Genomic DNA, 60948 nt, shown 5'->3' with positions numbered 1-60948 from the left:
CGAGCTGTAGGCGCCTTAAACTTGAAGCTTGTGTCAACCATCTTGAACTTTGTGAGAACAGCAGCCGCGGATTCGTATGTAGCGTCGATAGATAACACACTTTCAACTGTGGCAAGGCTTAAATTTGCCGCGTAAAGTTCCGAGTCTTCTTTCGCCATATCAACAGCTTTTTTGCGGGCTGCTTTCTTGGCTTTGGGGGTTAGCTTTGGCCTTCCTCGTGACCTCGGAGGACTTGCGATTTCAAACGGCGTGTCCTCTGCAGCTGCCTCTAGGGGCGCGTTTAATGGAATTTCATCGTTAATTAGTAAAGCTCCACAATCTCCACGTGAACTCTCATTGCCTATACCGCTCGATTCAATCGTTTGTGAAGACTCTCCAAGCTCTCCACAATGGCCCGACCGGCCCGACTGACCCGACTCATCCGACTGCCCCGACTGACCAGACCGCTCTTACAAGTTTGCTATGTGATTATCCTCCTCTCTTGCCGTTGCGAAAGCTGTGACTTCTTCGTCTGGCTCGGAAACGCATGTAGCTGGTACAGATGTGTCTGGTAAAAGCTCCTCCGGATCGGGCTCGCCCACGGCTCGGGTAGGATCTTCGAACTCACCTCTCTTGAAACGACCTGCCACTTCTTGAAGGTACTGCATGGCATCTTGATACTGTGCCATACCCAGTCCAGCCATAGTGTCGCAAATTTCGGATGCACTAGGTAAGGCTTCTCTATACTTGCGATTTGAATCCCAAGGTCGATTTCGAGCAGGCAGAACATTCTTCACTTCGAACGGCTTCGGTGTAGAGACGTGATTACTGGTACCGTTGTTTTCAATTGCCGACCGCACGGTAGATATCAGCCATCTCTTGTTTAGCGTGAGGGTCGGAATAACAGTTTCTTGGCCCAAGGCTTTGCGGAGGTAAAATACGTGGCGGCATGGCAGCAATCGCGTGCACATGAACAGGCAAGAGCACGTCCAGTCGCACTTTGTAACGGAGTATTCTGTGTCGACCTCATCCAGTGCATCGATATCCTTGCACGTACTCTTTATCAAGTACACACCGGGCAGCCGCTCAGAGAAGGTATACGCCGCTCGTCCGAGAGCAAAAGAATACTGCCCGTAAATAAGATCACAGGCGTGTTCGCTCACAATATTTGCCAGCCAGGTCATTTCGCCATCGTAATTTGGGTGCTGTACGTTCACGTTCTTCGTCACTTCGCCGATGATCAACTTTTCTTGTAGTGTTTGATAGTACATCATAGACGCAATACACTCATCGACAGACATGAAAGAATCCACCCACGCTTTTAATTGCTTCCATGAGGCTTCCAGCCTGTTGTTTGTGTTATTTCCGAGTGTAATCGTATTTTGGCGCTTGTACGCACACCACATCTCACGGCAGTTGTCCCAATTCCGGCGGAAATACGCCACAAATGGATGTTCTTCGTCGCATCGAACGGGTTCTCTCGTTGGCGTTTGGTCTGTACTCGATTTCGCATGCCCGACTGCACCAGACTCACCCCCGACTGCACCAGACTCACCCCCGACTGCACCAGACTCACCCCCGACTGACCCTGATTGACGGCCGTCTAAGTTCGGCTCACTCCCAGTTGGCTCCGGCACATTAGACGCTGGGACGTAATAGCCAATTGACGCGAGGTGGACCATGTACCGCAAATGCTTCTCGTATTCTGCTTCAGTCTTTGCGTACACCAGTAAACTCATCGCACCTCCAAGTTTCTCCTTCTGGGTCTTCGAAAATCCATAGTCAGCCGAGGCAATTTCTTCACGTAGGTATTTCAGTACGTGAAATTGGCAGAGCAAAATAGTCACTCCAGAAAAAGCTTCTTTCAATACTGAGATCTCCGTGAAATCCTTATCCACAAGAACACACTGCAGCCTTTTCCACGCTGGATTATTAACTTTGAATTCCTCCAGCGCCGTCAGTAATGTAGTGTACCGCTCGTTTTGAAGCAAAGCGTGCTGGACGAACTGCCCCTTACCAAACGTGTCATGAGCCATAAACGAAAAGACCTTGTACTTAGACCGATTCGTTCCGTGGGTGGCGTCAATCAAAAGAACTTCAGGAAACTGCTCGAACAGAGTCCTCATATGATTCGTCTGCAGGGTGATGCAAGTCGCCACTTTCTGTATGTTCAAAACACGATAAACATAGAGTTAAGTTTTCATCTTTTCAATTCAACCCAAATTATTCACACCAGTTACCTTCTGATTTATATCGTCGAGGAAAATCCGACCAACATTACCAGGGCGGTCACCAAATTGCTTCATCCACTTCTTCAACCGCTTTTCACTAGTGCTCGGGCCATCTCGCAATTCCCGAGCCTTCAACTTACGAATAAGATTGTGGACATCCTGCGAAGTCGGGTTGCTGTCCGAGTTTTCCGTAATGTACTTCATGATACTCGACTTCTTAGCACCAGCCTGTCGAAGTACATCCACTGCCTGTAAAGCATCCTCATTCAGTACAAGACGATTTGTTGGATGTGCTCTAAACGAATGGTTCGAAAGCCGATGATTGTGTTCCAGTCGGCATCTCGTTATCCTCACAGCGAAGATCATCTTCTCAGAATCCACCACCTGAACACAGGCATTTATCTACACATAATCAATCACATAGAGAGTGGTAAGACCTTATTTGGATTTCCATCACGACCAGACAAGTCTCAATCCCGATCGAACGAACCCGACCAAGCCCGACCAAGCCCGACCGAGCCCGACCGAGCCCGATCATTCACTTTACCTGGGCATTGCATCCTTTCATCCTAGACTCCTGCCGGGGTCTCTTGCTCGTGGCCTGGGAGTTAAATTTCCCGGAATAGGTGCAAACAAAGGTCTTTGCGTATTGCACCCACTCGTCAGGAAGTTTTTCCGCCTTTGACTTTGTGCGGTCGATCCGTGCGTTGCGCTCTGCCCCAGTCGTATTTGTCCTCACCCTTAAAATCTACAGATAAATTCATAGTGCATGTCAGCCAAAACGTATATACACAGCTATAGAAAACACGTGCCTGGAACGTCTGTGCTTGGTATACGGCCAGATAATCTTCAAACACCTCCCAGGAGGGAAACTCAACCTTCTTAGGCGCCAAGGCGAGTACGCGGACGGAGCTACCACCTTCGCTTGTGCTGCTGGTGGATTCCGGCGGATCGGAGCAGCTCACTGGCTCCAACGGAATATGTGTCGTATTAAGCTCACTCACGACGGGGGAAGGCGCCCAGACGTCAGCAGGAGGCGCATCCGAACTATTACCCTCGCTCTCATCGGACTACCACTCAGCTGAATGAGTAAGAGGGCGCTTTTGCGCTGCGCGCGTGCGGAGATCCATGCTTATCGCTCACGCTCTCCCCGTTAACGAATTGTGTGGCTCACGGTGGTATACGATGTATACTGTTGTACGGATGAACCAGCTCGGTAAGAGAAAGGGATGCGTAGGGGAAGGGCAATCCCAGTCGGGCAAGATACCCACTCTCTTCTTAATTTATATCTGGCGTTCCTTATTCAGGCGACTGGAGATCCGCGATTCACTTTATGTCACTATTGTGGGGTGCTTTGCGCTGCCACTTTCAAGATCATGTCGGACGGTGACGTTGTGGACGGTGTGTGTGTGCGCTACGCGTGCAAGTGCGGTCACCTGGCGCCCGTGAGCTCGCTTTTCTTCAGCGAAACGTGTGAGAAACTGGTCTGCCGCTTGCCTCGATGCAGCGTGGAGGAGTTCGAGTCGTATTACTGCGGGAACCTGTTGGTAAATCTGCCGTCGAAAGAGGCGTCCATGTATCAGAACCGCTCGAGCCGCTGCTTCAGCTGCCCAACGTGCGAGACAGCGCTCTCCACTGCTATTCACGAGCAGCGCTACTTTTTCCTATGTGGGCACTGTCGTTGGGACTCGCTAGAGCTGGGACTGGTCGATGACGACCCGGACGCGCTGATCATGACTGCAATTACACGCGAGCGTCAAGCTGCCCACGAGGACGTCTTCCAGACATTGCACTCACACTACGCGACGCTGTCGAGCTCTTCGACCAATGGGGGCGCTGCTACTGCGCTGTCGTCGAGTTCTGGGGTATCTTTTGGACGCAGCAGCTCGCTGCAACTGCTGGCAGACTCGATGAAGGAGCTGCAGCGTGAGCACCAGATGAAGAAATTCAGACTGCAAAGGATGTCGGAGATGGGAGGCTGGAAATACGACCAGGCACTGGCTAAGGTGCAGGAGAAGGAGCAATGGCTGCTACAACAGAGACGTGAGCATCAATGGCCGGAACTGACGAAGCAGCTTGCGGCTTTGCAGATCCAAGGGACATCATGGGGTCAGGACACGCCTGAGAAGACTCGCGAAATGCTAGAAAACCTGTCGCAGAAACGTGAAATGGGGGAGGTGTCGACACTGCACCAACGACTGCTGAATCCTTTGGATCAGTCACGGGACGCTGACAAGCTCTTCCCGTCTCGGCCACTGCTGCGTGTAAAGCGCACATGGCGGTGTGTAGAGTCGATTAAGCGAGGTACAGCTGGTATCCTCGTCAAGCCACAGATCAGTCCTATGAGTGGAGATAGCTCGTTGCCCGTGTCGGCGTCTTGGTTCAAGAAGGCCAACTTGGCCGCGCACTACGTGCCTGTCATTACGTTCCAGCGACTGCCCTACCGTGTTGATGGCACTGATTGTGTAGAATGCGTTCTTCTCGTGGAGAACCCACTGGACGATGCCATTCGCATTACTTTTCGATCTGTCCTTGAGACCTCTGAAGCCGAAGAAGGGGACACTCTCGAGAACGGACAGGTATGTTGAACATGTAAGGCGTCTCTATTGGGCTGTAGCAATTAACCTTGGTGTTGATACAGATCGTACTGCAGGATTTGACTCCGATCATCGTTGGGCCGTATGAAGACCCGAATCTTGCAGATGCGTTCATCGACGATGAACCGCTTTTCGGCGCTAACGGTGACGAACACAACTCGATGCTAATTCAAGCTACTCGAAATCTAATCAAGATAAAGCTTCCGGTAAGTCAGCACTATTGGAGGCATGTCGTCATCAGCTGAAATGTTGATTATCCTGACGTGGATTTTTGCTACTTGCAGCTCGTCGTTAATCCTGGTACTTCGATGTCGACGATTTCAGCACGATTCATCATGGACACGGAGAGATTTGATGAAGACGCGAATGAAGTTATCGAGAATTCACTGCTAAGTATTCCAGTTGTGATCACAGCTCCGATCCCGTAATAATTCAATCGTTAAGAAATCGAATTTTATAGTGGAACAAGCGCACTAGCACAGTAATACCAAGTGCAGTCAGCACTTATGGTGGCGGGGTTAGGGTCGCTAATTTTGACAGTTGACGCCTTTTCATCTTAAAGAATGGAGCTACCTGGTGATTTGGACGGATTTCATGCGGTACTGAAGCGCCGAATCCGTAACCAAAGCGACATCGAAAGCTGTCGCCAAGACTTCTCTGCCGGTAATAAGGTGGCAGCTCAGCGAGCAATAGCAGCACGCGTAAGGAAATGTCTACACTTCCGGATCAATATCCCTGCTCAAGCTTTTATTAGTTTGAGGATATCTTCTAAGCCAATTGTCTTGTTATGGTGAGTAGGAGATCCGCCACATTGTCGGGCAGTCAGGTTGCTTTTGCAATGATTGCTTACTTCAACGGAAGCAAGAGTGGCGGATCGGAGATGTCAATACTGCAATTGTGGGGCCTAGAGACCAGTGGATGCAATACACTTGGGGAAATGCAGAACGCCAGTGTCTGTACTCAGAGGGTTCGGCGACCATAACCAAACCGACACTAACGCCATCCATTCAAGAGATGATTCGTGTCCACGATTCCAAGAAACGGGTTTTGACGATCAAACGTGATGCCAAGTTCGTCGCTGTGGGTTCGCCATACTAATTGTTAACGCTGCTGCTTCATAGTAACTTTTGTGTGATTTTCTTCTTCCTCTCTAGGTTGCATCAGGGAAATACCACACTCTTATGCTGGGCGGTAGGGACTGAACATGCTATAAGCAGCCAAATATCCACGTTTGCTGACATTTCAGCTATGCTATTAGAGTCCGCTGCCGTATTTTCAAGTGGCGACAATACATACGGGGCCCTCGGGGTATCTAATCTGGTCAACAAAAGCATATCTGCGCCAGCCAAAGTGGAAATTGGATTAACCGGTGGAGGAATCGTGAAGATTATTGCTGCAAGTGGGTTTGCTTCGTTTGCCCTTGTTGGTGCGTCTTTATAATACTTACCATATTTGAGCAGTTAGCGTTTTTTAACTTGCTCTGTTTCAGTGCTTCCCAATTCTGAATCTCAAGAGCGACCAACCTCAAAGGATGGACGGCAGAACCTAGGGCGACTCGGGTCGATCGAGAGAATGGCCCGAGATCGAGTGCCCGCCCATGCACAAATGGACTATGCTACGAAGGCTGCAGCTGTGAACAATCGTACGTGTAGATGCACTACGTACTGTCTCGAAACCTCGATTTATTGTTGTTTCGTGTTGTCATGTTAGTTTTTTCATGGGGTCGAGGTGATTACGGAGTGTTAGGTCATGGTGACGATGAGTCGTCCTCCGTTCCTCGTGTTTTAAAGATTTTCAATTCACAGCGAGTGACCGGCGTGAGTGCTGGCTTACACCACGTCCTGGTCCTTACAGAAATGGACGGTGTCTATGCCTTTGGCGACGGCAGCAGCGGAAAGCTTGGCTTGGGTATGAATACTGTTGCTTTGCTTGCGAATTTGTACTGCAACTGACTCCACTTTAGGAGACACATTTCCTCGTTTATCTCCAACTAGAATTACGAGCCTCGATGGCTTTAACGTTGTTCACGTTTCAGCTGGTGATGAGCATTCAATTGTCACGACTGGCGAATCCTTCTTTAATCGGCAGGTTTACTCTTGGGGACTTGGGAAACATGCGCTTTTGACTGCAAAGCTCGCCTGTAAGCTTCCTAGAAATTATTTTTCAACTTACGTTTTTTTTCTCTCGAAGTCGGTTAGGCCACAACGACGAACTTACTCGGTTAAATCCAACACGTGTTAACTTTTTCCGTGGACGCGTGAGTAAAATGCTACTCCATGTATCAACTTTTGAAAACTTACATCTTGAATTGTAGAAAGTCATTAATGTTGTAGCTGGAGGAGCCCACAACCTAGCAACGTCAGGTATGCACTACAACGTAGAAAAAAAATGCTTAACGGTACGTGCCTGACACCCAACACTTTGAGATAGAAATGCCTCAAGGTGTCTGCGTTTGGTCATGGGGATGCGGTAGCTACGGACAGCTAGGTATGGTGCTTGAAAATGCTGCCGATTCCTCTACTGTAGATCTGAAGTCAATACTGGTTTTTAGGCCACCGTGACACTTGGGACGCTCTAATTCCTAGATCAGTCGACGAAATTCGACGCGAAAATATTCGCTTTATCGATGCAGGACAACGTCACTCGTTAGCACTTTCTGAAGCACGACAGCTTTGGCTGTGGGGGCAAGGCATTCACGGTGATTATGAGATCCCCGACCCAGACGCGTCCACCACCTCCATTTTATTTCCCACCCAGGTACGTTCATCAGTGATCGATATAGGCCAATATTCTTTTTAGCGGACCATGTTGCTGCAGATTGATTTTCCAGGTCTATCGTTGATCAGTGCCCGCGCGGGAAGAGGACGAACATTTGTTTGGGGAGACCGAGGTAAGTACTCCATAGTTCAGTGTCATCCAGTCCGTCGAATTAACTATCATTTGGCGCACAGCAATTGAACGAGAAAAATCTCGCCCGCTTGGAGGAAGCGCAGGTGAGTTAAGCAGCCATCACAATCGACAAATGCAAGCTAATACGGTACCTTTACTGTCATTCGTGATTTGATCTAGCTGAAAGTACCTGCCGTTCGTTGCCGGAGTATGAATGTCTAACATCTGACAGTTTTCGCATCGTATATCAATGTGGACCATGCCAACTCGACACCGTGTGTGTTGGATGCGCTCACAACTGCCACATTCAGCACTACTTAAAGCTGAGATACACCATGGAAGATACTTTAAGCCGACATTGTGACTGCCTCGCTAGTTCCAAGAAATGTGTATTTGCTGACGAGGAGCAATGAAGTAAAACCTTCGAGAGAGAAACGAGTTGTTTTACTCGTTTTCTGTTGCTGGGACTAGAAATCGGTTGCGAAGATACTGGAGTTGGCGTCGAAGCCCTTGGCAACATAGCAATTAGTTAATATCATGACAAGTAGGCTTGTATCCGAATTCACAATACCAGCATTGTCCAGGTCAGCGTATCGAAGCGCGTACAAATGGTGCAACAGATTTCTGTTGATCTTGCTGGTATCATTGGTTGCGGAGTCTTGGTTGGTTGCGGTTTCTGCAGCCTCACGGTCGCTTCGCAACTTCTCATAGGTGCGTTCTGCTTCACGAATCAACTCTGCCGGCAATCCACATAGTGCTGCGGTTTTGATGCCATACATGCCGGTCGATGGGAATGGACCATCTTTTAAGATGTAACGAAAGCTCACAGAGCTCTGGTACAAGAGGTAATATTAGTAAGCATGTACCTTCAGACCACATTTGGAATTTCGACGCACCGTGTTTGATTCAGTCCCCATGTGATAGCACCGGCAGCGAGGATACATCTGAGCAAGGCGATTGAGTTGGTGATAATGAGTCGCGAAGCACGTGTATGACCCTCGGTCGATAATTTCCTCGGCGATACTCCATGCGATCGCGGCACCTTCGTCGTTGGATGTCCCTCGACCCAGTTCATCGATCAGTATCAGCGATTTCGGCGTGCTTGCTTCCAAGATGAAAGCCGTCTCGGTCATCTCGACAGCAAAAGTGCTGGCATTCTCTTCCATGTCATCCGATGTCCCGAATCTAGTACAAATTCGATCCCGAATCGGAATGATAGCTTTCGAAGCAGGAACGTAGCACCCCATTTGGGCCATAATTGTTATCAATGCTGTTGCCCTTAGGTATGTCGACTTTCCTGCGCAGTTCGGGCCAGTAACAACTATCACAGAAAAACGTTAGCTTAAAAGACGGTGAGGTTTTGCTTCTCGTATAGGAATCGCTTACTGTGGAAGGTGCTCACGGGATCGAAAAACTTACACACAAAAAAAAGCACCAGTTAGTTTAACGGGATAGTGTAAGCAGAGAGCCGAGTGCTTACGGAGTTGCTTGGGATGTACGCTTGGTCTTTCAGAACACGCTCAACGAGCGGATGTCGACCCTTCTTTATGATCATGTTGCCATGCTCGGTGACAGTCGGCCGCGTGTCTAAAGAACCACACGCAGAGCTGTAAAATACGTGTACACATAGTGCTACATTCCGCAGTGAAAGACCCACATGGCTGATCTGGTGGCGAGAGGGCTACGACGTTCACAAAGCTGGAGGCATAGGTTAACAGCGTATCCAATTTACTAGAAAAAAAAATTCGGCGAGCTGTACCTGAGCAGCATATCCAGCAGTGCAATGCTTTCGACCATCGCGTGCATGGTTGAGGCTCGAGGGCGGATTTTGTCGAGTAGCTGCTGGATTACATCATTCGATAGCTTGTAGACGGCAGTAAGTGCTTCGTTGAGCCTCACGTTCAGCGAAACAAGTGCTCTAGTGGAGCAGCAGATCACTATGTAAAGCATTACACAAGTCAAAAGCAACATGCCAACTTTCCAAAACAAAAGTGTTCGATTACCTGTTTTAGCCGCCACCCTCTCGATGAAGCTCGCAGGTAAATCTTTCACATTGACGGGGATGGCCAAATGATACCCCCTTCTCGCTCTGATGGCAACTAAGAAGATCAGTACCGCATATCAGTTTCACGATTCCTGGTTGAACGCAGCAGCCTACGTATAGTTGAGCCGCATGGGGATTCCAAGGTTTTCCTTGTACACGTGTACAATTTCGTGGATCTTTTCAATTGTGTCTAGGTAGGTTCGTCGTGCAACGTCAAGCATTCCATCGACTCCTGCTCGGACAGCGAAGCATTCTTGTATGCGTTTCTGCGCAGCCGGTTGACAAATTTTCACCCTATCGACAGATTCGTGAGTTAGGGAGCGATAACTCGTGGCCATAAAAATATAGAACATGCCTGTCGTTTACAACACGCTCAATGTCTTTCTTGATCCCTGCAAATCGCTCGTCGCGCAGACTTTGCATTCACCTCACTATTAGCATTAATATTTCACATCGAGCATGTCATGAGTTAAAGGTACCTCTGAATTACCGAGTTGAGCAGTGGACAGGGTCGATCCAGCTTTATCGAGGTTGTCTCCAAGGATGTGACCAATCTCGGCAAGCAATCTAGAGTGTGCTTCAGCGCAATCACACTGCCGATGGCGATTCTTGAAACGCGAGGAGTGATGACTTTCGGAACGAACACAAGTTGACTCTATGACCAGGAAAGCGATCAAAACTCGTGACTTTATACGCTGATTTCTGAAATAAACCTAGAAACTCACCAGTAGCCGATCCAAGTCAACGAAACCACGCAGCTCCTCCTGCACATCGAAAAACCAGGCAGGGTTATCGAGGAAAATCCCGATAACTTCTTGGCGTGCCTGACTGACTCATATAAAAATGTGAGAGTTAGGCAGCATCATGTAAGACCTATAGACAGGGTCATACATTGTTTTCAGGTGACGTGTTGGTTGCAGAATCTACAGTCCGAAATGATTAGTAAGGTAGATTGGAGAGTTTTGGGTTGGGCTATTACCGTTGACCGTAAAAGTCGATTTCCAGCCGAGGTTTGTGCGTTGTTGAGCATCTTGTACACGGACTATCACGAATATGTAAGTACCCTGGCTGCAACGAGACAACCTTGGGTTTCTTATACGTACCAGATTATCTTTTCTTCCGCGCGTGCCTTGAACCAACTCAAGAGAGGAAATCGTAGCTTGGTCCATAAGTAGCTTGCGTGTCGATGGACTAAGCACCACCTGCCAGTTTCGATGAAGAAAAGTTCAGTTGTATTGTTAACTGCCTTCATTAAACATGAATGGTGAAAGTACCTTCATGCTGCTCTCAGCGATGTAGACACCCTGAATATACTCGATGTATTTCATTATACACGCCACTGAGGCCATGGCGACGTAGTTCTGTCATCGTAAACTCAATATTAGTACAAAAAGCTGTAGATGCCTAAACGGTCGACAAAACTTACTCGTCCAATATTGATGTCAACGTTGTTTGCCATCACACGTTTGATATCTTCCGCTCCTTTGGTCTGACTGTTTGTCATACGCATATCGTTTGTAATCACCATCCTGTAAAGCTGCCGACCTCCTTCCACTCACTCAAAGTACTTCCGTGCAACCGGAACAATTCGGCAATCGGAACCGGTGAAGCGCTTGGAGATCTCTTCGTTGATTTTGTGAGGTTTGAACGTTTCCACCACGAGAATTTCCACAGGCTAGAAGCAAAAAGAAATCATCGCCTTATTCTCCCAACCATCTCAGTGTAAATACTTAGTTTCACCTGATAAGCCTTCAGTAGTGCAATTGTGTCCACATAAGAGTGCGAGTCGATAATCGTCCACAGTAGTAGCTCGTGTGGCGACACCAAGTCGATGGCACAGATCCCTGAGAATGGCATAAGCAACTTGATTTTCGTATTTTTCCTTGCCCATGGTCACCAAGTGTACTCACCTATTTCACGGGCACGATTCTCTGCCACCGCCGCAATGAGAAACGAAGCTCGAGTATTGATCTCAGTCGATGTGGAGCCTCGCGATCCCCCACGACTCGACAAAAAACTAGTGGGACGCGCAGCTGTGGCAAAGGCCACAGCTCCATCAGGAGGCGGGACAGTGAACCGCGGACGTTTGACCGTGCGCTCATTAAGCTCAACACGAGGAGGGGCTGCATCTTCCATTGTGCACTTGATGGCTAGCCGGCAACTTGGAGAATGAAGCGCCTGAAGGAGTGCGGAATAGGAGTGATGGTCACTTCAATCAAGTGCAACTTCAACTCGGCAATGAAAGGTATTTATTAGCGAGAAATGGCTTGAATTGACTTTCCTATAGCTCTACGCCGACGGGAATGGCTTCGTCTTGTTCCTCCAGTCTGTGCCCACCTCCGTCCACAAGCAGACTGTAGGACGGGAAACTGCATATGTCGTCGGATTCACGTCCCAACGAACGATCAGCACGTTGAAAGTCCTCAAGATGAAGTTTGGTGCGAATCGTGTGAAGAGAAGCAGAATGATATCGTCTGCGCGGTATAGATACTTGCCACGGTACACAAAGCCGGACAGCAGCACAGCCTCTGCTGTCGGGACTCGAAGGTTGTTCTTCTTCACATGGGAAATATCCTCGCAGTCGTTGAACATGAACCGGAAATGCTCGCCAATGCAGTAGCACTCGAACGACGTCGCATCGGTTAGATTTACAATTGAAGCTCCATGGGAGAGCGCCTTTGGCTTAGTTTTGGGTGGGGGTCGAAGAGTGAGTTGAAAAGCAACCTTCCATGAGACGAGCCATGACACGAGATCTTTGATTGGGTGGGGGTTGTGGCGCGTTCTCAAGACATAAGCTACTGAAGCTGTGGCACCCCACACTCGTTGATGTGTGGAATGGGCTGGAACATGAAAGTCTTAAGTCGAGCTTCAATCGTCCAGCGCGAGTTGCACGAGCTCGTAACAGCAGCAGTAACTTCTGCAATCATATCATTGGAAACCGGAAGTTTGAGAGCGTCCACGGCTTTCACAATTAGCTTTGGTTCAGCCGATATGAACGTGAGCGAGTCGTCCACACTGCGTTAGCGCTCTCCAGCTCGTCAATCAACGCTAGAGCAGCAGCACTTAATGTTTCATTGTAGTCTTCAAACGTGTTAGTACGCAAGCTGCCATAAGCCGGCTTCCCCATCATGGGGTCTTGTTTGAATTGCGCTAGCTGTAGCACCGATTGCTTGCACGTGACACCACAATCAGGACAATCGTAGGTGACATCGGGGTTCAGCTTTTCGTAGCCTAAAAAACTTTCACTAGCTGCGCGGAAGACGTACGGCGACTGCAGGTACGGCGAGTTCACACAGATTGCTACTAGAATGATCGGTGCTACAAGCACCTTGAAGGACATGACGACCAACACAGCGATAGCATCGAAGCGAGGTCCCGTCTTAGCGTTTGTTCGGGGTGACACAAAGTCGAACTCCTTGTTATCTTGAGGCTTGGTATTGTTCTCTTCCTCTTGGTTGTGCTGGATTAACGACCGGCGGTGGACTTTATCGGTGCCACCATCAGCATTTCTACCGAACGAGTGCTGTTCACCGGCATAGGCTGAAGGCTCTCCATTCGGGGTGTTGACAGCTGCAACAGTGGCGGAGGATTGTTTCTTGTGCTTCTTTTTGGCCGTCCGAGGACTCTTGGGCTCGACTCGGACATGATGGTTTTCGCTTCCCCACCCTCTGCGCAAGCAATTTACGAGTCGCAAAAACGTCCGATTTACCAACCGACTGATAGCGTGTGAGGACACCGAAGATACAAGACTTCAATGCAAGGGGGGCAGTTGGCTCGAATGAATGGTATGTGTAAAATTAGCGCATGGACGCAGTGCTTCCCAGAGGTCACAAGCGTAATTTGCTTTTACAAAAAACGGACGGGTACGGTAAGATACCCGGTTGGTTATGGCTGGCCAAGTTCACCAGAGGATGAGAGTTTGAATATTTTTATTGTTGCTTGTCTTCTTTTATCAATCGCTTTGGCTACGTCTCGGGCCCCTCGCACCTTTTAACAATAGAGGTTGCTTGCCAGCAGAAATATTAAACAAGAAAACGATTGTTTGCCCGGTACAGCGAAATTTAGTTTTGGGCTAGCTGATCGCTATTTTTGATTGGCCCAAACTTGACCATTCAAAACTCTAAGTTATTAAGAGCGGGCCGTGGTTTTGAACTATTTGCGACCTTTGAACGGGTAGTGCTCCTGGAGCACTACCGGTTCAAGCAATTCTGGCGTCGTAAACGCTATATAAAGGTTGATCAATAAGCGCCTTCCGCTGTGGGCCACTGCGAATATTCCGTTAAATAAAATGTGAAATTGTTTGCTGCGTCCATTTACATTTTCGGAGCGACAACATGTACAAAGTCGTATTAATAGAAACAAATATAAAAATGAGCAACTTGTTTGCTTTTAACAGGTTTGTGATGGTTCGACGGGCACTCGCTGCTTTATAACTACCCGAGTGGGGCAACTTAGTGAATTTTCTCCTGGAGCACCCCCTAACGGTTTGCCAATCATGCTCACCATGCCTGTGCACGGTCTCACCTCGCAACGCTTCACACTATTCCCATGAATCTCCCCGATCACCATCAAGTCGCCGTGAGGAATCGCTAGCCAATACAGTCTGTGAAGCACTATAAAATGTGTATTGTCCTCCTCCACCATCTTCATTATCCCAAAAGACTTGAGCGTTTCAGCCTTGTAGCAAAGCCTATCGTCCTCCCATACATATCCACTCAGCAAAATCATCTTGCACCGTTGTCCTATAGCAGTATCGACACAACAGGGCGTCCACAGCAGAGAGAAAGACCCAAATGTCCATCGCACAGTGATGATCGCTCCGATTGACCGAATTGAGGTTATCACGAACACGATTCCAAGCACGATAATGCCGTGTCCAACGAGACTCCACACGTAGTATGACACGGCATCGGCAACCGGCTTGGATTCTTGAAGGCTAGACTTATTGAGTCCGGTGAGATAGAACTGCATCGCAGCCGAGCATACCAGCTCACCGAGCAATGCTGTCTCATAGTTAAACAGCAAGCGCTTAATCAGACAACGCACAGTTTCTCGCATCCAGTTCATCGTCTCCACCATTTCAAACAGCATTGACAGGACTCCTGACAAGTTGTATCCGAGGGAGATATATTGCACCTTGGCAAGAAGTCCGTCTTGTGCGATCAGCATGAACAAGTCGCTCATCAAACCTTCCACTAGTAGATAAACCAGTATAGTTCGGTGAACGTTCCTTGCCCCGTGTGCTGACAGCCGCATGCTCTCTTGAACAAACACGACACAATCTTTGAACAGCATCGGTTCTTGTAAGCGATCGCATCGTCGCCCGTAGCGTTTGCATGATTTATAGCTCCTACGAAGCAAGATGGAGCGATACATGATCCAAAGAGGGCCGAACAACCCATACCAATACGACAATCGGTACGTCGAATCGCCAGAATCATGAGCCAAATGCGCACCGTTGCTGTCGAAGGTACCAAGGCCGCGGACTAGCACGTAACCAATGTTATCGTCGGCACAAAATGTACCTACGGCTTCCTCGTAGAAAGCATAATAGCCGATGCTTCCGTGGTAGAAGTAATATTCCAGATAGTAGCAGTTTCCCGAGCAACTAGCAGGACTTGTTGCCGAGGGTGCAACTAGCGTGGTTCCCAGAACATAATTGCCGTGGATATTGTACTGGGGCACCACGAAATGGCACACTCTGTCGTCTTCCAGCTCGTAATAGTGCGTGGCTAGAACATTCCACCACGCACCAGCAATCACGAGCCCTTCCAAAGGACAAAGTGTCGCCATGTCATCGGTGCGCTTCGTAGCGGTTGTCGGCACGATCAGGCTTTGTGAAATCTTGTGCGGCGTCACGAACTTCAGGTAACTTCTCGTTTGCAGGAGCAATGGCATCAGTCCAACGCACATCCAGACCGCGATCAGCATCCTCTTGGCGTTGAAAAGTTTGGCATCGCTCTCCTCGTCCAATGTTTGCTGAGGAATTATTTTGGAAGGACCCCTCTCTTCGTCCACGCAGTACACCGCCGACTTTTTCTTGTTGGAGGGTGAGACGGGTAATTGGCTGCCGCTGGATGCCGCTACGAAAGACCTCGCCTTGGACGGGAGGGCGGTCGGCCCGCTTTGAGCCATTTTCTCTGTTCGCACTTGTCTGTTAAACAGTCTCGAACTGCACTTGACTTGACTTTGTGGAAGCGACGCAAATGCTACTTGACCTCTTGTCGTTGTCGGATAGCAGACGTCACTGTTATTAATAATGGTTTTCAGCTGAAAATCCGATGTACGTTGCAGACTGTTGATGCCAATTCGACCCCAGACGAGGTTCAACGCATATCGACACTCGACTTAGGTATTTTTGCGGGTAGGAATCATACAGAATGAAGCACTGGTAATACCAGTGGTATTAATAAGATTCACCACGAGCGGTTGAAAGCCTTTCAACACTTATAGTCAAAGGTCGCAGACCGGAAGGCGACACATTTCGTTGACAATCTCCTTAGATAGTGGGTCTGCGTCGTTCAATGCCGTTGCTAGACTCAGCCTAACTCGCAACGTCAAGATACTTTTACCACTCGGATGTTTTTTTTGCACCGTTACAGCAGCTGAGCAGAAATACTTGAGCGGCCACGTCACTTGACTGCAACCAGTTGGCACAGTCCTCACCATTTCCGCCGCAGCTGAGCCCGTTGTCCAAAATAACCCGCGACACACAAACCACGAGGGAAACCGCTCGCGAAGTTTCTTGGCCTCCACGACTGGCCGCGGCGCGTTCTGGTCGGGCTCGCGCCGGCAACGCACGCTAATATAAATCAGCGGACTTGTCGAGAGACACCGCCAGCGCCGCCGTTTGGCGCGCGCCAATCCGCGAGGAACTCGCCGTGATTTGGATGAGGAGTGCAAGCTGCAGCTTTTGGTGCTGCTAGCGCGGCTGCTGCTGCCAATGGGTGGCGGTGGCCTCCGGTGACCGCTCGACAGACGCTCGAAGAGAGCGGCGTGATGCAGGGATGATCGCGGTGGCTTTGAAGTTGACCTTACCGAGCTGTCCAATATGTATCTTAGAAAAAAGAATTTTCCCAGCGCATTCTAGTGATCTTTATGACTAATTCGTTGAAGAGAACCCTTAAAAACGTTCTTTCTTGGGCAACCAGATCAGATAGGTTTCCACGCGTTTTTGAAGAGCCTGAACTCAAACCAACAGGATCGAGGCTCACGCCGAGGATTCCCGGGTGATGTGGAATACCGGACTAACGGTAGTATTTACAGACACATTTAAAATGCAGAAAATAGCAGTGTAGGAAATGAATTTGCTAATTTCTCTTTTAAAAAAGTTAAAAATAAAACTTGCACAAGTTAGCAAATGCATTTCCTTTTTATTTTAGGAGGTTGAGATGCAGAAGTGAAAAATTGTTGTCGGTCTTACGTACCCAATATGCAATGTGTTTGAATTTGTTAGACAGACCAACGTGACCAGCACTTGACTTAGTTTTCGTGTTTAAGCAGATCTGTACATAAATAACAAATTAAAAGTTAATCAAAAGCAGCTTAAATAGTAATGCGTAGAATATGGCACAAATAGATGAGTGCTCTAAGGTTTCTTCTAGTAAGAATACCTTTGGTTGGACTGTGTTTGTATTAATATTAATAGTATGGAGCTGCTCACAAAAACTCTAGCCTCAAATTAAAGCGCTGCTAAATATAGAATATTTTCTAATACATATTGTGCTGATCTCGGAAAGCAATGCTTCCGGCGAGCATGAACGAGGAGGCCGCAGGATTAGATCGAGCTCAGAGTGCGTAACTATCATAGGAGCGCAGGCACGTTCAATACGCTGGCCTCAATACCAGTATATATGCTAGCAAAATAGGAGTTATTAGCTCAAACACAGTAGTTCACGCCATGCTTGCTTTTAGCAGACCTTTTTTAAAAAAAAAAGTCATGAATAACAGCTTAGATATTTTAAGTTTAAGCAGACATTAAAGCACCTCGAAAAAACGGTTTTGCGAGAAGAATTACATGCATTGCACTCACATGCAAGCCACGTTCTTACCGGAAATTGGTGGTGCCCCAGAAGCCACAAATGTGCACGACAAGAGGCATGCAAAAATCGAGTCAGTTGGCAGCTCCGAAACCGCGCCAAAACCGGACGCGGCCCGCGTTGCTTACAAACGGTCAGTGTCGACTGCTTTCTCGCAAGCCGACAAACCGGCTGTCAGGTTGCGCGAAGCTACGGCCATCAACGTTGCTATTAATACATGTACCTTATGCACGTCGCCAAAACCCTATCGCGTGACTCCGTGACAGAGTATGCGTCTACGTGGCCATAGGAAGAGAAGCAGCAAGTGTATTTGGAGCGAGCCTCGACGAAGAGGCCCCCGTTTTACACTGCGATTTATAAAATCCAGCGAGGTTAGGCCATCGGAACATTCTTTGTTGAAGCTTAGAGAAAGTTCTTTTGCCCCGTCTGGAGCCCATAGCCGGGGAGAACAACCTCCATAATACAGAAATAAATTAATGTAAAGAGGTTTATAAGCAACTTAGCGCTGCAAAAGCGCCACTCCTCGTGCTCATTCGCAGATATCTCTCCCAGGCCGCAAGAAGCATGAGTAGCCCTCGCCAAGACAAGGACGACCAGAAGCAGGAGGAGAAGCCGGTGTTCCGCACGCTAACGCCCAATGACCAGCCGGACCAGCTGCAGTTCCGCTCCATGGCCGTGGCGTCCGCGCCGCCGGCCTTCAGTACGATGGGTGCGCGCTCCCCTCTCGAACAGCTAGGCGCCGCCTTCCCTGGACCCATGTCGCTCAATATGGCCTCGAAGAAGCCCATGTCCAAGAAGTCTGAGAGCGCATCCACCTCGTCGTCGTTCGGCATGCGCGTGGACCGCACTAAGTACGTGAACGTTACACCCTGCGACCTGCCGCCGGCGCCGTTTCGCCTCGAGATGCACACGCATTTCCATGTGAAGCTTGAGTCCACGCAGCGTGTGTGTGGCGTCGTGGGAATCAAGCTCTGCGAGCTGGACACGGACTTCGAGTTCAAGGCTGACAAGTGTAAGTGGAAGGTCGAGTACCGTCGTAACACGCAGCGCGTCAGCCTCAACATTGTCATCTTCAAGACCACGAAGGAGGAGTACGTCGTCGAAGTGCAGCGTCGCGAAGGCGACATCACAGCCCTTATGCACCTCTACCATGAGCTTAAGAGCTTCTTCCGTCGCAGCCAGCTGCTCAGCGAAAAGACTCCTACCAGCAACGGTGTCAAGCGTGCCGCCCCCAAGCCGCTCCCCAAGCTGCCGCTCTCGCCCGAGAGCATTCAGGACGGCGTCTCGGCGCTCAAGGGTCTACTTGAGAGCAAGTACGCTGACGCACAGATGCAAGGAGTGCTTGGTGCCATCTCCATGTCTACCGTCGAGGAGACCCGCTCCGGAATGGCCGGCCTCGTGCCGCAGCTCGTAACGCTCGGTCAGTCCAAGAATGACAACGTTTCCCGGTTAGTGAGCGCCGCGCTCGCACGGCTTTGTGATCACCCTCAATGCCGCCAAATATTTGTGCAATCTGATGGCTGGCAGTTTATCGTCGACCTTGCTGCCGGCGGTGCCGACGTCAAGCCAGAGGTGCAGCGAGAGAGTCTCCACGTGGTAGAGACCCTTTGTCCGCTGTACCACGATGAGCTTGCCAAGTCCGAGAACGCTGGACGGGTTTTGGCACTGGTACAAGAGTGGCAGAAGATTGAGGACCCGCGCCTCAAGAAGCACGCGTGCAACGCTCACCGTGCGCTAAAGGAGGCTGGAGTCCTCGCCTAAGTAATTTCAAGGGAGAAAAGGAGGGTCGTGCTGAGCGGCCGTATCTTGCTTGTAAGACAAACCCACCTTTCTTGAAGGTCCTCTTTTTATCTTAGCTGTTGGGTGTACCTGTGTGTTATGATCGATGAAACATGAAGAGCTTTCTATCATCCATTACTTTTCTGTTTCCGGTTCCTGCTCAGCCGCTGAGCAGGAACCGGAAACAGAAAAGTGGCGCGCTGAGTCAGCGCGCCACTCGAGGGAGCCGTTGCTCAATCGTCGAGACACATTTCCTGACGACCTCAATCTTGAGATTGGGTCGCGAGCTGTACAGCAAAGACGATTTGGTGTCCGAACAATATAATATCCAAGCGATGCCATTCCCAGCGCCGGAACCTTCCTGTAACTCGAACAAATAACCCCACCTACCTACCGATCGAAGAACGTGCCTGTTTTGGCTTACAGATTACGCGAAGAGCGAAGTGAATGCATTGAGGAAGCTTGCTGTTGGTGAAGACAGCTTCCAGTATGAATGCTACGCATTGGTTGCTCCGTACTGCTCTGCCCAGGCTTATTACTATACGATTCGGTGCTTTCCGCCTACCGTTACTACACGACGTCAGCTGCTTCACTGGCTGGCACTCGTTTCTCCACGGACCAGCCGCCCTCCAAAGTTTCCGTTGTCATCGTGATGGCAGTATCGGACACGCTGTCGTCGTCAAGGAAAGTATCCATCTCCGAGGTTTCGTCCTCGGAGAATATTAGCTCGTGTTCAAGCACGTAGCCCAGTACTTGGTTCTTTACCGACCTGAGCACCAGAAACGAATGGAAAGCTACGGTGAGTATGTGCAATTAGCGAGGAGCCTGACGATCCAGCCCTACGTTGGGAACCAAATGTTCACTGGGAGGAGCCAATGTAAAGAGAATTTGCAGTCTGCGCCGCCGAAAACTTCTCGTAGACCAAGGTTATCTGCACTTTCGCCCTTGAGACGGTCAATCTGTGTAGTTCCTGTGGTGATGACGCTGTACTGGTCGCACATCATGCACATGGTGAAGAGACCAAAGAGCACGGCCTCAAGAATCAAGCAGACAACCCGAATAGCTCCGTACGTTGGGCAGCTAGAGTCACAACAATAATAAGTTAGTCCAGTTTTTCATTAGAAGCATCTGCAGTTCCACGTACGACTCATTGATGCACTTAGCGTAGCGGAAGAACACCAGCGTCAATGCATAGGCCGATAGCATGAACACGTAGAAGATGAAGAGGAGGAAGAACTTGTGGTTGCCCAGTCCCACGCAGTTGTTCACCCAGGGGCAATGGTGGTCCATCTTGATGACGCAGCGATCGCAGATCGAGCAATGATGCGCTCTCCCCGGCTTAAACTGGCGGCACCGACGGCACGTCCGGTATTTCTGCTCCTCCAGTCTGCAGCAGCAATAAGCAGTCAGCAGCAGTCTTTACGCCGTATTGCCAGGTCTCCCCTACCTGGAAATTTCGTCCTTAGACGCGTTTGCTAATGCCAGCGGTAGTGCCGACTCGGGAACAGATCCAGGGTCCGTCAGCATGGCTAAATCACATGAAAGCACCAACATAATCAGATTTTCACCCATTTTTCCAGTTTTAAGCGCTATCTGCGACCTTTTCCGTGCGATACTAGCGCCAGGAAGCAAAGCCCTGTGAAGATAGCGATATGAAGCAGACCCAAAGGCGACAGACCCATCCACGGGTACACCACCACGCCCTATAGCGAGCACAACAGCAGCGTTAATGGATGAGCTGCACATGCTGCGAGGGTCGGCGACCTACCACGACGGTGAATTCGGCGTAAAGCACCAAGAACCACGAGATGACGGCGCATACAATCCCGCATGGGTCAGTGTTGCACCACAGACGAACGTTGAATCCTGTACCGCACGCCGTCGGCCGCTTCCGCTGTTCGAGGGACGGCATCCTCGCTGCTTTTTGTCCTCTTCTTCACTTTAGAGCAGTTATCTTCCACCTGTCGTAATTCATATACTTGCGTTTCTGTAGGTATAGTCGAAAGACCACCACTCACCTTTCTACTTTAGAATATTCAGTCATTCCTTGTGGAAGGTTTCATTTCATTATCCGCACCCGAGTCATTCCTGCAAATTCGCCCTTGCGATGACGTCTAAAAAGCCTGCGCAGACTTACGGGCGCATTGCGCTGAGCGACCTGACTCCCTCTCAAACGTCTCACTGGACTGTTCGAGCTGTGGCCGGAAGCTCACGGCAGTTTGAACGTCCAGGAGCCCAAAGCGATGTACTAAGCACCACATCGGACATGTCATTGCGTCTTCAGACGGCAGCGCTGGATGAACGCATGAATGTTGGTCTTCGCTGCGGCGCATGCGACGTGGCCTCCTTCGCCTCGTTGGACGAGCAGCACGTGCACTTTAAGTCGGGAACGCACTGCGTGAACCTTAAAAGGAGAGCAAAGGGCCTGTCGAGCCTGCCGGAACAGGAAGCGCTGCAGTATCTAGAGACCCAAAGCCAGGAGAAGGAGAAAGATGGTGGCTACTTGTCGTCCTCGTCTTCTTCGTCGCTGTCGGAGGAAGAGGAGGAAAAGGTTGCTACAACTTCGGAGCCTGTGGTTGAATTTTCAGATGGCACGAGTGTCTTCAAGGTGTTCAAAAACATTCTTCCTGACGTGGACGAGGAGACATTCAACCCATACACTGCACTGGACAAGATCTGTGCATCAAAGTTCAGGTGGGCAGTCTTCCTGCTGCGTAGTGGACGCTTTGCTGGAGCTGTGTTTGACAAGGACAAGGCTCTGTGTCATAAGACGTTCCAGAGGTACACGACGAGAAGGAAACAGGGTGGCGCACAGTCAGCCAGCGACGCTAGTGGCAAGGCTAAGTCAGCAGGTGCTACACTGCGACGGTATAATGAAGCAGCGTTGAAGCAGGACGTAGCAGCGTTGCTACTGGAGTGGAAGGACGTGCTGAAGGATGTGGAGCTCATTTTCATATCAAGTGGGAAGACAGAGCGCGCCACATTCTTTCCGGAGAAGAACGCGGTGCTGCAGTCAGATGATAAGCGCTTGAAGCGAATTCCGTTCGCTACGTTTCGACCGACGTTCGAGGAGGTCTGTCGAGTGCGTTCTGACCTCAGTACCGTGCGATTCTCGCCGCTGGAAGCTGATACTGCGTCTCCTACCGACAGTATCAAGAAAGCGAAGAAGAAAAAGAAGAAGCAGACCTGTGATCCTGTACCTGAGGCTGAAGTTAAGGCGGAGACTTCAGAGGAGGAAGAGAATGTGCCTCAGATTATTCTGCTGGTGAATGATGGTGACCTCAAGGGAGCCCAGCAGCTGCTGTCCAATGCGGAAGACAAGAGCTCTGTTGTAAACGAGGTGGACGTCAAGTTCATGACTGCTCTTCATCACGCAGCTGCGAAGAACGCAGTATCAATGGTGGAGTATCTATTAGAGCAAGGAGCCAACCCAGCGCTCTTGGACCTTCACAACCGACCGCCATATTTCTTGTGCAACTCGAAGGAGACTCGAAACGCATTCCGAAGGTTCATGGGCGAACACCCGGACGCGTGGGATTACGCAACGGCGCAGATCCCCGAGGGCCTCACTAGTGAAATGGAGCAGCGCAAGAAAGAAAAGGAAGCTGAAAAGCGCAAGCGCGCTCGAGAACGCAAGAAACAGCAGAAGAAGAAGCGACTGAGCAGAAGCGGATCGAAGCTGAACGTCAGGAAGAAATGGAGCGGAAGATCGCTGCAGGCTTGGCTTGTGACTTCTGTGGCAAGTATGCTGGCAAGTCTCCGTTCACTCGTTTAGAGTTCAAATACTGCTCCACGGACTGTGTCAATGCACACAAACGCAAACTAATGAGTGAAGCAGCTCTACGTCGACTTGGGGGCTGAACATTAATGTGGGATGAGGAGATTTTAAGGCCGACGTGCAATAGAGGTTTTGAGAATGACTAACGGTTAGCGTCTCTTCGGATTGGTGGGGGGAGGTTATTTTGTGCGTTAATTTGATAGCAGTGCATGCGCTCTGGGTGAAAAGAAACGAGAGCATGATGGATCTACCGCTTGATGACGAGACGCTGCAGCGTGTGTACGCCTGGATCGACGAGATCCCGCTTTCCCGGCCCAAGAAGAGCATTGCTCGCGACTTTAGCGATGGGATACTAGCAGCAGAAGTAGTGGCCTTTTACTTCCCGAAGCTCGTGCAGATGCACAACTACAGCGCAGCCAATTCCATCAAGCAGAAGCAATACAACTGGAACACACTCAATCGTGAGGAAGCTTCTTGCATTCAGTAGCAGAATTGCTGGTTTGACACTGTGCATGTGTCGTATGCAGGGAAAGTGTTCAGGAAGCTTCATATTTCTCTTTCGAAAGAGGATGTCGATGACCTGGTGCAGTGTCAATCAGGCGCAATAGAGCATCTACTGGTGAAACTTCAAATTAAGGTATGCGAACGTCTGGATCTAGTGCTTCTAATCCCTCTTTCTAAGCTCCCCAACTGTGCTCGGATAGATTGCCAATTACCGTGAGAAGCGTCCGTCATATTCTTTAGTGCCTCAAGCGGTGAATGATAATGTAGATGATACAAGCAGCGCTATCTCCGGAAACACAGCAGTAGCTGGCACGGTGGCTAACGGAAGCCCTTTTGCTGGTAGCAACCGTGCGATGCAACCTTCAGTTGACAAATTCAGTGACTCGCGTGAGCTGTTGACACCAATGCAAGATTTATCCATGCAGGACGGCGGCGACATGAGTAGATACATGGAAGCGCCAGTAGCACCGGTGCATCCCATGGATTCAATTGGGAAATCATACACATCAAGCAGCGAGAGCTCAAAGAGCGAACACGCACGTCAAGAGCTGGCGGAGAAGGACAACGTCATTGCAGAGCTTCGTGAGACCGTCCAAATCCTGGAAATGAAAGTGCAGAAACTCGAGCAACTTGTGCGACTCAAAGACGGAAAAGTTCAAACGCTTGTGGCCAAACTGCGCTCTCAAAAACCACAAATATGAATCTGGGTTTGAGCAAAGAGATTTTCACTTGCTGTATCTATCAATTTCTAATGTCTATAGAGCAATAGCCTTAAGTTTTTATCCCCAGAAACTCATTACCTGCTCTGGCGTTTCAGCTGCCTTGAGTAGCTGCAAAGAAACTTCGTCCTCACTTGCGCGGTAGCCGAAGACAGCAGGTGCAGGACGACTGCAGTGGCGACTGAACATCGACATTGTGTTGGCTCCCGTATCATGAACCACGACAAAGTCACCTTGCGAAATGGTAGGCAACTCGACACGTCGACCCACCATATCGCCGCCAAAGCAAAGTGGCCCTGCCACGTTCTGTACTGACACCGGGGCCATCGACACTAAACCAGCAGGACTGTTACGCACAGAAAATCAAGATAAACGTTAGAATGCAGCCTATCCAGCAGCACTTTTAGCAAGTTAGTTGACGATACGTACTTGTAGACGGACATTCGACGAGCAAAGAGTTCAGGACGGTAGCAAGCGCGCAAAAAGAGGTCGGATCCAGCGTGGATTATGGCGGTCTGAGTGAGGTCGTCGCCATCCACTTGCGGATGAGCCTTGACGTACTCCACTTCACTAACGACCCAGCCAGTCTTCGAGCTGACGCTGCTTCCAAACTCCGTTAAAATGGTACGACCCGTACGCTTGAACAATTGTGGAGCTTCACGACGAAGAACCTCCACGTACTCGGCGAAAGTCGGAGACACTTCCTCGTCGTCAAAATTGGTCGACAGGCCTCCACCGATGTTAAGCACTTTGATTCGACTGGTGCCTGCCGCAGCGTCGATCTCGTTCGCCAATTCGCTCAATACGACAGCACCCTGTGACAGCATCTCAAGCGAACACCCTTGAGAGCCAACGTGAGCGTGCAAGCCTGTCATGTACGGGTTCGCACAGAAGAAGGCGATTATTCTTGCGCGGTTCTCAGCAGTGAGTGGCACACCGAACTTGGACTGCACCGTGGAGACACTGAGGCACGAGTTGGCGCCTGCTCCGAGTAGCGGGTTGATACGCAGTCCGATCCGAGGCAAATTACCAGCATAACGAGGAGTGCATTCCGGAAAACTGGACTGGAAAATGGCCTCAGCATGTTCTCGAATGATGTCAAGCTCGTCGAAGTTGTCAGCGTTCACTTCCACTCCAGCGATGATGGCGAACTGGAGATCACGTCGAGTCTTGCACGGACTGTCGAAAACAATACGGTGAGGTGGACAGCCCAGTCGCAAGGCGTGCTTTACTTCTACAATCGACGCACACTCGAGCCCGACATCGTTTTCAATCGCTCGCTTGATGAAGAACGACAATGGGCACGACTTCATCGCAAAGCGGTGCTCAAAGTGCACAGGAAAAGAGGTCAAGAGTGCCTGGAATGCCATATCGATGGCGTCCAGATCATACACGACAGCTAGCTTGGTCTCGTCCTCGGGTTGGTCTTCATTCGCCAGCACACGCTCCTCAATCATGTGCTGTACCACACGTGCAACTTGGGCATCCTTAACGCTAAAGTCCCAGTCACTAAGCGGTTTGAGAGGCTCCAGTGGAGTCGACTCAACGCATTCTTCGATGTACTTGTGGTGGAGCAGTTTCCAGTGATGCAGAATCAACGCGATCTTGTTTAAAACAGCGTCGTCGTCCTGGGACAGAGGCTCGATGGCAGCCGCGAAGTCGCTTTCGCCTTTACCTCGGACATACACGTCGTTCACCATGTCTGCGCCCACAGCAATACGAATCACAGCTCCACTTTTACCGAGCGATACAGGTTGTCCCAATAGACAACGCTTCTTGGCCAAGGCGTCATCTGGTAATGCACCCGCCAAGTCCTTGGATAGCAGAGTGTGTAGAGCCTTGAGAGCTGCCATATCGAGAAACCCGCCATTCTCATGACGTACTTTGAACGATACAATAGTGTCCATAGGCGTCACTGTGCTTGTACCGTCATTCTCGGTTGGCTCTGGTGGAGTCAGTAACTCGACCATGTGCCCCCACATGGACTGCATCTTCGTTCTACACGTGTTCATGTACAGCTTACAGATAGCTGCGATGTCTTTCGGAGGGATACAGCAGTATGGTTCCATGTTGACGAGTGCAGTCTCCCAGCGTAGCAACAGTCCAGCATTCATGTTGGTCCCTAGTCTCGCACGAATGTTGCGCATACTCTCGGGCATATCGTATCTGGAGAAGTAATCTTCTAGACCAAGAGGAACTGCCACTTCCGAGTGACGTTCGACCGCTGCGGCTTCCATCTCATACACACAACGCATAGGCATCAACACAGCACCGCAGAATGGAGAACCCCCAAAGAACTTGGAGCCTGTAGTCAGCACCACATAACCCTTCGTAGCCCATTCCCGGTACAATGATCTATCAATGCGCATCTGACAAGCATCCACGACCACCAGCAGTCGATACGGATATTCCACAGCTAAAGCGTCCACCATGGGCATCGAGGGACAGGCATAACCCGTTTTGGCTCCGACCACAACGTGTAATAAGACCACACCTCCACCGCGATCCAGTCGCTCTTGTACCAGTTCTCGAACGTCATCGTCGATACGGTTGATATCGCCGTTATCGTCTCTAGCTGGCATCGTCACCACATCGACGAGGTCGATTGGGAACTTTCGTAGTGGCTGTCCAGCTGTGCCAGCCTCTCCGCTAGGCGTCAAATTGCTAAAGTGTTTGCCACCAGAAGCACTATTCGAGCCCCGACCGATCTCGCCTCCAGCTGTGATGATGCTAGTCACTTTGCAATGCTCCGGTCCGACACCACCAGGCAAATTTTCCTCCTCACCCAATCCCGAGTAAAGTCTCGCAAGTCCTGCGACTGTAGCCAACAGCTCTGCATCTGTTCCGGAAGGTGACAACAGAATTCTCAGTTGGTTGTCAGCAACCAGGTCGGATACGTCGAGACAGGAGGCTATCCGTGCTCGAACTGCACGCATTTTAGTGTTAAATAGTGCACTGGAGCTCTTGGCGTTGGGGTTGATAGACAAGGAATTCAGTAGCAACTCCTGACGCAGTTTTTCACACCGTTCGAAGGCTTGCAGTGTGATACTGGAGCACGTGCAGCTCCCACGAGCCACATCTGTGGCCAATGGGATCGTGGACGCGTTGTAATTGTTGGTTTTAGTGAGCGGACAAAGCGCAGATCTGTCGTCCGAGCCGCGCACCAATAGCGACTCAGTCTGCTCTGCGAAGGGCAGAGCGTTGGCTGCGAACTTGACGATCTCATTCCACGCATCACCGTGGCACGGGATGTGCAGTAGTGTGGCAAGTCGTGAGAACAACTCGGTGGTGTTCCCCACAGTGGCCAACTGCCGTACAACGCGCACTTCTTCCTGTCGGATTCGCACTACAGCTGCGGCTTCGAGAGGCGACGCTGAGGAGGCCACGGTATTGGCGTATTCGGCCAGCTCGGATTGAGAGAAGGTCTCAAGGTATTTGAGCTTCGTGTACAGCAACACCAGGTCGCGTGCGCTGTAGCACGGCGAGTTGCGGTTGAGCTCGGGCAGACACAACAGTCGGTCTTGTAGCAGCGCACTCAGTGCTACGGCGTCGGAAGGTTTTTGAAGGTTCCATGACCGAGTTACTGTCGGTAAGGACTTTAAAAGGGGCAGCAGCTCTGGGCGCGTATCAGCCACCTGGTCGCGTAGCTCTGTGGCCAGTTGCTCGAGCTCCTCGGGACGCTGACGGAGCTGCGGATCTGTAGACGAATAGGTGGGCGATCGTTTGCTGTCGGACGGAGGCGACGCCACGCGTGGAGAATTCACCTTGGCCACTTGCGTCGCTAAGGTCGAGAGCTTCTTCTGGTTCAGCATTGCGGAGTACAGTACTTTTGATGCGGTCGTTGGGCCTGGGACGCAAGTGGAGAAATGACTGACTGGCTGCCTGACCGGATCGCGGGCGTCGCTTCACTTTTATGTGATACGGTGGCTTGTCTTCAAGTTTGTGAGGGGTGGATGTCCAAACTGCCACCGTGCAGTCACCGTGACGTTTCTTGGTGAAACGAATAGAGGAGAAGGGTGAGCAAACGGACAAGGCGGAGTCTTTTCATTTTGTCCTCTACTGTAGTGATGAACATTAAAGTCCTCTTTGCATCTTGTAATTTCCTTGCACAGTGGATACAGTGCGCGTCGTAATTATAGCCGCACCTGAAAAATAGAGCTCTTGCGCCAGAAACTGAGAGCTGCCTGCAATCGAAGGGCTCGGAGGCCGTCTAGAAGGGATAGAAGACTTGTGCAGCAAGCGAGGTTGAAAACGACTAAGTCGGCTTGGAGCCAGGAGGCAAAATCTGGTTTGAGGTCGGGTCAGATTTATAGCCGCACTTGGTAATTTAAAATTCAGTAAAGTAATAAACAAAAATGATTGACTTTCAAATGTAATAAATGAGACCTGTGGACAGCCGTGTGAAAGACCTTTTAGAACCTATTCTTAGATTCGCAGGGAAGCCAGAAACGATGCCACGAGGCAAGCAGCTAACCGAGGAGGAGTGCATGATAATAAACGAGCACTACAGAGGCGGAAAAAGCAACCGAGAGATCGGCAGGCTCTTAGGACGCGACGAGAAGGCAATAAGGAACTACTTGAAGCGCGGGAAGGCGTCCTCGCTGACGAAGAGGACAGGAAGAAAGCCGAAAATAGTTGGCCGGGAGGCCAGGCGCGTCGTTCGACTGGCAATAGTTCGAAACCTGTCCGCCCAAGAGATCGCAGGACTGCTCCCATCGACACCAAGCAAGTCTACGGTACTCCGCGTACTACGTAGCAACCGCTACGTCACGTACGCGAAGAGAAGACTTACCCCTGCCATCAAGCCGCATCATAAGAAGGCTAGGGTGGCATTTGCGGAGCGTTACGCCGGTAAAAGGGTCTTTTGGAGACGCGTGCTGTTCACGGATGAGAAGAAGTTCAACCTAGATGGCCCTGATGGGTTTAGATTCTACTGGCACGACTTGCGAGCAGCACCCAAACTCATGTCGAAGCGGGTCAATGGTGGAGGAAGCGTCATGATCTGGGCGGGGGTGAGCTGGCATGGCAACACCGAGCTGGTCTTCCTCAAGGGGAAGCAGAACTCTGTCAAGTACACCGAGACGCTGACCTCCGGCATGCTTCCATGCCTAAGAGAACTGGGGTCAAAGTTGGGCAATTTGACCCCCATTTTCCAACATGATAACGCGTCCATACATGCCTCGAGGTTCACCAAGGACTTCCTAGCCACCCATAACATCGAACCAATGGCGTGGCCTGCCAAAAGCCCCGATCTGAACATCATAGAGAACGTGTGGGGGCTTCTAGCTCGCCGGGTGTACGCCAACGGACGCCAATTTGACAAGCCTGCCGACTTGATCAGACAGATCAAGTTAGAGTGGTCTCGCATTGATCCTGAGTATGTTAAGAAGCTAGTGCGAAGCGTCCCAAAGCGGCTGGAAGCGACGCGGCTATTAAAAGGAGCTAAGACGGGTTACTAGAGCCGTTTGCATGTAGAGCCTGCAAGTGCGGCTATAATTCTGACCCGACCTCAAACCAGATTTTGCCTCCTGGCTCCAAGCCGACTTAGTCGTTTTCAACCTCGCTTGCTGCACAAGTCTTCTATCCCTTTAAGACGGCCTCCGAGCCCTTCGATTGCAGGCAGCTCTCAGTTTCTGGCGCAAGAGCTCTATTTTTCAGGTGCGGCTATAATTACGACGCGCACTGTACCGCCGTTGTACCCTACATCACCGGAAGGTATTTTAGACAGAAACAGTGCGGACTTCGAAAAATGATTGGCAGTGCTGGCTCCGATGATGGCACACAGGGTAGGCTACGGCAAACAACGCTGTTGTCAGCACAGCGTCATTGCTAAAGGTGAGGTTGGCACACCCTGGCTACTGGCCAATGGCTACATGTAGTACTTCGACGAAGATTGCATTTCACCGGCTCGCTTGAGAACACTTAGAGCATCTCCAGCGGCAAGTCTTATCCTAAGGCTTAACGGCGACGCTTCGGGATCCTGAGTTTTAAAATAAGACCCACGAGTCTCTCCGTTTTGCCAGCAGGAAGTCTTAATCAGCAGTCGTAATTACCCCCTGAATCTTCTTCCAGGTCGATGTCGCTCCCACCGTGGATGTTGGGGGCTATGGAGAACGCAGACGACTCGGATGACGAGTACTTTCGGTTGTTTATCCTGCCAGAGGCGCAAACAAAGACCAAGCGCAAGCACGGGGGTTCAGAGCCGGGAAAGCGTGCCGACAAGGAGCGAAAACGATCAAAGTGGGGGGAAGAGCTTATGTCAGACTACTTCGGGGACAATCCAACCTATGATGCCCGTACGAGATCATATTTTTAATGCTATTGCGTACACATGAGAATGTGCTGATGTGCTGTACTGACGTAGGAGACTTTCGACGGAGGTTTCGAATGCGTCGTGAGGTTTTTGAGCGAGTTGTTTCCGCTCTTGTGGAGGACACTTAAAGCAACTATTTTACACAGAGACCCGATGCTACTGGTCTTCTAGGCTTTCTACCAGAGCAAAAGGTAACTTGTGCCCTACGTATGCTCGCTTACGGTGCATGTGCGGATCAACTTGATGAACTGATACGCATTGGCGAATCTACGGTACTCGAGACAATGGAAAAGTTTTGCAGCGCTGTGATGCGTATTTTTGGGCCTGAATACCTTCGAAAGCCGACTCCATTTGACGTTAAGATACTTTTAGCAGAAAATGCTGCTCGTGGGTTCCCTGGGATGATTGGAAGCCTAGATTGCATGCATTGGGCGTGGAAGAACTGCCCCGTAGCGTGGGCAGGAGCTTTCAAGGGAAAGGAGAAGGCCAAAACGGTAATCATAGAGGCTGTGGCGTCGCAATCTCTCTGGATATGGCACGCATTTTTCGGGACGCCAGGCTCTAATAACGACTTAAATGTTCGGGAGCGTTCACCACTGTTAGACGACTTGGTAAACAGTGAAGCCCCGACTGTAGCGCTCAGTGTTAATGGTGCAGTGTATGATCGAGCGTACTACTTGACGGATGGTATTTACCCAGCTTGGGCAATTTTCCAGCAAAGTATCGCTGAGCCAATCAACCAAAGGTATTCGAAATATAAAACAGTTCACGAAGCGGCTCGAAAAGATATCGAACGCGCTTTTGGCGTGCTGCAGCAGCGCTTTCGAATTCTAGCTGTACCCTGCAAACTTTGGAGTGTGAATGCGATGGGATCCGTTGTGATGACCTGCATCATTCTCCATAACATGATCATCGAAAATGAAACTGGCGACAGCACCTTGAACAACAAGTATTTGTACAAGGATAACTGGGTAAGCCCGGCACCACCAACACAACATGTAACATGCCCAGTCACAAAAATTATACAAGAGCTGCTTGCCGTGGAAGATGAAAACTTGAATTATGCTTTAAAGAACGACCTGGTAGAAAACATATGGCAAATGTTTGGAAATTGTGAGAAAGGAGGGCGTCGTAGACGCTGACGCAGCTACAACATCGCCGATGCTGGAAAACTGGCTTCTGTGCTCGGGCTGTTCTCTTTGTCTGATGAGCTCTGTGGGCTTCCCAACAGCTGATCGATCGATCCTTGCGCAATGAAAACCTCGCTGGTTCCGCGAGAGCCACTTCGATTCTCTTCATGCTCGGCCAACCTGGTGTTATGACACCCAGCAGCTTCACGATCTGCAGCTCGTAGCTGCGCAAGAATAGTTTTGCGGCGGAGAGCAAAGTACTCTTTTGACTCCTCGCTGTCAGGTGATTGCATGAATAGGCTGAAGTGAAGTTGCTGCTCTAATATATCTGCTTTCTCCTCGGACGCGGCGACAAAGCGCATGTGGGCATCGACGGGTAAGTTGGTGTCATCCCGAGCCTTCTTCATCTTGGCCGCTTTCTGTCCCTCTGGACGCGCAACCAAATCACCGTCACCCGACTTGCGTTTGTTGCCAGCATGAATAGAAGTAGTCAATTTCCCGGTCCACTTCGGCTTATCACGCAGCTCCTTCCACGCCGCCAGATACTCAAACGGATGTTTCGTGCGCTCTTCGTATATCTTCGCCGTGTTCTCGACGTACATCGGCTCACTCCAACCCGACCGTGGTTGGCTCTTTAGCTTAGTAAAAATTCCCTCGAACTTTGTCACTTCAGGAAGAAGCTTCTTCCACCGGCCTGCTATGGCTGTTGTCGAGCGAAGATCGGCGTCAGGACCGACGTTCTTGCACCACTGCTGGTAAACACGCTCAAAGAATGATGCCTTCTTCTGACCTGCACCACGGATTGGGTCTTCTGAAGTCGCAAGCCATGCAAGACAGAGCTGCACAGTCTCGTGCTCGCTCCACACGGAACCCTTCCCCATAGCTCTGTGATCTTCCCAGCGACGATTCGCGTCTGCAGCGATAAAACTCGAGTCTTATTTTAAGCCCGGAGTCTCATCCGATAGGACCTCGTGAAGTTAAGACCTGTGTTAAGACTCACCGCTGGATGCTTTAAAACTCGTCCGAGGTCGAACCGTGCTACTTTTAGGATAAACCCGCCTTTAAGACCTGCCGCTGGAGATGCTCTTAAGGCCCTGCTCACGGTGGCGGCAAAAACCTTCAGCCGAGCTTCACAACAATGCAGTGGCAACGTCAATAGCTCTCCACTTTATTCGCAGTCCAGCAGATCAAACTTCTGGCTCATTATGGTTGCAGTAACTGAGGCGCCGTACTCGTAAATTCTGCGAGCGAAATGACACTGTGCGTCCTCAAAAATTAATATTATTTTAGCTCAGCCAAAATTATTTTCGCAACGCTATTTTTTTCATTTGATAATTTGTTTTTAAATTTTATAAAATTATTTGAAATGCAAATTGACACTTATTTTGTTAAGTGTCCAAAATAGTCCAATCATCGCCATCCATTTTGCTCCAGTCAATCATTATCACGTTCGCAATGGCTCGGGCTTCGTCTTCCCGTCGCTCCACGGTGCTGCGCTTCCGGGGCTGCGCGCACTTTCGTCAGCGTCTAGTATGCGCTACTCTGAGCGGTCGACCATTGATCATCGAGGATATCCGTTCAGAAGACGAGAACCCTGGCCTCACAGCGTTCGAAGCGAGCCTATTGCGGCTACTGGACCGCGTGACAAGCGGTAGCCACTTGGAGATCAACGAGACGGGCACTAAGCTCAAGTTCCAACCAGGACTTGTACTAGGTGGCCGTATAACCCACGACTGCGGCACTGGACGCGCCGTCGGCTGGTTTCTCGAAGTTCTCGCAGCTCTCGCACCTTTTGCCAAGCTGCCACTGCACGCGACGCTGGACGGTGTGACCAATGACCATGTGGACAGTTCGGTGGACAGCTTTAAGGCAACAACACTGCCGCTGCTGCGGCATTTCGGACTGGAAGAAGGGCTGGATCTAGTGGTCAAGAAACGCGGCGCTCCGCCGCTTGGAGGTGGACAGGTTATCTTCCGGTGTCCGCTGGTTCGTCAGCTTAAGGCTATTCACCTGGTGGACGAAGGCTTCATCAAGCGTGTACGTGGCGTCGCGTACAGTACGCGCGTGTCCCCGCAGACGTCTAACCGCATCGTGGAGACCAGTCGCGGCCTCTTCAACAAGCTACTTCCTGACGTCTACATCTACTCAGACCACTACAAGGGCAACGAGTCCGGGCAATCTCCAGGGTTTGCACTGAGTTTAGTGGCCGAGACGACCACAGGAGTCTTCCTGGGTGCAGAGGCCGCTGCCGAGCCTGGAGACCTACCAGAAGATGTGGCTACACGAGCTTCGCACGCTATGTGCGAAGAGATTCAGAAAGGTGGATGCGTGGACTCGACCAACCAAGCTCTTGTGCTGTTGCTCATGGCTCTCGGACCAGAAGATGTCGCCAAGGTGCGTGTGGGAAAGCTCACGCCCTACAGTATCGAGTGTCTACGTCATCTACGCGACTTCTTCGGCGTCATATTCAAGATCAAACCCGACCCCGAGACCAAGACGGTGTTGCTCTCATGTCTGGGTGTGGGCTTCAAGAACTTGGCCAAGAAGGTCACCTAAGCTCAAGAGTTCTCATAGAAAAGAATGCATTTTAGATATGTATCTGTGTGGTTCAACTCCTAGACTTTATCTCATTTGCGACGCATTTTGGACGCCTTGACAGCTTCGCCGCCCGCAGCTCCCATCTTCATCGCAGGCTTGGGGACCGGCGTGGCTCCACCTCTTACGGACGGGTGAATTGCAGTTAAGTTTGCTGGTAGCTGGTCGCGAGCGCGACCTGGTTCACGGAGCTTGTGACGAGCAGCAAGTAGCCACTTCCTCGCTACTGCAGTAGACGCAGCGTTAAGTGCCACTGGCTGCCGCGTCCATTCAAAGCGATGTTGCATCGTTTCCTCTTCGTCGTCACTCACATCAAGTTGTTGACGACGCTTTCCACTCTTCCCGAACACACGATCTTGAGCTTTACGATACCATTTCTGCACTAGAGCATAGGACGCAGCGTTCAGCGGAGTAGCATTCAAGCCTTCGTCTCCCATGCCATCGTCACCACGGCCGATACCGCGTAGATCTCCAAGCTGACCGGTGGTTTTAAGGTGCACGATGCAGTTAAGACAGAGCGTTTGAAACTTCTGATGCTTGGAGAAGAAGGCTTTCCAGGCTGCAGCATCGAACTCTTCGGCGAGGTTCTGACTGTCGAACTTGTCGCCTAGCACTTCAATCGGAATGGACATTTCGACTTGAAGCTGACGACGAGAGAGGCACATTTCGCACTCACTCTTTCGAGCTGCTTGAATCAAAGGCTGGACAACCGTTTTTAGTCGTAGAATACGTCGAGCTCGAGCAAGCCAGAGGCGGATAATGGTGCGAGACGGCGCAGATAAAGTCACTGGACCAAAGCGAGGACGCCCGTCGTCGTCTTCTTCGTCGTCCGAGACTTGCGGGTTCAGACTGTCGAGGATCTTGGCGAATTGAGCTAAAAGATATGGTCTCGCACGACGTAAGGTACGTGGAGTGAGGACGGATGGCAGCTGGTTCACTAGCCACGACCGATTGTAGTTGAGGAACTTGTTGCGGAATGTATCGGATGTGATGCGTTGATTCATCATGTACGCTTCGTGTGACGCTCCTTTAATTTTCTCCAGTTCGCCCCAACGCGGTACACCGAACTCGTCATCTTCGTCAGGTGCGGCGAGCCACGCCGTGTTCTCGTGTTTGATTTTCCAGACCTCAAAGCGTACAGCTAAGAACATCACCAACGCACGCACGAACACTGAAACTGCAAGCACGAACGCGAGTAGCAGCGGCATAGCGGGGTCACCAAAGAGGTTGTAGCTCGCTCGGGCCATGATTTCAATACCCACGACGAAGAACAGAATCCCGGTGATGTGAATAGTGCACATCATGAAAAATTGTGACGAGAAGCACATTTGGTCCAGTGTACGCAGTCCTTCATCGATACATTCGTCCAGATTCGGCTCCATACCTTTCCAGCGCTTCTCGCGTTGCAAGAAGCGGTATCGACAATACACGAGGTAATCGTATAGTTTCCAGCCCTGGAAAATCTCGACTACGTTCAGCACGAATACCTCCGTCACGAGCTGGAATAGTAAGATAATGAGGGAATACCAGAGATAGATTTCCATATCCTTCTCACGAATATTGTACAGTATTGGAAGCTGAACTTCTTCACGGAAGAACATCATGATGAGTATCAGCACAGGCTGGTAAAACAGCGCCAGTCTCTCCATGGAGGCCATAGCGTAGAAGTCGATAATGGGTTCCACCGTTTCCGCGTCACTACTCTCTTCCGCTTTAGCTTCTTCCTTGCCTTTCGTTTTCTCCTTTTTCGTCGCCTCAGCATCCGTGACAACAGCAGTTGATCGTGTAAAGCTTCTGAATAATAGCAGTGTACCACGACCGATAATTTTCATTTTACCCCATACGTAACGCGCAATATCTTTGAAGAAATCCGTGATCGCTTCGATGACTGTATCGGCATATACACGCATCAATATCATCATACCGAAGTCGAGAGTATTACCCAGCACGAAATCTCCAAAGTCCGTGGCACCGAATGTCATGATTCCTCCAATGAGACTGAGAGCTGAGACCAGAGGAGCCATCAACAAGGCCTCTTTCAGCTGGGATTCGATCCAACCTTCCATGATTGCGTTGATGATCTCTTGAGCTACAATCACGTAGAACATGTAGTCTCCGAATGAGCTCCAGAACGAAAACTCGAGCATTAGAACAAGGAAGAGACCCAGCATAATCGACGCAAAGATCATATTCGCTCGCTTCCATTGAGTAGGCCACCAGATACTGCGCTCCTGGGCGTCACGGTCATTCTGCTCAGCCATGACCTTTTCGGAGATCGCGATCGGCTTAGGAAGGAAGATACGAGTACCCAGCACGATGAGGTAGAGGCCGAAGAAGAAGAAACACACGCCGATGCGTCCTTTTCGGGTTTCTGCTACCACTTCCGGGTTGATTTTGGTTTCGAGGAAGTGTCGGACGATATTGTCCATAAGCCAGTAGCCATTCGAGTTGAGGAATTGGTCACCGTTCAGTAGAAAGTAGAAGCTAAAGACCACAGAGAAAATAGGGAGCGAAGCCATTGCTACACCGACAGAAGGTGGTGGAGCGATCAAAGCGAACACAGTCCAAAATCGGAAACGCGGAGGTGACTGCAGATGCGACGTGATACGTACTACGATCCAGAAGATAAGAGCACCGACCGTCATCATCCCGCCTAGTACGAAAAAGAGTCCAACGAATACTTGTTTCTCGAATGCGAACTGAATAACGAGCTGGAAGTAGTTGAGAGGATGCAGATTGACACTAAATGTGTACGCTGTGTTGGAGGAGTCTCGATCATAGTTGTCGTAAATCAGAGTCGCCATAATGATACGCTTGACGTGAGAGTCGAGCTGGTAGTACGCAACGTCCAGCGTTACTGTTCGTGGGAAACACAAGGTGGAGCAATCTCCCTCTAGTGATTGAGCAGCAGAGTTGTCTACGGTGACAGGAATGAAGTAGTCCGAGCCGTACTCGTCCAAAATCTCGCTGTAATACTGACCACCTTGCAAATAGTCTGCCAGTGTGCCTGGTTCTCGCAGAAAGTAATACAGGACCGTTCCTTTCGACTGTTCAAACCAACGTGGCGTCACATCAGCTGTTGCCAACTCCTCTTCGTAATGACACTGGAGATTCATCATGCAAATATCCGCAGTCGGTTCTTGAGCGAAGTCTAGTGGCCCCACGTATCGAATATCATCTTGGTTCGGCAACGGTGGGAACTCTCGTCGCCACCACGTACGTCCATACTCTCCCGCTTCCGATGTCATAGCTGGTAGTTGGCATTGATCGCTCTCGAAGAGATCGAACAGGGGGATGTACGAATCGTACTCCATACAATTCGAAAAGAACGGCAGATAAGAGAGCAGCATCCTGTCAAACTTGAACAGATACTGGGTGCCAGTGGTATCTGACGGATCCAGATACATTTCTTGAAACGTTTCACGGTATTTTTCAACTTTTTCATGCGTCAAAGCCGCCGATCCGTAGGGCATCAACCAGTACGACGTGTCCGTAACAACATCTCTGTAGGGGTCAGTTACAAGCGGTATTTTAGCCGTACTGCTAACGTTGTGTGACAGCAAAACACGACCTCGCTCGTAGGCTTCGTATTTCGGCGGGAGATTGAGTGGAGGCGACGTATAATCTCCATCATTGCCCGAGTACGCAATGAGAAAAGTGTAATCGCGAGGAACCAGCTTCGCTTCGTACGAAATAGAGCGCGATAGAGGTCGCGTATCGGCTGTCACACCTTGTGTAGCGTTGCTTCGGGTCGGTGTTTTCAGCTTCACGATCGTCGAGTTGACGAAAAATGGAGCTACAGAAGCGTACAATCCGTAGATGACGTGAATTTCCACTTTGAACGTCACATCCTCCAGCGCTAGTAGCGTGACATTTAGCAGGTCATTCTTGTTGACTGCAGTGGAAAGGAACCACCGCGGAAGCTCAACGGGGCGGTGGCACGGAGACGTCTCAATATCCGGACCACTTGGGAGGACAATTCCTCGAGAATCACAAATTTGGTCTTCACAGGTGCTGTTCTTTACGAAAATGGCAATCTTGTAGTGTTCATCGTAGACTAAATCGTCAGGAAGATGACGGAAGTCAAACGATAATTTTGCCTTGCCGAGTCCTGTGAGAGCGAACCAGGCCTTGTCATTGTTCCGGAATCCTTCCTCGTTTTCCACTCTCTTTAGACACATTGATGTGAGGTGCTTCATGTTCAACGATGCCGCTTGTTTGGTCGAAATGATGTCGAATGTAGCCGTGGTGGTGGAAAAGTGGACGCCATAGTTAGAGACACTTACCTTCACGGTTTGAGAGAACAAAACTCCGGTCGCTCCAGTAGTATTCCCGACAAAAGGAGGTGCACGACACGCCACTCTAGTGCTGCTTCTGAAGAACGCTGGTGAAATCTGAGAGAACGGCGACCTTGGAAGCTGAAATTTACACACAAGACGACCAGTATTCTGGAAATTGCGACCGATCACAGTCAACAATACGCCACCGGCAGGAGCTATCTTCTGCGGACATACGCGAATAGTATCGACCGTGTCGTTTTTCCAGAACGGTAGAGAAGCCGATTCGTTCACTGGGTACACGACGCTCACAACTTCCACTTCTCCCGTGCGACTGATTTCGTTTGTGGAGTCGAAACTCACGCGAGTACCTTGGAAATCGTAGCTAAACTGTGGGTAGTACTGCTTCTCGGGTAGTTTGTCACAGATCGGCACTGCTCGAATACTACAATCCACTAACTCGTCCTCACTGGAGCTTGACCACGTGCCACTGGGACAGTTGATGTAGATACTACTACTATTCGCTGTACCGAGAGGACAGAACTTGCCATCCGGACATTTGCTTTTGTTCTTCTCGATCGTTTTCGTGCCACGTCCACAAATGTTCCCTTTCTCGCACACGTTAGCGTATTGTTGACGAATAGGAGTCGCAGAAGAGCAATAGTGGCCAGCAGGACACAAATGATCGAATTGAGCGCGTCGATTTGTCCCCTCGCCACAAACATACCCCGCAGCACACGGCAAACTTGACGCCATTGTGATCATACCCGAGCTACCGCACACTCGACCAGCGGGACAGATCTCACAGTTTGAAATATCAGTTAACCCCGTGTTAGGCGACCATGTTCCTTCCGGACAAGCTCGACACGTGATACTGTCCGCCAGTGACCGATAGAAGCCACGAGGACATAGCGACGGTATGTACGTGCCGTACCCTGGACAGCTATGACCAGCAGGACATATCTCACACTCCACAGTAGCCTTCAAAGGTGTGTACGTGCCAGGGAAGCACATTGTGGAGACTACAGATCCAGTTGTACCCGCAAAACTCCCCACTTGCGCTTGAATCGGAGCACTCGAGCCAGGAGGACAATAGTGACCGGCATAGCAGACGCCAGTACCAGATAGCGTGGGAGTCGCTTCTTCACAATACGTGCCTTCAGTGCAAACTTGAGGAGCTACCGCACCCTCCGGACGGCTGGGAACCCAGTCGATTGTAGAATTGTGAGCCACGCCGCCAAGACAATACGTGCCTTGTGGACAGGGTATTGGACGGAATGGGCTGGTATCGGACGGATCCAACGTTCGTGTACCCTCCCGACAGACGTATCCCGCTGGACACAGCAGAACTGGTGCAGCCAGACCAGTGGAAATACAGACAAACCCAGCAGGACACAATACTGGTTGCAACATCTTCGGTTGAGGACACACATGGCCACTTGGACAGAGCGTACAGTTCGACTGCTTCGATAACGGATTGTATGTGCCAGGGTAACAATCTCTCGGTCGTAGATTGCCGACTCCGGGACAATATTGACTAGCAGGACACACCACCGCATCGACATCGTTAGGACAGTAATGACCCGTTGGACATGGACCTTTTCCTTCTGGCGTTGAGGATCCACGGGGACAGAAGAAACCAGGATAACAGTTCTGTGGCGCGCTGTAGTTGTTCGTCTGGGCTTGCTGGACAGCGACTCCACGTCGACAAAACGTCCCAATCGGACACGAATACGGTCGTTCAGCAAGCAGAAGTGTGCTGTTTTCCACACATAACCGAAACTCACAGCTTCTTAAACTTGGAGGATGTTCAATACGACGACTTCCAATTGCAGGTGCAACGCGAGGGATCAACGCCCACGCTCGAGAATGCTCCACAAAAGCTGCGAGTTGAGTCTCCTTGTCAATCGCGTATTCAGAATTTGTGGTAAAGTCGCGGATATCTGCAGTTTTGGTCCCTTTTCGACAATAGTGACCCGACGGACATGGCTTCACAGGTGTACGCAGTCCGTGTTCATCACAAACCATTCCAGCACGACACAGCACAGGCTTTGACATGCCGTGATCAGGACAGAAATATCCAACAGGACACGGTAAGCACGTGACTTGGTTCTGTCTGGGTTGGAACGTCCCAGGAGCACATTGTGAGAAATTTGTGCCGCCGTGAGCTTCACAGGTTGTTCCGTTGGGACAAGCTTGGATGTTCCCGTTAGTACAGAAGTGTGAACTTGGGCAGGTCTGCAGATACGTATACTTGAGACCACTGTGCGTAAAGTCCACTTGGTTGTTCGTCAACTCCACCGCAACTGAGCCGTTTGAGCTTCTTAAATCGATTAATTGTCGTGGTGCAACACAAACCGCAGCCGAGTTCGAGAGGTATGTGGCAGGACTTAGGATTTCGCCAAACCGACAAGCCAAGAGAGTGTGATTCACGAAGTTTCTACCCTGGAAAAACACGGTGGTTCCTCCCTCTTTTAATCCTCTGGTTGGGGATAAGCGCGACACCGACATATCCTGGAGATATAGATACAAAGCGGAGCTGGTTGATGCGTCCAGTCCATTGTTCGTGACTCGCACAGTCACCTGGCCAGGGAAATCTCGTGGTACCGCACAGGTAATCATACTCGGGTTGACAAAAGTAGCAGGAGCTTTTACCGACCGGAAGAGGCATGCGAGGTTAACGGAGTTGATGAAGCCCGATCCGCGAACTGTCATGACCGTGTTCGCGTCAATACTGGGCCCTAAGTTGGGAATCAGTTCATGGATCACAATTTTCTTGACGTATTCAAAGAACAGGCTTGGTGTCGTGAAGTCAAGGCCATTGACACTCACTTGTACTGGTTGTTTACCAGGATATTTCACTCCAGGCGTGATACATTTCACCACATTTGATGCCAAGACGTTTCCGATAGAATCGATATTTCCAACTCGACAAGTTACCAAACCGTCATAGTTAATCTCGAGGTTGTACCATCGAACGAGAAGCTCAGTACCTCCAGATATACTCCCAAACTTCGAAGTAATCGATACCAAATCTGCGGCTGTCGTGTACGTGAAAAACACTGGATTAGGAGTAAATGTGGCGTTGTTATTCGTCACCGCAACTTGTACAACTGTCGTCATATCACGCTGAGGTGGAGAGATACAAACCACCTCACTAGACGACACATACTTCGCCACCTGGACTGCTTCGAGGTCTCCAAATTTGCACCGTAAGTACGAGCTTTTCCGGAAGTGCATTCCGTATATCGTCACTGCGGTTCCGCCATTTTGAGATCCATGAGTGGGAGAAATCGAGTCGACGAACGCGTCCGTGTACACCATGAGGCTAGTCGGACTATTTGAAAACACTTTACCGTCATTCGAAACCTGGAAAATGTATCGATTCGGTTGTAGCCGAGGCGTTGTGCAAATAATTTGTTCAGAAGAATGAAACCTCGCTCCAACGACAACCGATCCAACTCGACAAGCGAGCTCCAGAGTATTCGAGAAGTCAAGACCACGTACAGTAATCAGACCTCCAATAACAGGCGCTTCAGGTGGATCAACTGACACAATTGTCGGGATAGGGAGCAAGTCATTTTCATCCTCCATCAAGCTCAGTCTCCGCTTCGTAGCTTGTTCCGGGGTTCTGTACGTAAACAGAATTTCCTGAGAGGGGATATCAGCTCCGTGGTCCCATAGTTTGACAGCTACATCACCAAAGGAGACTTGCCTCGGCGATTCGCACTGAAGCAGATGGGGGCTCAACACAGAGGCAGACGTGTATACATCACCAAAGCGACAGTGCGATACAGTGTTTAGTCGAGAGCCAACGAAGGATACCAGTTCTCCACCGTCCATATCTCCGATTAGCGGGTCTACTGATGCGATGATAGGAGGCTTGACGAGCTCAATAACAGCGAAAGTATCGGACTTGAGCTTTCCGTCATTTGAAATGTATACGTTGTAGAATCCAGGCGTTAGAATCGGAGTTGAACAGTGGACTTTAGAGGAAGATTCGAAGCTTGCAGGGACAGCTACGTGGTCGAAGAAACAGCTTAGATTGGCACTGTTCCGAGCATTCTCGGTGCTGACAGTGACTTTGCCGCCTTTAATTGAAGGCAGCCGGACTGGTGACACGGACTTCACCTCTTCCGCTGCAACGTACGTGAAGAATACGGGACTCGTAGAATAGTCCTGATTGTTGTCAGCTACAACGACTTGACATCGCTGTGGACTGCTCTGTGCAGGACTCGTACATTTCATCTCAGTATCCGACAGCACCTCAGAGGTAGTGGCTGGTGTAGACCCGAAGTAGCAAGTTGATTCATTCACTTTGAAGTTTTCTCCTTGTAACAGAACCGTCGTCCCACCCAATCGCGTTCCAATATTTGGAGACACTTGAAGAATTGAAGGTGGAAGTTGAAAGGTGAAAGTCTGCAGAGCACCGCTATTCATGCAATCTTGGCCGTTCATGCTGACTCGAAACAAAGCAGGTTTCGCCTGCCGAAAAGGGGTGAAACACTCGATCATCGACGAATTGATAAATGTAGCTGGGACTTGAGTATCATCGAAGCAGCAAGACAGCTGACGTGTGAGCGTGAAGTGCCAGCCTGTAATCGTAACTTTTGTGCCGCCGCGATACGTCCCTGTTACTGGATGTATTTTTTCTAAACCGATAGGGTGGTGTACTTCCAGTACCAGCGACTGGCGTGAGACTTCCACACCGTATGATTTGATACTAACTTCGACAGACCCGACGTGATTTACGGGTGGAGATATACAGCTCAGTCTGTCATCGCTTACGAATTGTGCAGGAACGCATGTCGAGTTCAGTGCAGATGTACCAAAACAGCACTCGAGCTCTGCGTCTCGTCTGAAATTGGTACCAAATATTACGAGCTTGCACCCACCAGTATTATCACACAACCATGGCTCCAATGCATTCAGGACAACGTCGTCGTTATACAAGAACTCCAGATATCGTAGTCGAGTACTCGATATTCCATTCACAAACACAGATAAAAACCCTTGTCCAGAATGCTTGGCTGAAGGAGCTGTACAACTAACTTCTTTGGGTGATTCGTACACGGCAGTTGTCGCGCTAATAACCTCATTGTCTTGTGAAAATTGACAAAGTATTGTCGTAGTGTTCACGAATGGACCCCCATTGATGCGGACAGAATACCCTCCAAGCAAAGGTCCAGCACTGGGCGATACTGTATACACCGATGGAAGACGAAGATATTTAAAATCTGTCGTAGCTAACGTGAAATCCTGCCCATTCAGCGAAATTGAGAGACTTTCTTTGCCTACTGGGTGAGGAGGGCTCTCACATGAAATTGTCGAGTCATTCCAGAATGTTGCAAGAGTTCGAATATTGCCAAAGCGACATTCTAATCCAGGCGAGGAGCGTAAGTGGCGCCCATGAAGAAACACTGTTGTACCACCGTCAATGTCACCAAATATTGGCGAAACATCGTCAATTGTGACGTCGAGAACGTACTCGAATTGCATCCCGAGTGTGATAAAATCCTGTCCATTTAATGCCAAGAGTATCGGAACCCGCTGTGAGCCAGCCCCAGCCACTGATAGTTTAGCGGGAGAAGGTGGAGTCACGCACTCAACCACAGTGGCGTTTAATAGCCACCCCTGTGTACAGTGATGTCGATCTCCAAAGCAGCACTGTGTCAGCTTCGATGAGTACAAGTTAAGTCCAATGATTTGGACCAATGTTCCACCGGACGCTGGACCGGACGCTGGAGTGATCAGGTGAATTTGAGGTGATGGCATGTACGTATACAGCACGCCATTTTGAGTGAAATCCACGCCATCGTTTAGAGATATCTCAACCGGTACTTCCTCGGCGTTGCGATTAGTTGGTGCGTTGCACTTTAGCTCCGAGTTCGACTGGACGTACGCTTGAACACTAGTTTCTCCAAATCGACATAAAGGAGAGACAGAATAAAAGCCCTCCCCGATCACTGTAACCATCGTCGACGCGTCCATCGAACCTCTTGTTGGGGATATCTTGAATATTTGTGGCTTCGGCTGGTAGCTAAAAGTCTGATTCGTTGAGGCAAAGTCACGGCCATTGACGGAGAGATAGACAGCAACTTCTCCAGTTTTAAACGCGAACGAAGGGCTGATACAAATTAACTCCTCGTCACTCACAGCTGTGGCGTTGACAGGCTCCGTGTTGTGACCGAATCGACACCAATATCTGACGTCTTTGTCGAAAGGCTTCCCACTAATGGACACAGCAGTTCCACCTCCAGTACTTCCAGATGAAGGGTATATTTCAGCTACATCAAACAGGGTACGGAAACGAATCATCGCTGAGCGACTGGCGTACACAAAGTCGACGCCGTTATTGGTCACCCCGAACTGGACGTTACCAACCGATGTGTTTGTTGGCGGAGATGAGCACTTTATATGCACGGTTGATACCCAGATTGCTTGCACTATTTGCCCGGTATTCTTTCGATCTCCACTAAAACTGCACCCGAGCATTGGCGAGTGCATAAATCCACGACCATAGACATCAAACAGTGTTGTCATTTTCTCGAGTGCTTCCATTGGTGACACCATCAACACAATTGGTTCTTTCGTGTACGTGAAGGCACTCAAAAGGGTTCCGGATAATCGTCGCGTCACTGACCAAATTTTAACACCAACCTTGCCAATTTCTAAGACATTGGGGCTTGTGCAGATGATCTCTGTTGACGAAATCACAACTGCATACGCATCGCTGTTATAGTCTCCAAACCTGCACAAGATCGTCTCGTTCACGGCAAATTCGCCACCGTAAAAGTGCACAGCAGTGCCACCTGATACTGCACCGTTAGTAGGAGAAATGTTCTCGATCTTGAAATTTAGAAAGTACTCGAATAATTCAGTTGCAGGCAGAAAATCAACCTCGTTGAACGATATTGCAAGAGATACTCGTGTTGGAGTACGTGACATAGGGATACGACATCGAACTTGAGTCGTACTTACAAAGGATCCTTGAGAACATAGAGAGCCGAATCGACAATCGATGCGTCGGAAAGGAGCAAAGTTCTTTCCTGTAATAGTCACGTAGTCGACGATGTCTTCATTGGAAGCCGAGGACATGTACACACCTCTTGATTTTGGACTGTAGTCAAATATTTCCGGCGTATGAAGTACGTCTACTTCCACGCTGTTCATCGAGTACTCGATGCCATCATTAAAGAGTCTGACGACAAGCACACCTGTCCGTAGTGATCGTGCTGGAGGTGTCAGACATGATATCGTATCCCTAGACACAAATCTTCCCATCGTAGTGACGTTCAGACTATCGAATTTGCACTGCCACTCACGAGACGGGAACACGTCAAGACATTCGAGCTTGATTCGATCAGTTTGAAAAGGAATTATCGCGTTCGGAGCAACTTCAGTCAGTACCACGGGCGCAAAAACAGTGAAGCTAAAGCCGGTCTCGAAATATGCCCCTCCACTTATACTTAACCCAATTGGCAGCACTTTTGATTTCTCCATAGATTTAGATGAACCAATTCTCATCGTACACTTAAGTTCATGACTTGAAACAATCGTCGCTGGAATATTTCCAGTATTTGTTCCAAACCGGCAGGTTGTTGCCATGTCTGGGACGAATCCAGTGCCAAAAATCCGAACAGAATGACTCTGGTTGTACATCCCACTCGAAGGCTCTACCCGTTGAATAAGTGGTGTGCTGATATACGAGAATGTCACGTTATCGTCGTCCGTGTCGGACGTGGAAAATATTCCCAACGAGACGGACAACGACACTTTATTTGCTGCCTTGAACATGGGAGGACTAACGCAGGTAACGCAGGAGTTGTTCACGTAGTGAGCAGGCACAGAAACTTCCCCAAATCGACATCGCAGCTCATGACGATTCACAAATCCCTTACCACGAACATGAACTTGCGTTCCACCACGTGTAAGACCAATCAGAGGAGAAGCACTCGCAATTTCCATGGCACCAATAAAGATGAAGCTGTGCGCTTTAACGGTGTGGATAGCTCCTGATTCATCCACTATCACAACCGCCAATTCAACTGATCCAGCTGCGTGCGAAGGCGTCTCGCACTCGGCATACTTTGTGTTTACCACCGTAACAATCTCTCGGATACTTTTATCGAATACGCAGTACAACCGAGCCCGAGGATTCCAGTTTTTACCTTCAATCCGGATAACCTCACTACCTCGGAATGATCCAAACAAAGGCGCCACTTTCAGTATCTGAGTCAGTGGAGTCAACTCGATATGTTTCCCTGTGTGAATAAAGGTCTGGTTGTTAACAGACAGTAAGATATCACAACCGGCCGAGCAACCCTCTGCAGTTGCATCTGTCTTAAACACTTGGCAAGATCTATTCAGCATTTCTCCAGCAATTCCCATGACATCATTCTTCTCCATACCGTGCTCAAAGTTGTCAAGCCTTAAGAAATGAGGAGACAAAATATTTGGAAAGCTTCCGCAAAGCTGAATACGTTGGAAACCTTTTCCAATGTCAGGGATAACCTCGACCGATGTAATCTGTGGTGCTAAAGTGTACTTCAATTCAAACGTCTCTGCAGAATACTTTTCAGCTCCACTAACCACGGAAACGTTCACCCAAGAAGCACTAGCAAGAGACATCGATGGCGGGACAACGCACGTTATCATGCCGCTATGTAGCTCAGCATTCGACCATAATGTTCCGAACACACAGCCAAGAGATGGTGCGAAAAACAAGTTCAGACCTGTGAGCTCAACCACAGCGCCACCATGCACACTATCAAACTGTGGGGTCATGTTTAGCAGCATGGGCTTGGCCTTAACAGTCAGTAAGAGACCAGTGGACACGGCAGTATCTCCATTCAAACTAATGCCGATTGATTCCAGACTTGGCTTTAATCGAGGAAGCGAGCAGCGAATCTCCTCAGTACTTATGTAAACCAATTCGTGCCGAACACTTGGAGAAGAATTGTAGCTGCAATATCCAGCACCAGAGTCGAGAAATCCCACGCCAAATATTGTCACGAATCCGCCAGTATACTCGCTGACGATAGCTGGACTAACAGCTATAAAATCCGGTTCTTCTGTGTAGTGAAATGAATAAGGCAACTGCAAAATATCTTTTGGACTGAAGAATAATCCCATCTCAGCGGCCGTAATGTCCCTGACAGGTGGTGAAGTACAAGCCATTTCATTGTCGCTCATAAAGCGCACAGGGGCAAACCCGATCTCGCCGAAAGAGCAGGAAAGAGCAGCGTTGGCTCGGACCAGCGAGCTGGAGAAATTCCCCTTGAGTACAACGTTTGTACCACCTGAAAACGCTCCAAACTGAGGATCCATAGACAAGATACTTGGCAAAGAAAACGCATCAAACCAAAGTGGCGTCACCACTTCCCACTCTTCGCCTTTGGATCGAACAGTGAAGTTGTTTCGGCCAGGTATAGTGAGACTAGGAGAGATACACTCGAGCTCTTGACTTGATATGAACGATGCGTACACCAAGATGTCCCCGAAAACGCATTCTATCGAATGCGAGTATTTCATTCTGAATCCATGCACCACAACGGCAGTGCCACCTCTTATCCAACCTGACGTGGGCTCGATAAAGCGTATCGACGGTATAGGTTCGTACGTTCGAGGTGGCTTGGGATCCATCATGATGTCAACGGACTCGACCTTACCCTCAGAACCGTCAAGTGTCATTTGGACGTCACTAATATCAGGTAGTGAAACATACGTGAACATGAAATACTCCTCCAGAATATTTCTATCTCCGATCAAAAAGTGAATAGGAACAGTCATGGCACGAGAAGCCGGAGTGCGACAGCGAATCAAGGTCGTGTTCACAAACGTTGCAGTCAACGTTTCACCTTGAATACGGCACTTCAAATCGAGATCCTTCGAAAATCCTTGACCAGCTATGTCCACAATTGTGTCACCGCTCGTACCGCCACTATCCGGGGAGATGGAGTGGATTATGATCTCAGGTTTGTACTCGAAAGGTAACAGCACCTGTGGAGACCGCAGCGAAGTCTTTGGTAGTACCTGAAAACCCCCCATTGTTGGCATGTGAGATGGCGCTTTGCATTTCACCATTGCCTCGGAGACATATTCCGCGTTAAACGAGATCCAACCTTGATCCTTCAAGCCACGAAATGCACATTTCAGACGCATCCAGCGCTGGAAACCTTTGCCAGAAACTGTAAGCTCCAATTTGCGAGTGGAGAGTGCAAATGGAGGATTAACTTTCTCCACCTGGATAGGCACGTGAGCGGTAAGCAATGTTCGAATCGACATATAGTCGCGTCCATTTGGCGAGAGCAGCACCGAGTACGATCCAGGCTTTAATCTCGGCACGTGACAGCTCAATATTTCTGTATCGTTCGAGCTCTCAAGGACTCCATTCAGTTCCGAACCCACCCCCACAAACTTACAGCCTCGGTTTTCGTAGCTGCGCCACGATGCATTCACTTCAATATCAAGAGAATACCCTCCAAGTGTCGAGCCGAAGTCTGGCTCCAAAGTAGCCGTCTCGGAGATACTGTCGACTAGCGTGAAAGGGGATTGGTAGAGTATCTCTGTGCGTCCTTCGAAAGCTTCAAGAGCTACAAACAACTCAACTTGACCAGCCATCCAGTTCCGACGAGTTGAACATCTTAGCCGGTATGGTGAGATGAAAGAGGCCTGCACACGCATCGTTGGGGAGCCGAAAGCGCAGTAAATGATGTCTTCTTGAGCAAAATTGGTTCCAAACAAGTCGACGTCAAATGTACCTCCAGCAGGAACGATATTTGGCTTTGAGCTCTCAATTCGAGGTGGACTGGCGTACTGTATTTGGAAAGCTCCCAGCAGCTCCGAAACACCAGCACATGTGATTTCAAGTGTATAGTTCCCTGGTATACCGACTGGAAGCATGCACTGCATCGCGCTTTCTGACTTTACGACACCGATAATGGTTTCCTGACCAATATGGCAAGCCAGATCCATGAAAGGATCAAATCCAAAACCATACAGAGTGATCAGCTGACTTTGTCCTGATCGTACCACAGCAGTCGATAGCCTAATATCTGAGCTTGGACATTCGGTATTTCTCAAAACATCTTGTCGTAGTAGTAATTCTCCATGAAGTTTTAAAGATACTGTCTTGGGCCGGCTTTGATGCGAAAGTGGATCGAGAATACACTCCATTCCACGTGATGTCACGTTTCGTACAAGTCCTGACGACTCGCTATCGAACTGACATTCGTACTCGTCGAGTGACGAGATGTTTGTGCCTTCAATTCTAGCACTCCATCGTCCGTCGTGAAGTTGCTTTAACGATCGGACATACAGTCCGCTTGGCAACCCATAAAACTCGACGTCTACCGTGTTACCACTTATTTCGACGCCGTTTAAGCTGACTCCAAGTGACAAAACGCCAGCAGTGAGTAGTGTGGGAGTAATGCAGTTCACCACCGAGTTATTCACACTGATAGCCGGGGTCTTAACGTCTCCAAACACACATTTCATGTTCGCAAATTCCCGCAGATTCGTTCCATACACAGCAATTGCAACGCCACCTACTGCAGCAGAGCGATTCGGATATGCTTCAAACAGCATCGGCGTCGCGAATGCCTCAATCTCCAGCTTGTTTTCAGACCAAGAAAAGCCATCCTGACTGAGTCTGAGTGACGTGCGTCCGGGCCGCATGGGTGGCGTCTTGCAACGCATTTGAACGTCTGATAAAGCCAATCCCTCCACTACGATGTGGCCAAACAAACAGCGAAGAGACTTCGCGCCTGGGACAATATTTAAGGCCGAGATGATAGTCCCCGTTCCCCCCCTTTCATCGAATTGAAAGGGTAATATTTCAATTGGTTGAATCGCTGGGATGACACGAATCTTTTGGTGCGTAGCAATTTGATCGCGGCTGGTTCCAGCTAATACAAGTGTCAACTCAAATATTCCTGTGGAACTAGCATCAAAGCTACACAAAACATCATCGCGGTCACGGTACAAAGGAGACGAAGGCTGATTCGAGAAATGACAACCGACTAACTCTGTCACGTTTAGCCCTGATCCAATCACCGTCACATTTGTTAAGTCAGTTGTCTGCGATATCACCGAAGGCACAATATCAGTCACGATGGGCCCTGATCCATACTCAAAGCTAACGTCGACATCGTCTTCAACGTGCGCTAATGTACTGTACACACGAGCGTTGATTTCCACGACTCTACCTATTTTTCCAGACGGTGCGATACAGTCAACAGCAGACGCATTAATTACCCGGGCAGCAAGACTATATTCTCCAAATACGCACTCGATCCCTTCGTAACTTCCAAATACACCAGTTAAAATGACAATTGTACCACCCAAAAACGATCCTCGGTGAGGTGAAACAGCAGCAATTGACATCCTAGGCAGTATCTCGTACCTTCCTGATGACTTCGAGAAGTCGACGCCGTTATTTGATACCCGAACTACTTTTGCTCCCAACTGAGTAAACGGTACAACGCACTCGATTTCCAATGGTGATATGAAATCCGTTGCAGGCGCTTGGACATCGTCGAAAATACATGTTAAATTCGTCGAATCAACGAAATTATCACCGATCACACGGATTTTTCTCTCAGTATTTTCAGTTTGGATACCACGAGACGGATAGATTCGAAACACTTGCTCGGGTCGAATAGCCTCAAAGTGCACGAAGTTGCTAGAAATTCGACTTCCACCTTCGACAATCAGCTCTAAAGTATGCAATCCAACAGTCATCGACGGTGTCGTACACCAAATCGTTTCTTGGCTAATCATCCTGGGTATCACAGTAATTTCTCCACTGAACAAGCACTTGATATCAAGCTCCGGTAGGATATTCATTCCATCGACTCCTACTTGAGTCCTTCCGTCTGCAGGACCAAATGCTGGATACGCCTTAATGATAGAAATTGGAGCAAAGAACTTGAACGGCTGCACCGACGACTCCATACCACCGATTGTAATCCACATATCTACAGTCAGGGTGCTGTTCGAAATCCTCATAGTTGGAGTTAAGCACATTAGTCTACTGCTCGATACCACTGCAGCTTCAACGACATTGGTTTGACCAAAATGACACAGCGGTTGGATGGTTTTAGGGAAGCCGGATCCTTCAATGGTGACTAGAACGCCTCCACTTGTCGTACTTAAAGAGGGTGTAACACGACTTACCAGTACTGGACTACGGACCCATATCTGGAAGCTGTTCCTCGACACTTGGACACCATTCTGAGATAGCGTGACCTGACAAGAACCGACTGGAAGAGGTGACGCTGATAGCTCGCATTGAGCTATACCCTCTGTAGATAATGTGACCACACCTGTGTGGATGGTTCTACCGTCCTTGCTTGTGCAGGTGAAGCTGCATTTTGTACTATCTGATGCGAACTTAAATGTGCCTTGCATTTCAAAGACCATACTTGCCTTGGGTGCTGATACTTGCGGTAGTATCTTCGAGATCACGGACATTTCGAGTAGCTCAACGTAGACTCTTGCTACCGTTGTGGCTGAACTGTTGGCCAACGTCAAGATTTCCAACGCAACAACTGTTGAGAACATTCTCTTCGGTATGATGGGGACAGGACACGTGACACTTGTTGCATTTTGTACAACAACATGTAGATAATTCCTTGTGAGATCTCCATAATAACAGCCATATTCCAACTCGGAGTAGAAGTTTGCTCCTACCACCACAATGAATTTCGGTTGGCTGATACCAACGACAATAACTGGAGGGATAAGCGCATCTATTCGTGCTGTTTTCAGCACCTCGAACACGATACCAGTCGATATTCGTCCAATCACATCGGAAGATAACGTAACGGGAACCAGTCCAGTAGAGTAAGGTGGGGTTCGACATATCGCACTCGATTCGTTAAACACTTCGAGTTGAGCGCAGGCATCATCAAAGCAGCAGGACATATCTGAAGTGAAGTGTCGGCCTTTAAATGTGATTGTCGTGTCCCCTTCTGAAGGACCTCGGGTAGGCGTAATTAGTGATACCAACGGAAGATCAACCAGTTCGATAGATTCGTCTGCGAAGACTGTTTTCACGCCATTCTGCGCAATTCCAAGTGTATAGTATCCAGGAGAAATAGCATAAGGGAGAGCACAAATGCTTTCAAAAGGGGACTTCCATGTTGCGCGGAAAACAATTTCGGAGCCGTTCGAAAGCGTCGGAAGCATAACACAATTGGCTTCAGTTCTAAGCACGAAAGGCCCTCCTCGGACTAAAATGCTGATAGGAAGACCCACAACAGCACGATTTGGTTCCACCGAAGACATAACAATGTCTGGAATATATCGATAGAGAAGGACATTACTTTGGGTCATACTGGACTTGAGTTCAAGCGAAACGGGGAGCTCTCTCGAATTGTCTTGCGTCCACTGAGGTGCCTCACAGCTAACGCAAGACTGATTAACTATTCTACCTTCGACACGATGTTGCCAATCAGCCCAGCCAAAAATGCATTCGTAAGGCCCCTCCAGGAAATTATTTCCGAAAAGTAAGATTCTCGTATTTTCTCGGACAGACCCACATGTTGGTGACAATCGAGAGATATGCAGCGAATATGCTGCTTCTACCATCACAGAAGCTTCTGTTGAAAACAGCACACCGTCATTCGATACTGATACATTCAACTCGTGGCTTTGAGAATGAGTCCGATATGAAGAGCAAATAATTGTATCAGATTCCACCATTCGTGCAGCAGCCACTTCAAGCCCAATTCGGCACACCAGCGTCTCCTCGTTAGCAAAATAAGATCCTCTTACTACCAAGTGTAGGATGGCTCGATCATTCCCATTGTAGCTCGCGTATACACTGGCAATCTCAGGAACAGCAACGTATTGAAATCGGAGCATCCCACCACTGTTCTCTGCTACTCTCTCAGTGTCGTTTCCGTCCGAGTATACAATATCAAAATCCACTTGCTGCTTCGTAAGTGAACTGGCTGTAAACAGTGGAGTGGTGCACAATAATCGGTTATCATACATTGCTAGCGGAGACACGAAAAGTTCTCCAAATCTGCATCGTAAATTTGACGCAAGCAAAAAGTTCTCTCCATTTACGGACACAACGTCACCACCGGTAAAGCTTCCAGTAGTTGGAAATATTGTCCAGACCTTGGGAGGATCCACGAAAAGAAACCATGTTTTTTGCTCGATAAAGTGCCCGACCTCTGTCTTTAATGAGACCGTCACTAGTCCTGTTTCATTCATCGTCGGTAGGGCTATCATCCAAGGCGCTCGTTTGTCAGCTCGATACACCCGTGAGCACCACAATTCACTGAAACAGCACTGCCAGTTTAAGGAATCAGTGTCAAATCCAGTTGTTTCAAGCTGCACAATGTCCCCGCCTTGTGTTGAGCCGATACTTGGGCGTAGCCTCCACCACGTATCACCATCAGTACTATTGCTTCGGACTACAATATCGTCGCTTGTACTAACTTTTCCACTGTTTGGCGACCACAAGCTAACTTGTGTCAGCTCATTGCCCATATTCCATGGCGGTGTCGCACAGTTTATCAGCGTCGAGTTCACAACTTGAGCTGGTGTTGCCACCGACTTGTCGAATGACTGAAATCTGCAAAGAAGATCCACGCTAGGGTCAAAATTATGGCCGATCAATGCCAGCGAATGCTGCAAGTCGAAACCAGCACTAGGCACAAACGGAGCAATGACGCGTACTTCAGGCGGAGGAAGCAAAGTGACATTAAATCCAGTCTCGATCATTTCATCGCCGTTGATTGTAAGTAGCACGCGTGCATCAGCTGAACTAGAGACGGATCTTTTCATCATCTCGTGCGGCCGTGAGCAAGTTACCAGCCCCTCTGAAAGCCATTGAGCCGATAAGAGAATGTCGCTGTCTTCAGTGCGCAAAACACATGCCAGCTTGTCGGAACCAACGAAATAGTGACCATACACAGAGATAGTGAAGGCCAGCGACAGCAACACCCGCTGTGGGAGAACGTTGGTTATGTGGGGAACCGGCACGAACCGGAAAGCTACTTCGGTGGAATTAACTAGACCATATTTCGCTGTTCCCAGTACAATTTTCAGCACACTAGTCCCCGGTTTCGTAGCAGGTGTAACACATTGTAGCACTGTTGCATTTATAGCCACTCCAGACGAGCACGTATCCATATCATAGCAGCAGCGAACACCTTCCACGTTTTGTATGTCCATCGGATCACGTGTGAAGATTGTGATTAAGGTCCCACCAGCTGAACTAGCACTGTTCGGCTGAACACGCTCAATTACGGGTGTGCTTTGACATGAAACGAAGAGATTTCCATCCGCAACTAGCCCGTCATATCCAGAAACAGTGACTTCTAGCGTTGTAGTATTTGAGATGAATGGTGGGTGACACGTTATCTCGCTGTCGCTTACAAATGATGCGGGTACTGCGATCTGATCGAAGAAGCATGCCATCCGAGAGTTATTTGAAAACCCAGTTCCAGACACATGCAGTTTCGCCATTTTCCCACACGAGAAAAACTTCGGCACTACGGAATGCACCGTGAAATTGGAGGCAATCTCCATCGGCAGCTCTGCACTCCACTCCTGTCCATTAAGACTGACCGCAACTGTTGCATTCTGGGCCTCACCAAGAAGATATGGTGAGATACGACAGAGTAGCTCGGTTGAGGAAACCCAAACTCCCATCTCTGCAGCAGAATTAACTCGACATTGCCATGATGAAGACGGCGGCAGGTGACTTCCGAAAACACGTAGCACTCCTTTGTAATTACTCGGAATCGTCTGTAGAGACAATGCTGTTATCTGGATAGCTTGTGCGTATCGGAATTTCCGCTGCATATCGACTCGAAAGTTGCCATCGACGTCTGATATACTTAAGGTTACAACCCCTCGCTCGTGTGAGTCTGGAGGTGTGATGCACGACACGTGGGTAGCGTTTTGCCACTCCGCTAGTACCACGATTTTTTTATCAAAGATGCACATAAGCTCCATTTGCTCGCAAAAGTCGTCACCTTTTAATTGGAGCACAGTTCCACCCTTCGCAGAGCCCATCAGCGGCCCGAACGAATAGACCGAGGGTGCTCGTACATAGCGAAAGAATCGCTCGTTACTATTCGATGCGACAAAATCAACTTCGTTAGCAGTGATAGTAACTGGGACCTCCATTGCGAAATCAGAAATGGGCGACAAACATTCGACAACTGATCCATTAGTCGTGCCGGGCGTCATTATACCTCCAAATGCACACAGATACTCCGTTAACAGGATATCTGCTGACTCCACTTCCACTCGAACTAGGTTGTTTGCACCAATAATTCCAACAGTAGGGAAAATTGATGTCACCACCAGATCCGGGACAAAGTGCAGCTCCATTTGATCAATCACAGTGAAATTGTCGACTGCAACCGAGAAAAGTAAATTAGCTGGTGGCGTGAATACGTCAGCTGGGACGCCGCACTGTGCTGAAGTAAGGGAAGTAATAATTGCAGCGGTACTAGCTGGAGAGGTCTCATTACCGCTTCGGAACGTACACTCCACACGTCCAGCAGACGACAATCTGTCCATCTGAATCGTAATTATTGTGTTCCGGAACACGATTCCATTCGATGGAGAAACTGAAACTGTGTCTGAGTACGCGTACACTTCAACCATTACCGCATTTTCAGACATGACAATGCCATCGTCACTCACTAAACGAAGCGAAACAATAGTTTCCGTGTGTGGTGGACACACACAAACAATGGAGCGATCTGAAGAGATCTCAGCCGGAACAGTTATTGAGCCGAACAAGCAACTTAGGCCTTCCATCACGTGATCACTTGTGGTCACACGAACTCTAACTCCACCTGAACTGCTAACGCGCGATGGCGTAACAGCATCGATTCTGATTGGCGTAACAAATGTAAACGACGCTGTGCTGTGGACAGAGTGTGTTCGGGTTTTGCCAATCAAAATTTCCACAGGTACGGTCAGCGCTTTAAATGTTGCTGGACTGTGACACGAAAGCGCAGTGTCGTTCAATGCAAAAGCAGGTACATACGTTCGTCCGATGTGGCAGTATAATATAGTGAGCCTCAGCACGTCCAGCAAACGCGTACTATCAGTGACAACCGTAACTTCTGTCCCTCCAGTTATTAATCCCACGGAAGGCGTCACACGCAGTATCTCGATAGGCTGCAATACCGCGAGTCCATACGTGGCCAGGACACGATTTGTGGACGGACGAACACTTTCCAATTGCAGAACTTGATGCGAAGAATCATTCGCCAGCACAAATGGGACAGCACATTCGCCTAAAGTTGGTGACTTCACTGTCAACCACGTCCACCCTGACCCAACAAAATTGCACCGAAGCTCGTGGAAAACCATCATTCCGCGGCCTTCGACTGCAAGAGGCAGATTTCCGATCCGTAAGAGAACGAGAGGATTTACTGACATAATCGACGGAAGAGGAGCATAGCGAAGCAGGTGCGGCGAATCAATACGCTGCTTGCTCTCCACATTGAGCGATACATAAAGTCCAATCCAAGCGCCAGGTTGTGTGATATCAGGGACGCGACAGCGTACAGCGGAGGAGTTCGAAAACGTTGCTGGGACAGCGGTACTTGTAGCACCACTTGTGAAATGACACGATAGTGAAGTTAGGTTCTGATAATGAGACCCATTCACAGTCAGTATGTCACCGCTCCCCGTAATAAATGCTGGGTCTACATTTGACACAGTGGGTGGGGCTGCGCGACACCGACCATCGATTAGATTTTCTTTCTAGCATCTCACAAAAGAATACATCATAACTTACCGTAAATGCTGAAGTTTTTAGGAGATCGATACGACATCGCATCAAGGATAACTGCAATACTTACGGTCATTGGCTCCGTCGGAATCGGCACGGCAGGAGACAGACACAACATCGAGCTGGAAGACTTGAAAGATGCGGCCGTGACAATATCCCCATCGAACACACAGTTGGCTTGTGTATCGGGAAAGAAGTTAGCTCCAGCGACTGCAATAACGTCGCCTCCACTCGAACTTCCGTACGAGGGATCGATGGAATTAATCTCCGGTGGGTCTAACGAGTCCACATTCAATTAGCAAGGCTAGCCAGCTCACAAAGAGTCACAGTTCTCACTTACCTCGATAACTGAAGAGCAGCGGCTGCGAGAAATCTTGGCCGTTGGAGGTTAATCGCAAATCTACGTCCGTTGTACCTTTCTCAACCTTCGGTGTCTTGCAAGAGACTGATGATGATGACAAGTACCGCGCACTTGACATTCGCTTTCCGAAAGCACACTGCAATACAGTATTCCGAGGGAAATTTGTCCCTTTAATCAGTACTGTAGTGCCTCCAGTGCATGGCCCTCCTGTTGGTGATGCGAATGATACGGTCCAGGTGTCTTCGTACACAAATGGAATAGGATTCGAGTAGAAATCATTTCCGTTAGTCACCATCAGAAACGTTCGCTTCGGAAGATCAGCGCTTGCTGGAGGCGTCACACAGGCCAACAGGGTGTCAGATTTCACTTTGGCATCAACGAGCGGACTCCTACCAAATCGACACCAGAGTTTTTCATCAGACCATCTCTGGAAGTTCTTTCCTGTCACTGACACAGTAGTTCCTCCTTCACTTTTCCCTCGAGACGGAGATGCACTAGCAATTGACCAAAGCTCAGTCGAGTTATCAGTGTGTAGGTTCATCTGGATAGTCAAGTCTTCCACGATCGAGAAATCTGGAACTGCGCTTAACCGTACGAAAATGATCTCGTACCCGTAAAATGAAGGGGCTCGCATGAATGTGATAGACTGCAGGATGTCGCTAACACCAGAAACATGCCCACTTAGCTTAATCAAGTTGGATGGTTCGTCTCCAACGGGAAGCTTTGTTACGCCGGCAGGAAGCGCACTACTTGGCGTTGAAAGCTGGATCTCTCCGACAGCGGTCATCGAAAGTAATTGCGCATATACCACCTCGTTGCCTGTGGTTTCCCCTACAAGCTCGACCGCATATCCACGAAGTGTAATTGTAGATAGCTCCAATGGTACCACCAGCGTCGGGTCATTAGAGCTCTGGACTTCAATCAAAATGCTCTTAAACGCATCTGTAACTGTGCCGTCCAAGTAGTTATAATCTCGCACGCGTATTCCTAGACGTTCCACGTGCTGCTTCGAGTTGAAATCTTTGTCAGGTCGGTACTTAATCTCAAATAAAGCCGAATTAATTGTGCGTAGATCGCCGCGAAAGCAAAAAAGCTGGTCTCCTTTCCCATCCCCCTCAATAAACGCTACGCCACTGGTAGAACCGAGAGAAACCACACCACTCAGTACAAATAGTTGCATCTCAAATGTCGAGTTGCTGTGATCAAAGCCAGGATCTACATCATGAACCCTGACGCCAAATATGCTGATTTGCTGGTCTTCAAGCAAGAACTGGGTACTTGGAACAGTGAGCTGTGGTGGGTCGTTGACGGACGCTATGTGTATCACGATAGAAGTTTCATCTGTACTCGCAGCAGTGAAACCGGTCACACCTTGATCCACAACTTTGATACGGAGCTCATCGTCACCGTACCAGTTCAAATAGCTTCGATACCACACACGAGCTAAATACGCGTTGACGCTACTGAGTGCTCCGCTGAATAGCAAATACTGGTTGCGATCTCCGTTACCTGAAGCGAACGTGATTCCCGGTGTGGGATCCAGCGATAGCACGCCATTTCTTACAGATATTGTGACAGTAACCTCGTAGTCGAGCGCCATTTCGCTATCAGTATCGCTTATAGAAATGCCGTCAATTTCCACAGTCGTGTCTTCCTCTCCGAGTACGACTGTAGGCGCGAAAATCTTTGGATCATTGTTCCACGAGTTTACACTGATAAATATGGATGCGTATGAAGAAGCTTGGTCTGTGATGAATGATACCGCTCGCCATTGGCTTCCATCAACGTTTTTCCACTGCAGTCTCGCGGTATGGCTACCCCCAGCGAGTGGTAATACCATGCTTGCCCTTGCATTTTTTATTCCACGAACACTTCCGTCTACCAAAGACGACATGTGCCTGTATGCGACTCCGTCAATAACTAACCGAGTTTGGATGCGATCCCACGAGTCTTCAGTCCAACTGCTAAACTGCGGGTTATCACTCTGTGAAAGGGGTAAATTGTAGCTCAACGAGACTTGAGTCGCTTTTGGCAGCGTAAACTGAAGCACAGAGTCGCCTACGTCCGACCATTTCCCCACTGACGTCGGCTTAAATTGCTGTAAATTGTAAACGGACATTGAGTCCATACTCCATTCCCCTACCGCTGCCAGGATCCGCCCCATAGCAAACCCGTCCAAGGCATTAGGAGACGAATACCATGGACGACTGGAGCCTAGCAGCGCCTTCCAGTACAGCACAGCACTGTACTCCCCTGGCAACAAGTCCATGATAATACTACCTTGAAGAAGCACTGTCGACTTCCTGGACCCCTCTACAATCCCGTACGACCCTGTTTCTCGATATCGGAGCCCATTTATCTCGAGAGACGTCTCAATTTCATCGTATGCTGCCGTATCTGTATCCATTTATTCACAGTCAGCGAACTTACCAGTCAAGATATTACAACAGCGAGTTACAAACGAACCACGAGAGTACTGCACTAGTTCGGGGCGGACAGGCAACTGATAGAAGAACCGAATCGTGGCTGGTTCCGACAGACGAAAATTCACCGACATACCGGACACAGCTTCCCACTTATTTACAGACAGAAGAGAGACCGTGGTGGTCGGCTGTTTGTACCAGATAAAACGATGTTGCGCCGACACGGTGAGACTTCGTCCGCCTGCAAACCCGTCCAGGATGTCACTTGTCACTGCCCATTTGAGCACACGTGTGCCTCGCTTCCGCCATTGCAGCTTGACGCTATGATGACCTTGTGGAATTTCGAGCACCAAGAACCCACTTGCTACTACGATTAACGGCTCTCGGTCGTCGACTGTCGTCGCTGATTGGCGGTACGGAGTACCGTCTACTGCTACTCGGAAGGACAGTTCGCTCAGTTCTGCTACCTGGACACCTTCAGACTTTATATCCGTGACGTGGGAGACCGA

At 49.5% G+C, this 60948-nt stretch overlaps 18 protein-coding genes across 18 annotated transcripts in view; 6 read left to right on the top strand and 12 right to left on the bottom strand.

Annotated features, from left to right (window-relative positions):
• Positions 1-3586: 3586 nt before the first annotated feature.
• PITG_05458 (uncharacterized protein) lies at positions 3587-5235 on the top strand (the record flags this gene model as incomplete). Its single annotated transcript, XM_002999055.1, has 4 exons — positions 3587-4020; positions 4093-4738; positions 4852-5013; positions 5092-5235. 4 exons carry the CDS (start codon positions 3587-3589, stop codon positions 5233-5235), a joined length of 1386 nt encoding a protein of 461 aa, XP_002999101.1.
• A 135-nt stretch (positions 5236-5370) lies between these two features.
• Positions 5371-8109, top strand: PITG_05457 (regulator of chromosome condensation (RCC1)-like protein; the record flags this gene model as incomplete). The annotated part of the gene is made up of 14 exons (XM_002999054.1): positions 5371-5508; positions 5606-5887; positions 5962-5998; positions 6066-6233; positions 6297-6455; positions 6518-6715; positions 6771-6947; positions 7006-7064; positions 7122-7170; positions 7238-7294; positions 7359-7564; positions 7625-7697; positions 7759-7800; positions 7877-8109. The coding sequence occupies 14 exons, from the start codon at positions 5371-5373 to the stop codon at positions 8107-8109; spliced, it is 1878 nt and encodes a 625-aa protein (XP_002999100.1).
• On the bottom strand, positions 8071-9961 carry PITG_05456 (DNA mismatch repair protein mutS, putative; the record flags this gene model as incomplete). The annotated part of the gene is made up of 9 exons (XM_002999053.1): positions 8071-8205; positions 8268-8529; positions 8593-9017; positions 9083-9110; positions 9177-9283; positions 9354-9394; positions 9456-9633; positions 9700-9779; positions 9855-9961. The coding sequence occupies 9 exons, from the start codon at positions 9959-9961 to the stop codon at positions 8141-8143; spliced, it is 1293 nt and encodes a 430-aa protein (XP_002999099.1).
• A 248-nt stretch (positions 9962-10209) lies between these two features.
• On the bottom strand, positions 10210-11876 carry PITG_05455 (uncharacterized protein; the record flags this gene model as incomplete). Its single annotated transcript, XM_002999052.1, has 10 exons — positions 10210-10395; positions 10466-10568; positions 10614-10663; positions 10720-10782; positions 10844-10942; positions 11015-11101; positions 11158-11233; positions 11300-11415; positions 11481-11584; positions 11651-11876. The coding sequence occupies 10 exons, from the start codon at positions 11874-11876 to the stop codon at positions 10210-10212; spliced, it is 1110 nt and encodes a 369-aa protein (XP_002999098.1).
• Positions 11877-12029: 153 nt separating this feature from the next.
• PITG_05454 (uncharacterized protein) lies at positions 12030-12332 on the bottom strand (the record flags this gene model as incomplete). The annotated part of the gene is made up of 1 exon (XM_002999051.1): positions 12030-12332. One exon carries the CDS (start codon positions 12330-12332, stop codon positions 12030-12032), a length of 303 nt encoding a protein of 100 aa, XP_002999097.1.
• A 336-nt stretch (positions 12333-12668) lies between these two features.
• PITG_05453 (uncharacterized protein) lies at positions 12669-13385 on the bottom strand (the record flags this gene model as incomplete). Its single annotated transcript, XM_002999050.1, has 4 exons — positions 12669-12702; positions 12755-13163; positions 13211-13289; positions 13365-13385. The coding sequence occupies 4 exons, from the start codon at positions 13383-13385 to the stop codon at positions 12669-12671; spliced, it is 543 nt and encodes a 180-aa protein (XP_002999096.1).
• A 736-nt stretch (positions 13386-14121) lies between these two features.
• Positions 14122-16180, bottom strand: PITG_05452 (putative cleavage-induced protein; the record flags this gene model as incomplete). Its single annotated transcript, XM_002999049.1, has 1 exon — positions 14122-16180. The coding sequence occupies one exon, from the start codon at positions 15873-15875 to the stop codon at positions 14130-14132; it is 1746 nt and encodes a 581-aa protein (XP_002999095.1).
• A 96-nt stretch (positions 16181-16276) lies between these two features.
• PITG_05451 (uncharacterized protein) lies at positions 16277-17841 on the bottom strand (the record flags this gene model as incomplete). Its single annotated transcript, XM_002999048.1, has 4 exons — positions 16277-16782; positions 17168-17245; positions 17572-17596; positions 17792-17841. 4 exons carry the CDS (start codon positions 17839-17841, stop codon positions 16663-16665), a joined length of 273 nt encoding a protein of 90 aa, XP_002999094.1.
• Positions 17842-18343: 502 nt separating this feature from the next.
• Positions 18344-19629, top strand: PITG_05450 (uncharacterized protein; the record flags this gene model as incomplete). Its single annotated transcript, XM_002999047.1, has 1 exon — positions 18344-19629. One exon carries the CDS (start codon positions 18344-18346, stop codon positions 19538-19540), a length of 1197 nt encoding a protein of 398 aa, XP_002999093.1.
• Positions 19630-20078: 449 nt separating this feature from the next.
• On the bottom strand, positions 20079-21479 carry PITG_05449 (palmitoyltransferase, putative; the record flags this gene model as incomplete). The annotated part of the gene is made up of 6 exons (XM_002999046.1): positions 20079-20327; positions 20402-20638; positions 20703-20945; positions 21006-21087; positions 21159-21261; positions 21327-21479. The coding sequence occupies 6 exons, from the start codon at positions 21468-21470 to the stop codon at positions 20129-20131; spliced, it is 1008 nt and encodes a 335-aa protein (XP_002999092.1).
• Positions 21480-21665: 186 nt separating this feature from the next.
• Positions 21666-23419, top strand: PITG_05448 (uncharacterized protein; the record flags this gene model as incomplete). Its single annotated transcript, XM_002999045.1, has 2 exons — positions 21666-23130; positions 23238-23419. The coding sequence occupies 2 exons, from the start codon at positions 21666-21668 to the stop codon at positions 23417-23419; spliced, it is 1647 nt and encodes a 548-aa protein (XP_002999091.1).
• A 155-nt stretch (positions 23420-23574) lies between these two features.
• On the top strand, positions 23575-24541 carry PITG_05447 (sporangia induced sperm flagellar protein; the record flags this gene model as incomplete). The annotated part of the gene is made up of 3 exons (XM_002999044.1): positions 23575-23797; positions 23864-23973; positions 24041-24541. 3 exons carry the CDS (start codon positions 23575-23577, stop codon positions 24539-24541), a joined length of 834 nt encoding a protein of 277 aa, XP_002999090.1.
• A 78-nt stretch (positions 24542-24619) lies between these two features.
• On the bottom strand, positions 24620-28371 carry PITG_05446 (pyridoxal-dependent decarboxylase, putative; the record flags this gene model as incomplete). Its single annotated transcript, XM_002999043.1, has 3 exons — positions 24620-24905; positions 24989-28239; positions 28309-28371. The coding sequence occupies 3 exons, from the start codon at positions 28369-28371 to the stop codon at positions 24620-24622; spliced, it is 3600 nt and encodes a 1199-aa protein (XP_002999089.1).
• A 5086-nt stretch (positions 28372-33457) lies between these two features.
• PITG_05445 (RNA 3'-terminal phosphate cyclase, putative) lies at positions 33458-34558 on the top strand (the record flags this gene model as incomplete). Its single annotated transcript, XM_002999042.1, has 1 exon — positions 33458-34558. One exon carries the CDS (start codon positions 33458-33460, stop codon positions 34556-34558), a length of 1101 nt encoding a protein of 366 aa, XP_002999088.1.
• Positions 34559-34629: 71 nt separating this feature from the next.
• PITG_05444 (uncharacterized protein) lies at positions 34630-46842 on the bottom strand (the record flags this gene model as incomplete). The annotated part of the gene is made up of 2 exons (XM_002999041.1): positions 34630-36300; positions 36367-46842. The coding sequence occupies 2 exons, from the start codon at positions 46840-46842 to the stop codon at positions 34630-34632; spliced, it is 12147 nt and encodes a 4048-aa protein (XP_002999087.1).
• Positions 46843-49105: 2263 nt separating this feature from the next.
• PITG_05443 (uncharacterized protein) lies at positions 49106-49851 on the bottom strand (the record flags this gene model as incomplete). The annotated part of the gene is made up of 2 exons (XM_002999040.1): positions 49106-49119; positions 49299-49851. 2 exons carry the CDS (start codon positions 49849-49851, stop codon positions 49106-49108), a joined length of 567 nt encoding a protein of 188 aa, XP_002999086.1.
• A 404-nt stretch (positions 49852-50255) lies between these two features.
• On the bottom strand, positions 50256-51618 carry PITG_05442 (uncharacterized protein; the record flags this gene model as incomplete). Its single annotated transcript, XM_002999039.1, has 3 exons — positions 50256-50264; positions 50317-51077; positions 51147-51618. The coding sequence occupies 3 exons, from the start codon at positions 51616-51618 to the stop codon at positions 50256-50258; spliced, it is 1242 nt and encodes a 413-aa protein (XP_002999085.1).
• A 5791-nt stretch (positions 51619-57409) lies between these two features.
• PITG_05441 (uncharacterized protein) overlaps positions 57410-60948 on the bottom strand; it is a gene marked incomplete at both ends in the record, with an annotated part of 3952 nt that continues 413 nt past the window's right edge. Inside the window, 7 exons of the mRNA XM_002999038.1 lie at positions 57410-57510; positions 57662-57931; positions 57996-58152; positions 58410-58443; positions 58628-59728; positions 59942-60413; positions 60483-60948. The exon at positions 60483-60948 is cut by the window's right edge and continues 413 nt beyond it. Of these exons, the coding sequence (XP_002999084.1) occupies positions 57410-57510; positions 57662-57931; positions 57996-58152; positions 58410-58443; positions 58628-59728; positions 59942-60413; positions 60483-60948 (2601 nt within the window). The remainder of the gene's footprint in view (positions 57511-57661; positions 57932-57995; positions 58153-58409; positions 58444-58627; positions 59729-59941; positions 60414-60482) is intronic.

The sequence above is a fragment of the Phytophthora infestans genome, genomic scaffold, assembly GCF_000142945.1.
Source record: "Phytophthora infestans T30-4 supercont1.7 genomic scaffold, whole genome shotgun sequence".
Lineage (NCBI taxonomy): Eukaryota > Oomycota > Peronosporomycetes > Peronosporales > Peronosporaceae > Phytophthora > Phytophthora infestans.
The sequence above is the reverse complement of the archived record's forward strand: the minus strand, read 5'-3'. Positions and strand labels throughout refer to the sequence as shown.